We start from the raw sequence: 66,951 nt of genomic DNA on the forward strand, positions 1-66,951 counted from the left end.
CCTCATTAAATATGATAATATTTATATTATTATTATTATAATAGATTATGTTAGGTCCCGTTACATTCACATCAAACAGAGTCAGGGTGCTGCTGTTGTGCATGTTGACACACTGGAAAAACTCTACAAAAAATGAATTGTATCTGAGTTAGTATAATTGGTAACATCTGTGTTTACCCTTCAGTCTCATATTAGCATGGCTGCCATGAAAAAGGTCTATTTCATGCTACTAATTTTAATTTTCATATTTGCTGTGATGTGATATTTGTTAGTGTGATCATATCCATCACAAACCCCTTAAGCTCTTAGCTTATTTTTTCTGATCAGCAGTCCAAATCGCAAAGATATTCAGTTTACTATCACATAAGACAAAGAAAAATAGCAAATCCTAACAGTTTGGAAGCTGTTATTAGGTAATGTTTGGCACTAAATTGCTAAAAATAAATGCAATCTATTATCAGAATAGCTGTTTATCACTTTTCTTTTGATCAGTGAATCAGGTAATGGTTTCATCTCTGAAATACATCACAACAGCATCTCCCATGGTCTTTCCATATAATTTCCACATGGGGCCCCAAGCTCAAAATGTGAATTAGACTGAAGTGAAGTATCATGTTGAACCCTTATAAGCCACAGACTGTTTAAGACAGTGTTGTTTTTAATCTTTAGTTCCAGAATATCCCAGCCGGTGCTATGGGGATATCACTGTCCAGGGCAGCCCAGTGGACCACGGCCAGCTCTGGTACTGGCAAACTGGAGTTCACGCCAATGAATGAGTCCTTGTTGAAAGAAATCCTGCGCTTTGTGGAGCAGTTCAGCTCCCAACACCCACAGGAGGCAGAGCATGTGTTCGAGGAGCCGCTCCAGTGGAGTACCACTTTAGTGGCATCTGATTTCAAAACAGACTATGACATCAGGTTGGCCTAATCATGAGGCAGGCAGCTGGTTGGCCAGTGCTTTCAAGTATTACGTGTCTGTGCAGGATATGCTGTCACCATGGTGTCCAAATGTATTTTACCTTGGCTATACTCAAAGCAGTAGGCTATAATTAATTTGTTTTTCAGCTTCAGTTAGACTGAGTACATTCCATTTTATTTCATCAGAAATTCTGCTCTACTTTAAGTGTGCGGTTCGGTGTATATCTCGTAGCTGGGAAGCGGAGAAGTACAAAAACAAAAATACAGACTGATCTTACTGAAGTGTATTGGCATTTATAATCTAATGCAAGTCATAATAGGGATAAAACTGAATAATTCAAGTTTTTTATTTTCTTTTCCCCTCAGTGACTCAGATGTACAGTCCCACAAGAAAGACAGTGAAGGACATCCATTGTTGCAGCTCTCCCCTCCTACTGTTTCTGTCCGCAGCTTCAGCCAGCTCTCTAAACTAGTTCATCTGGCAGATGATAAGAAGCTGGAGGAGGTTCGAGCATGTCTAGAAGGTAAGCATGATGACCACAGGATGAGATTTGAATCTAATTTGCATCCCAAGTAGTCTAGCCACCAGCATACCTCCATAACCCACAGACTTAATTTGTTTGTCCTCCTAGTTACTCTGTACAACCATCCAATTATGCTGCCATTGGTAATTCTTTACAGATATATACTTACCTTAGAGCCTCTGCCAAAAAGAGATAAGGTAGTATGTATTTCTCTGACATAAGAATACATAATGGTTATGGTAAAGGCTATTTTCATTGGTGGTGTTTTTTTTATAGGGAGGGAATGTTTAGTTTGTTAAAAGAAATGTATATGGAAAAAATAATAGGAGGCCTGCTGTATTGTTAGTTCAGAATTAACCCAATTTACATAAACATTTTTGGAAACATTGTGATCAGCATCTGAATCTGAAGGCAAATCTCTGTTTTTTCGTATTTTATTTTTCTAAAGAAGCATCAATATAGAGCAAAACACAGTGGAATAAATGGTTGGTCACCAATGCATTCATACAAATCTTATGATGGAAAATTAAGGGAGTTTATACAGAAGCAGATCAATAATCATCTCATTAGGTCACAAACACGATCTATTTCTCCCAGTATTGCAAGAATTTATCAACCTGTAGATGTTGTGAAAAAGCAGGGTTTCTGTGAGTCCCTAAAAAGGCTAAAAATCAATAATCTGACTTTTACGATGTCTGAAATACAATTTTGACTGATCTTAAAGATTCATTAGATTAAGAAGTTACCATTACTCTTATAAAGTTTTGGTAACTTGCATTTATAAGAAAACACCCAGTTAGTGTGTCTCAGTGTGGTATATGTTACTTTTATCTAATATGGGTAACTGCAAGTTCAGCAAGATCTGGCTTGAGCACAGTGTTAGTTTAGATCTTGGTTTGCCACCAGCAAATGCCTGCCACCACCAAATGTTCTGTATTCACATTGGGAAAATCATCTGAAAGTCTAACCCCTGCACAACCCACTCTGCACTAATGTTAACTCCTGCAGCCCTCCTAAGCAACCTCTAGACAGCATTTGGATCATTCCAGCATTCCTGTATAATAACCCTACAATACAATAACCGTCTGCCATTCAATTAAATGTTAATGTTGGATGTCAATAAATTCATTACTTTGCATGTAATTCTGGAACTGTGATTTTACTTCAGATCCTTTTGTGCTTTTTGCCTATATGGGTGTGAAACAGGCCTTAAATTGCATTGATAATGGTCTTAAAAAGGTCTTACATAGCCATAAAATGTAACTTGTTGAAATCTACAGAAAACGTGAAGAGTCATTCTCTCTTTATTTTGAACATTAGTTGCAATATCTGTCCAGTCAGTCATTGTTGAAGGTTTAGTCTGTAACCTTTTTCGTGTAACAGCTTTCTTGCTCACTGCTAATAGTTGTTTTAAATAGATATTTGTCTTGCACCATTAAATGACCTGCAATTATTGTTCAGAAAATAGAAGCCCTGTGGCCAGGATCCTGGGCCCCAGCTTTGCCAGCATCTTGGATAAAGAAGGCGCCCACACTGATGTACTAAGTCTGGTGGGCAAAGTGAAAGAGGATGATCAAGGCCAGGACTCTGAGGTCAAGGTCAAGCTTTTCCTGTTGCTCCAAAATATGGATAACCAACTCCTCAACAAGTGCCTCAAAGAGATATCTGAGTAGGTGTTTCTTCTATCTCCGGCTCTCTGAGAATTCAATCTGATTATCTATCCATCTTCCACGGCTATCCTCTTTCGCTCAGTCCTAACCAGTTTTACTTCAACATGTGGTTGTTTTTGATTGGAGCAGGCAGTGGGTTTAGAAAAAGGAACCATGAATGAATGAAATGAATTGGATGTTTGTTTTGTTTTTCTACGTTTTCATTGCAGACAAGTCAGGCTCGACCCCACCGCAGCGAAGAATGAAGTAGAGCTGTTGAAACGACTCTGCATCGAAGGAGAAAAGAGGGTGTTGAAGTCGGTTCGATACACATCAGGTTTGAATTATCTCCACATTTCACTGGGTTGCGAGGAAAGCAATTGCTATTAACACTAATGCTGGATATTCCAAAGTATAAAAAGTCTGCTTCTTCTGCCACAAAAGACATGGTGGTCATTATATCTGTCAGATTCCACTTTACCACGTCATTTGTCAAGACATGTTTTTCACTTCATTGCAGTGTATTTATCATACCCTAACAAAGTATTCAGTGGTATGTGCACACCAAGTGGTAAAAGCAGTCTATGCCCCCTTTTCTTAGGTTAAATTGACACCTTCTATGAAAATAATCTCCGAGCCAACCTGAAAATATGATAGTGTCACCATGTGGCTCTGTTTTTTACTGGTTGATTTATGTTGCAAGTGAAACTGTGGCTCTACCCTGGGCTCATGTCTCAAAACTGTGCTGCTTGGAGTACTGTGTAATCTTTTTTAGCAGCCAAGCCATTTGTGATGATTTCTCTTTTTGCTTTAAAGTTTTCCCCTGTTTCCTTTGTCCTTTGGAGACAAACTTGTCAGGTTGCACTGCATAGCATAAAGTTTACTGCAAATTTCCAATCTTTTTCTTCGTTTTAGATTATGTATTTTCAAATGGCTGTCACGCCCCTCCATGGAGACAGGTGCATGGTGAGATTTGTTACCTTGTGATTGAGCCTTGTGACACTGAAACCCTCTACATCACCTGCAGCACTGCTGGAGTTTTCCTCAATGGGGTAAGACTAGGAAGATAAAGCACTGTAAGCTACATCAACTGCAACAGTCAAACATAATATTGTTTTATTTGTCTGTGTGAGAAAATGTTCAGGGAGGTTACTCTCTGGTTAATTTATGATAGACCAATTCATCATTGCAGTGTCAGTTAGGTGGCGGCAAATTCACATCTGTATGTTTGGTATGTATTGCTCCAGTGATTTAGCAAAGATTTATTCCTTTCCTTCAATCATAAATCTTGAATGTCCCAAATTTAGTCACTATGTGTATTTTCCTCCCCAGCAACGGTTACAATACTAACCTTACACCAACATCACAACACAGTGTAGTCAGTTCATTTGAATTATCTCAGTTACCCATCGACTGAATCCATCATCTGTTCAGCTGTCTGTAGTATAAATTACTTCATTAAATATCCCAACAAGTATTTTAGGAAAAGCAGGGAAAAACTGTCAGTGTGTCACTACTGTAGATGTGCCTAGTGATTTATCTAACCAGCCATTCCCAAACTTCAGAATGCCATGGCCCAGTTTGAAATCTGATATTCTTCTGGGGCCCCCTAAACCTTTAATCCCAAAACTGATCAACACACAAGGCTAAACATACCGATGATGAGATATAAGATATGTTCTAATGTTAATTTGACTGGTCACCAAATAAAATGTAACACCTGTTAAACTAGGATGAAGAATAGCACGTAATTTAAATCTCAGGGCTTTTTAATCATTAATATTTTATGGTAATTTCAAATGTATAAAATTGAAAACTTACAAACTTTTAATTAATTTGTTTTTCATGATGTCTCAAAGCCCAACTACAGGACCTTCACAGCCCACCTGTGAACCCCATCCCCCACTTTGGTAATCACTGATCTAAAAGAATTACTGAAGGAGCCACACAACCAACATGATATTCAGCACTTATTGAATGGTACAATGCTCCTACAGAATATTAATCTCATGTTAATCTCTCTAATGATGAAAAATAAAAAATAAATAAATATATGATCAATGATCCAAAGTAGGGAAACAAAAGCATCCTCAAAGATAGCAACCTGCACACTGAGTTAGTGTCTGGGATACTAATGATATGAAAATGAGCTAGCAGCTGTTGTCTTTTCTTTTGCAGTGATGTAGTCATTTTAATGCCTGGGCTTGCTTCCCAATTTGCAAACGTTCCACCAGAACAAATTTCTCCCAGCACTATTTTGCAGGGGCAGCATTGCTCCATCCTGGGCTTTTTGCGCCGCCCACAACAACTGTGATTGGTTTAGAGGTATACAAACAAGCCAGAGTGTTTTTTTCCTCTATAGCAGAACGATTGTATATGGAACCAGACATTTCTCCACCACTCTGTGCTGCGGAGAGAGGCCTGGTTATGTGAGACTATTCTGTATTTGATCAACAGGTCTTAAACATTTTTTAAGATTTTTCCTTTGTTTAACCACATAAAAGTTTTGCTGGGATTAAAATCTCTTTTAAGAGAGACCTGGTCAAGAGGGAATAAAAAATGGTTACAGCAATAAATCAAACAGCATATTCAGTTAAAGAAAACTGCCACATGCTACAAAAGAGTGTAGACAATTTCAGTTTCAGCACAGTTTCCAAAAACTATCAAAATAAAGTTCAAAACAATGTATTAAGTAGCATTGACCAAGAGTGCTATTTTCCAGATCATTTAAAACTGACTTGAGTTCACCAAGAGTAATCACTTCTGACATTTTTAAATCCCCCCTTTCAGACTTCCAGCTGGAAGGGGCAGAGTGCTTCAACAAAGTTCAGTGGGCTACAATATAACCACACCCAGTAATAAACCTTGGAGCACAGTGTTATCCTGCATCCAACATCTTTAGACACTGGGCATGAGCAGTCATTAAAGGGAAAATTCAGCACTTTTCGTGTGGATGTCCAGTCAGTGTTGATGGTAAATGTAGACAGTTGAAGCAATAAATTCTGCAGTGCATACTATGTTGACCAAGAGAGCTGCAAAATCAGTTGTTCTTCCTGCATCCAGTGATGTCACAGTGATATTGTTGGTGTTAAGGAAGAACTACGGTCTATTTCAGCTTGGATTTCTATTCTCCTTCTCTGGGTAACTAGCTAGAGGATCTGCTAGATGAGTATTTTTAAGATTTTAAGTATTTAAGAGCAGATAACCAGAATACAATGAAGTAAAAAAAATGTGCAGATATAGTTTACCAAACAATATTAATACAATTCAAAATCAATAACCGAACAAACTAACAAATAATATTAAAATTACTTTTTTGGTGAATGATTTAGAACTAACCTGACACGCCAGATGGTTTGTTACACAGAACCATATGGGAAGTTGTCCTGGTGATTGGATGTAACACAGGCTAACTTTAACTAGTCAGATCAAAGTCTTACTGATGCTGGTGGGAGAACAGCGAAAACATCTTTTCCATTGAGATAAGTGTCCAGTGCCATTATTTCACTCTCCAGTTCTAATATAATTGATGCTATCGTAGTATCTATGCTGACCTTTTTAAGGAGCCACCATTGTTTGTTCCAGATGAATCAGTTCCATGGATGCTTCTTGCTGTTGTCTCACCTTAAACCACACTTGTAGTTGCCAGTAGTCCCTACCAGCTGCCTCGCAAATTTAGGATCCTATATAAATGTAAAAAAAAAGGGCCATATAAAAATACTGGAATTACCTTTAATGTTTATCATTAGTAAGTAAGTGTTTAGCTTCTTTGATTATGTTCACATGACAAATTCAAACTCTAACTCAAAATTTTCAATTATGTTCATAAATATACCTGAAATTTGTGTGGTTAAAAAAAAATCACTGGGCTTTTAAGTGCCTTCCAGAGATTCCCTAGTGCACTATTGTATAGAGAACTTCCAAATACTTGCCAAATGTCAGGAATCTCTGGGAATGTGTTTGCAATCATTTCTAAGAGAGGATTCTGCATGCTGCAGCACCTTTCACTCTTCCACTGACTTTGCTGACAAGCTGTTGGTTTCCTGCCTCTGTTTCTTCACCTGGAAATGTTTCTGCCAAGGTGAAAAAACCTTAAACCCAATGGGTGACATTGATGTAAATGAAACCTCAAAGAGCAGTAGTGTCTTACACCTAATTTAGCGGTTAACATGGTTTTACACTTCCTCTTTGAGGCTGCCTGGAGATACTCTGAGCTCTCTAACCTCAGCTATTCCAGCTGACATGTGGGTCACATTATAATTGTGGTTTTTAGAATTAATGAAGCTGTTTTTCACTTTGTTTTCACAGTGCATAAAACAGGAGGGGGAGGAGAGTGGCTACGAGCAAACAAGTGATGTGTACGAAGACCTGATAACACTTCTGAAGAGCAGATCTCCGCATTTTGCAGAGAACATAAACAAGCAGGTACAGTGGAGTACAGTTTAGGCATATGCAATTATCATCAACACATTAAGACCTCCTCTTTGTAGCCTTGAATTTTAGCTCTCAAAGCAAAGATGTGTGGGTGTTGAAATGCCTCTTTGTCCCATGAACAGGGTCCTTCTCTCCAGACCTCTGATTTGATCCCTGATGCTGTGTGACTCATATTCGTAAACAGAGTTAGGATTGTGTAATCAGTGTCTGTGCTGCTCCATGCTAGTGAGCTAGTGTCTGGTTGTCACTGTGTTGAAAAATTTCTGAAGCGACCTCCTCCGTGTTCCAACATCAAAACAGCACAGCCCCCTCCCGCCTACCATCCACCCCCTCAACACACACATGCACACACAGACACACATGCTTATTTTCAGACATTGAAATATGCGTGATTTATTCAGTAGTGCTATTTCCTGCTTAAGTAATTTGACGACATAACAAATCGCCTCAATAATAGATTCAAGCTGTACCCAAAAATCTGTTAATCATTTAGAAATATGATCCTTTTCTTCTCACTCTCACTGATGTTTGTTGGAAAATGTGGCATCCTCACAAGCTCATCAAAGCCTTTAAAGACCACTTGCGGCTCACTGCCTGCTTTGTATGGTCATTGGTTCATTTTCTTAAAGGTCCAGTATGTAAGATTTAGGGGGATTTATTGGCAGAATATGGCAGAAATGAAATATAAAAGCAAAAGTATGCTTTCATTTGTGTAAAATCACCTGAAAATAAGAATTCTTGTGTTTTCGTTACCTAAGAATGAACTGTGGAAGAGGGTGCAAGTCTCTAAATATAATTCAGAATGATATTGTTTACCCACAGTGCATATCTTGAAAGAATCCAAAGTACAACAGTCAACAGACGGAATAATACGATTTACAGATGTCAACATAAATTTCTCCCAATGATTTTTCAAAAATGATTTCAGAGAACTACTCTGCATGTTAAGTGCCTTTGGGACAACATACAACAGAAATAATTTTACAAGACAAAAATGCTTGTTGAATTGTTCAAGGGATTTTCCATGCTAGGATTTAATAGTAGTGTATAGTTACTGTTGTACATTGCTGTAAGTCGTCTCCATTGTAATACCCATTCATGCTCAACCTTTTTTATTAGCCATGCTAACAGTGTGGTTCTATGGATGGCAATGTGGGCCGGTTGATTCACTGCTTTGGCCCAGATCTGAAATATATCAGTAAATATTGGACAGATTGATTGATTTTTCTAAGCTGCTGACACTGTTGGAGTGTGCAGAGAGTGCTTGGTACCACTGTTTAGAGAATGTTAGCTTTCATCATTGTGGATGCCCACATTGTCAGAGTTATTGTCGGTTCGTGTCCCTTTAGTCCTGTTAAAATGAAATTATACTAAGACTATACAATGTAGCATACACAGCTGAGAAGCACCTCCATCATGTCTGTGAAGTTTGTTGGTTGATTGGTCCATGGTTCTTCTTTTCAGTAGGTGATAGATCTAAAGGTGCTATAGTGAGATGGAATGGGGTTAGTGAAGACTTTAATAAACCAATGAGTAGTGCCAGGCTGAACAGTGTAAAAAAAGAGATTCAGGCTTTTATGTTTTATGACTCCTGTGTGAGGAGTGATTCCTTGGGTCTGAAAGATTTAAAAATGATGGACAGCAGCAGTAAAAATTGCTGTGAACGAGTTTGTGGAGGCACAAATCATTGTCAAGGTCTTTTTCTCCCGGATTCTTTAACTCCTTTGATATGTGCCTCACAGTGTCCTGTAACTTTAGTTTCACTCTCATGCCGAATATTTTCTCTCTGCCTCCACTTGAGCTAATCACCTTCATATGATGGGGTCAATTTAAAAACGCATTGCTTTGAAATTCATTTGATTGATTGCTGACGACAGCAATCAAATAGTGCAATATGCATCCTGTGTCTGAGATATTAAGTAATTGCAGTCATTCTTGTGGACATGATCCGTTCCAGTTTTAATTTGAGAGAGCAATAGCAGTGGTGTCTGTCAGAAACACAATCTCACATAGCTCCAGCTCAGTTCCCTGATTGCAACAAAGAGAGCACAAACTTGGAAGGCGATAGCCAAAGATAACAACACCTAATCTCCAAACATATCTGCTCGTTTCCACTGTGAGGAAGCAGGTCTTTTTTAACAGTTCTATTAGATCAGACAGCCTCAATCAATTGAGCAGAGGCAGCCAAAGGAGACGAGAGCTGCAACACAGGGAGGAAGCAGACTCGCCTCCTCTACTCAGTGTTGTGGATTCGTTTTGACATCACAGCGTGATTGGAAATTGGACATGCTGTGTATTTGCATGCACAAGACACTCACTGAAAAGCAAAAACTCGCTGGGTTGTAGATTTGTTTTCGTTATACACATCCTGAAATTAATATAGACTGCCGCACTGTCATAATCAGTCAGGAGAGACTGCCTGAATCTTGCCACTGACAGATGTTTTATGGCCAGTGGCTTCAGATTTACTGCCCTGCTGATTTTCCATCAGTATGGATCAAGTAATTAGATACAAGTCTGCCTCAAACACATGTAAATAGTTGGAGTTTAGGTTTTAGTAGACAAATGCTTGTGAAAAAACATACAAATGAAGAAATAAGACAAGTGCTAATAATTGAATTTCATCTGCCATAAAAAGGTGACAGACCCGTAGTGTTTCAGATGCAGAAAGGCACCTGTAATATGACTTTTTACTGTGGCATGTCAAGAAATCTGAAGTGTTCCCTTCTGTGTAAGCACATGGACTTTGTCCATTTCATATATAATAGAATTAAAGAAGGTTGGTTAGCCTAATAAAGTCAGACTGTGGGTCTGTGGTTGGGTGAATTGACTTGTATGTTTCCAATAGCAGGTCACTTTGTGTTTTATGAAAAACAAGTCTTTGGAAAAGTGATTGGGCATGCTTGGCACCGGATTGCGCGTGAACACAAGCCATAGAAATACATCTTAATTCTTTTTCCCTGCCCTTAAAAATGTCGAGCCTCTAACAAACAATGACAGTCTGAGCTATTTCTGCAGAGCAGGTGTCTGTGATTAAAAACTCTCCTGCCTGCAAACCATTCATATGTGTCTTATTGGCATTGGTATATAGGTTGTAAAGTTTGGTATAAAGACCTTCAAAACTTAAAAAGAAAAAAAAACATAACTGAATAACAGTGACACAAAGGCGTTACTTTGTCTGTGCCAAGCTGCAAGGTTTTAGGTGGAAGAATGTACAGAAACAATAAACTTTTTGATATTGTTCAGCCAATTAACAGAGGGGGAGCTCTTCTGTGTAAAGCTCTGGGAAAGCGTTACTTTATTCCAGTGCCTCCATAAAGACTGAATTGTTATGCAGGTCTGCATATTGTTGAGAAAGGGCTTTTATGTGAATTTTATGCTTTTCATGTGTCACTGATACTGTTCTGTAGCTTTTATGCCCCTCATCTCGGAGTGAAATGGCCAGCACTTTGTCAGACATTAAAAAGTAATGACGAGAGAGGCATCATGTCAGATGGCGGGTGGAAAATATGGTGCACAGATTCACAAGAAGCATGAGTGAACATCAGAATGACTATTTTATTTTAATAAGCATCATTTAGAGAAATTTACAGCTGAGTACATTCGGTTTTACAGAAGAAATTTATTGAATATCTCACCAATATAATTTTGGTGCAAATTGAAAGAGGTCTTTTTCCCCACTCTTTTCACTTGCCTTTGTCTTTTTCCACTTACCGACAGGATTTTGCAGTTCAAGAACTTCCATCAACACAAAAGATCCAGCATGTGGAATCGGTTGATGCGGAGGAACAAGGCCAACCCCAGAGGTCTTACGAGCAACAGGAAAAGAATGTGCATGAGAAGGCGAGACAACAGCATACGCCGAACAAGGCAGGCGGCGAGAAGAAATATGAACCACGTCCGAAATGGAAGAATCTCGGCCTCATGTCTCCGTGTGGGTATGTGATAATTCCTCTCGTAAGATGTGTCCTCAAACAACATCAGGCTACCGTAGGGATCCCTCTTGTTGAGGAGATGAGCTGTAGTGACAGTGATGCCAAGCCTTCATCACATGTGCTCAGTGTGTCTGCCAGCAGTCACACATTATAAAAAGATGGTTATATGGTTTATAAATTTAGGGCGAGTGCAAATATTCCTGATTACACACTGATCTGAGTTAATAAATACGTTCACAGTGTGGAAACCCTTTCTGCCCAATTACAGACAGAAATGTTGGGAAAAAGCCTTAGAAAAAATCCCCAAAAGATCTATCACATATGGTCTTTGATTGATAAATAGATCTAGCAAGGGCTGAGCTGTTGCAGCTGTACGTTGTGATAACTATACCCATTTGAGGAGAAACTGGCTCAAGATAAAAGTATCTCATTTGAAAAAAAAAAAAAAGAAATGCCCGCTGAACCCTTGTCTCGAATTGTTAAATAATGATTATGTTAGAAAAATAACCATTTTCAAAATAGAAGCAGGCATAATGACTCTTATTTTACATCATTACAGTAAAGCAGAGGAAAAGAAATTCAGCAAGAGCTTTGGAGAGGAGAAGTCTGGTACAGAAGTACAGAAGAAAAAGCTGGGACCAGGAGCCAAGAGCAAGATGAAAGCAGAATTCTCTGTGTCTTCTTTACTGGGACACCTGTCCTCCCAGAAAATGTAAGTGCCCTGATTAAGGTCTCCTGTTATGGAATCTAAAAGGACTGTTTCTTTTTTGCAAGCGGACAAACCTACACTAGATTAAAAGAGCATAAAGGGATAGTTGGGATTTTTTAGCAGGGTTATATTAGGTCCTTTCATACATTTCATACATTCATAGCCAATTACCTACTGTAGATGGCGGTCGGCATGCCCCAACTTTCAAGAAGCAGCAGGAGTAGTGGTGTAGGAAGCTAAACAATGTACTGTGCTTGACATGGTCAGCAGCAAAATATATTTTAGCCATCTTCAAAAAGGCCCACCAAAAAAAAGGAGTTGCTGATATACCACTGTCTGGATCGCTTAGTTTTTTATGGATTATTGTCTGACTTCAGTTAATCAAAACTAACTATTTAAAATATAGAAGTTACACAATAGCACAAAGAAACCTTTAGGGGCAGAAGTAGACCAGCAGCTCCAATGCACTGTGAGGTAAAATCATAGTGTTTACCAAAGGAGTTTGGTTATTTGGAGAGAGTATACAATGGTTTATATAACGTTGGTTTCCTGTTGGAAAAGATTTTTTGATGCCAAGGCAAAGCAGTGAAAATATTTAAAATAAAAATATAAATGTGAGATAACACTGGTATTGATATTTTTAGGTGGCTAAAGTACATTTTGCTGCTGACTCTGTCCACAGCAGTACATTGCTTACCTTCCTACATCGGTGCTCCTGCTGCTTTTCCTAACTGCAGGTGTGCTGACCGATTCTCTGTTGTGCACCAACTATGGATAAGTACCTTATACAACTCCACTTGAAAAAATCCAAACCATCCCTTTAATGCTGTCTTATGAGTGGTGACATATGTAGTGGGAAGTGTAACCTGCAAATATATTAGCCATTGTACTGAACAAGAACCTATGTAAAATCGTTTTCTTCCTCCGGCTCTTGGCAGCCACAGCTCCTCAGCTGTCTCCGTATTTGCATCTTGCCAATGTACACAGACTGCTAGCGTCATAAATTTGACGCTAGCCACTGTTCACTGATAGCATTCTTCACCACTCATCAGTTAGTGTACAGGCAATAAAGACCCCAGGGTGCTTTCATTCAGTCACAGTCATGACTGCACACCACCTAGGACAGTGTGTAGGCCTGGCAGCTTTGAGAAGGTCTTGTTTGGTGTTCATCATAGTGCTTCCTGGAAAACACTCCCTCATATCTGCTGGCTCCTTCTGATAATGTGTTCCCCTGGTAATGCTATTTTGTATGTACATGGGAACTGTCTCTCAGCGGCCCCATTTGAATGCGTACCAAATTTCATTGCTCCACAGTGCCCAATTTTCATGATACAGTTATCCAAGTGGCCTGAGCAACTTTAAAAAGCCATCTGCGTTTCTGTTTGCATCAATAGTAAGAGTCTTTGCTCTGTATATGATGAAGACTCCAGTCCTCCCATGACATTATTCCAAATCTTTATTTTCCTGCTGCTCGGATTCTGAGGAAGTTCAAACTTGACACTTGAATTTCAAAATCCTTAATGGGTCTCCTTGTGTGGGATGACCAGGCTGTTTTTTCCATTTCAAACACAGGAAAAGAGATTTCATGATATTGTATTCCATCCGTTTTGTCCAGCTATGCATTGTCTAGCTGTTACACTATCCCACACCTTTGTAGATTGTTGCCTTAAGGTCAAATGTGCACTGCTATCTGCTCCTTTTCTGTTCAGTAAGACCCCAGCAGGAGCTGGGCCAATGGACACTTTCAGCGAGAGTTCATCTGAGAGTGAGGAAGAGGAAGAGCAGCCAGAGCGCCGTCCAGAGAGTACCACAGACCTGCCTTCTGAGTACTGGCAGATCCAGAAATTAGTCAAGTACCTCAAGGTATGGGAATATTACCCTGCACACCGCTGTTTTCCACAACATTGAGTTGTAGAGAGAGCTGTATAACTGCGGGTAAAAGCAAGCCACAACTGACAATGAAACAATGAAGTTCGTGCTCTTTTCATCCTCCATCTGTCCAAGAACTTTGATCTTGTCCTGAGTTGGTGTTCAGTTTTGCAATGCATGGAAAATAATAGAGCCAGTCTGATACTGGATTTTTGGGGCCAATACCAATATCTAGAGTAAAAGAATTCTAGGTGTTGTGATAAACCGGTATAGATGATAACCATGATATTTGAAAAGTGAAATATTGATATTTTATCAAGACTCTCCCTCCCACCTCGCTACACTTGTATTTGGAGTGTAATTCATTTGCCAGAAAAGAGACAAAATGTACGATGAATAGATTTAAAAAAGCAATATGTAAGATCCTAGTGTTCAGAAATGAATACTGCAGTACAGATAGCGAGTTAGACCGATAGATTAAATTGAATTGGTTGAATCCCTTCTAAATATAAGATCCATAGTTGAACTGAGTTGCCCTCCAGCCCCTTCTACCATATTCCAGTTGCCTGCAGGCTGCAGGGATACTGACGAGCACAAGACAAGCACAACATTATACATTATACTTGGACAAGGACAAACAATGACAAGTTCTACACTGTAAATTGATCAGCTGTTTATAACTGTCAGTTGTCTATCAATATAAAGCTAAGCTTGTTATCCTGAAAACATAAGCCCACTCATCTGAAAACACACACTTTAGAGTTGGAGTTCTCAATGACTGCCTGCTTTTCTGCCAAACAAACTCCATTAATATGTTGCTCATTTGAACAGTTATAAACATCTACGCCCCCCAAACAATTATTAATGATTTCTTACAACTCATTAAAAGACACTTATTCCTTCTGCAAACATTCGGTATGAATTGTAAATATAATAAACATGAAATAGACAGGTGCACGATAATTGTGTTGTGAAAATCTGCTATTGTAACAGCCTGGCATTGATATATTGGCCATAAAATGCTGCCATAAATCTAAAAACTAAAAAAGAAATGAAAAACAATCTGCTTTTGTTCTGTAATAAAAAACGTCTTCACATTAGCATGTATCAGAAAACATATACACTGGTAACTGTATAGACTAATACAGCTGTAATAGGCCAGTATCAGGTCAATAATAGTTTCAGTTTTTAAAAATTTCAGCCGACCGAAATATCTGTCTGGCTTTAGAAAATAAAGTCAAGTCATAGAGGTACAAGATAATTTAGTATAGCTGCTAGATATCACAAAAAGGTAATTTTCCAATCACATAATCCCACCTGTCTGTTTTGCCTAGTCATATCAAGGTGCCACTCAGTAAAACAGAGGACGTCATACAAAATAAAGTGTAGGTCGCTCCCATTTGAAGCTGCGCTTTGTATGAAGATGCTTATTGAAGTGGTTGGCTCGGTTCATGGATTCCTGCTTTCTGACACAGGCGTGTTTGGTTGCACATGTGAGCCAAGGCACAGGGGAAAGAGCTGTCTGACGGCAGCAGCTGTACGCACTGTTTGCCCACACCGCAGAAGCATAAAAATGAAGCGCGCCTGTGATAGGTCTGACAGGGCATATGGTGAATATTAATGTGTCAAAACATGGAAGGAAAAGAAAAGAGGATCGAAACGCCAATGACCCAGACTGGCTGGGAATACCTCTGACCACTTGACTTCTGAGATTACCCTTCCTCACTGAGCGGTCTCTATTATCTATTTATCTGGATTGCATCATTTAGACACATTATATTAAAACAAACTGCCTGTACTTTATTTTGACAGCAATCTGTTTTGTTGCAAACCTGTCCCCCTCTATTTAACAGTAGAAACTGTAAATGCTGCTTCAACTCAAAGAAGATTAGTTAATGTTATTTCAGTGTGTTATAGTAGTTTACATTACATAGTTTCATACGGTATGGAATTTCTTTATATTACCAACAGATTTGTGTGTTAATTAAGTAGATCTTTTATAGAAAACACTGCTGTAAAGTTCAACTGTGGGTAGATATTTTTAGCTAAGCAAAATAGAATATAATAGAAGGAAATTCCCACTCTAAAAGCAGGCTGCTATTCGTTTCCAGAAAGGAAAAAATAAGATGTAAATGATACGAAAGAGGCAAATAAAGAGGCAGATAAAAAAACTCACTGGTTTGTATATTTTATACTTTTCAGCGGGGTTGTGGCATGAGCTTTAGGCTTGTGTGTGTGTTACTGCTTCAACAAGATGCAGCGCTGCAGTAACCAACATGTCCCAGCTTTCTATCTGTCTGGAAACCACACAGCACAGTTATTTATGGGGTTTGTCCAGTAGTCATTTTATAATATCATTACCATCAGACGCTGAAACTTAGCATGAGCCAAGTTAAATATCTGTTTTATTTTAGGAGGAGATCTTTTTTTCTCCCCTTTCCTTGCACTATAGACAGCCGTTTGTACTTGAGGAAGTTTAACACTTTCATAAAGCGACACATGGATGTTCTGTTTTGTGTTTTAATGATATTTATGTAGGAATATTTGCCTACGGTTTAGATGTGTTTGTTTTTATACTTGTATGACTGGAGATCTGTGCCTGTAAAATGGTTACAGTACATGGTCTCTCACAACATCCAGCATGCAGATCTAATTCTGTCTAGCAGGCATGGGTTTACACAGTATGTGTGTGTTCGTGTGGTTATATATATGCGCTGTAGGAGATATCTGTAACATGGAAAACAAGTTTTAATGCAATTCACCTTCCTTTTCCAGTCTGTAATACATCGGTGCCAGAGTATAAGCAACATTTTTATCATACTTGATTATTACTATATATATAATTATATGCACAGCATAGAAGCCTTAGGTAAATTATGGAAACCAGATTGGAAACAAGACAAACTGGGTTACAACTTTGCTGTGTTATTTTACAATAAGGACTGAATAACTTAACATGGTGGGTTTAGCAACTAATCCATAAAATGTCCTCTGAATTTTTTGTCTGTTCAAATAAAGACAAAATTTACCAGCTGCTATCAGTTAGGTTGGCCTGTGGCTCTCTAAACATAAAACAATTTTCATTTTCTCATAAATATAAATATTGTGTCTGATACACAATATGTTACTATTTAACAGAAAAACATTTCAATATTGTGTGTTTGTAAACAGTTTCATAATTTACTTTTTATAATATTCATCATTTCTTGTTTGTTTTTGAATATTTATTTTGAGTTTTTTCAATATTTAAAAACTAATACAACAGACAAAATAAAGAAGAGGAAATAAAAGCAAGAACAAAGACCCTAAGGCCCACCACCCGCCCGCCAAAAAAGGCCAGAATTTATGACATATATTACAAAAGTGTTATTATGTTTTACATGCACACCACAATAAGCTGCATAGGCAATACCCCCTTCCAGTGCAACAAAATGTCCAGCAGACTGTCCAAACGAAGCCAAGAACAATTATAAATGAACAAAGATACACACATAGTCCGCTAATTATAGATCAGGGGTGTCAAACTCACTTTTTTGTTCATGGGCCACATATAGCCCAGTTTGATCCCAAATGAGCCAGACCAGAATAGCCATTGCATAATAACCAATGAATAACAACACCTCCAAGTCTTTCCCTTTTTTAGTGTAAAGATGTAAAAGTACAAGTGTTCATCTTCCGTTTACAAAACAGAAGAACAACCTAAGATGACTTAAGGAAAATAAGTGTAATTTCAACAATGTCTCAGGCTTTCCACATTAAGACAGCCTACTGTCACAACATGTGCATTACAATACACAGATCACAGTGTCTCTACAAATGCACAAAAGAGTTGTGCATTTTGGAAGTGAACAACAGCATTTTACTTCTTTATGATTCAAACAACCTCTTCAGATCAGGAAATTCTTTAAATTTTCTCTATATTTCTACTCCCATGTAGTAATGTTGGTATCACTGGCAATATTTTCCACAATTAATCAATATCTAAATATCAGTATATTGAAATGTGACCACAAGAAGCATTCATTGTTTTTTCAGAGATCTGTATTCTTGTCTGGAATTAATGACTGCTCTGCAATTTTTTACACTTTGTAAAGTCATCCAGTGGATCTGATTAGACCTTTTGTCCTGCCCATTTTGGCCTGTAGGCTGTAACATTTGACACATCTGTAGTAGATTATCACAGCAAGTGTGGGGTACTCAATTTTTGTTAAGTCACAGTTATGAATAAGTTCCTTAGACACCTTCCCCCTAATTTAATCCACAAAAGATCCCCAAAGCCTTGCAAATTTACAGTGACAGTTAGAGGTGGAGTACCTTATCTTTACCAGCTAAAACAATCATTTCTTTTTCCTACCGAACAGATGGCTTTTTCTCATCTTTTCTGAACAGTCACAGTGAAAGAATAATTCACTGTATAGCTTTAAAGAGTGTCACCATTAGTGCAAGCTTTCTCCATTACTTTAAAATTGTGTTTCTATTACTACAAGTTTCCCTAAAGTTCTGCAGATTAACAATCTGAGCTGGGTCCTTGACACACATGGTATTGTGTTCAGCCCTCATTAAGGTTGCTCCCCCTCTGCTGGGCAGTCACAGTACTACTGCCCTGCTCCTCTCTCCTGAGAACCATTCTGCTAATTACTACACTAAAACTAATCTTGTCTCCAGTGTACAAGAGCCGGCATTGGCTCATTTTCTCAACAGAAGTGAATTTGTAGCCAATTCTTTTCTAAGTGGTTAAGTGTTTTTATGATTTTTTTAACGACTACACCACTCAATTAAAACTTTTAATTTTAGTGTCCGTAATACATTTACAGCATGTCCAATCTGGAGAATTTACTTACAAGAATAATTTAATCATTTCATTCTCATGAGTTAAGCAACTTTTCAATTCAAAGGCCTGACTAGACGTTTGCTCAGCGTGTACTGCACTCATTTTATGACAGCAAGGCCTATTAAGTGATCAAGTTTTATGTTATAGGAGATCCTGTGTCAAATATGAAGCAAGAAACAACCGGTGATCATTCATTCAGTCCCTGCAGTACCTTTTCCATAATAGAGCTAGAGATTGGGTTTGTTCTTGTCATTAGTAGCCTTCCCTCTAAGTCTGCTGTAGACTGCAGAGAAGTATGAAACCTCATGCATCCTCTATGGCTCGACCTCTGCCAAGACCCGCTATTTCTCTCTTACACTAAGTTCTATGAGGAGCTGGCAGTGGCCCGAGTCCACCTGTCACCAGTCCAACATTGCAGACGTATACTCTTATGTGTCTCAGCACTTAATACTCAGTATGCACATTTACCCCTGCTGGCATGAAGTCCAAGCCAAACACACACAAAATATTCACAACAAAATAGTATAAAGAAAAGGGCCCGAGGTCAATAGGGTATCATTCACAGCCCTGTTAACTCCGTCCCTGCTCCCACATGCTGGGTGCTGTGATTTAATGGCCTGGAGTGGCTCAGGCAAGGCAGTCTGTGTCTGCAGCATCCAGTCTGCTGCTCCAGAGGAACCAGACTAGAATAAGACCTCCATTCAGTAGTGTGAAGGCATCGGCTATTTAGTAGCTCAGGCTCAGACACCTGCAGTAAAGGAAGAGACAAAATGCGTAAAGCATCTTTAAGTGGCTGAAATCGAGTTCACCTCATGAATGGAATTTGACCCCTCATACTGCATAATCTCTTCTTCATTATGCAATTTCCTCAGACAAGGGGATAAAGTATTTATACAACTGCCTTTAATCATTATTAGATGAGCTGCCATTAAATTGCTGATTAATGAGTATTATCTATCTAAATAGCGTGGTGCAAATTCCAGAGTTGTAGTCCAACATTAGTCCTATAAATTATCTTCATGGGATGTGTTGTTTTAGAGGTGACTGTCATTGCATAAGTATTGCTATTAAGGGGTATGTTTGCCAATAGTTAGGGTTTTTGGCACTACTGCCTAAAATGCTGGAGTGGGTATCAGCGAGTGAGACAGTCTATTCACCAATCTGAAGTCGCTTAATTTATTAGCCCCAAAATGGGACCTTGCTACTTCCCTGCAGGATCTCATATGAATATTGGATCAGTACTCTGTAATGACACATAAGCAACATAAAGTTCAGGTATTGGGAAGGATGAAATGGTACATCTCTATTTGATATACACCCTGTCATTTCTATCTGTGTGTCTGACTTTTTTCCAGACATAAGTATTTCAGTTACTATTGGATAGATGAAATTTCGTACAAACATTCATAGCTTCTAGAGCAGAAATCCAGCTGACTTTGATGATCCCCTGGCGTTTCCTCTAGTGCCATTATTAGGCTGACATTTGTGCTTCAAAGTGAAATATCCTGACAACTACTGGATGGTTAACTTTGCTAGGTATTTGAGGTCCCTACATGATAAATTATAATGAGTTTGTTTCCTCTAGCGCCACTAACAGTTTAATGTTTTCACTTTTTCAGTGAAACTGACACAAAAGTCATTCATGGTTTCAACATCCAAGCTAACAGCCTATAAGATGAAAATGGCATGACACTCTAACCCTATCCTGTTCGCTAACAGTACAAACACAAACAAGCTAGCAGGTGCAAGTTACCCACTGATACTAAGGTCTCTGTCACTTCGTCATGGGCTCAGCACCGCCCAAGATAATTGTGAGTGGTTTAACCAAGCCACAGCACCCTGCTGCAAACTCTTATTGTTGTTTTCCATCGGGTGAAATTTACCAAGACATTATTCATCACTTTTGTTTGCAGTAGCACATATCTTGACTGGTGGAAGCTCACTTGACATATTTTAAAAGAAAATTCACTTAGTATTGGTATTAGATATTGATTATTGAAAGCCAAGCCAGTGGGTCAAGGCATACAGTTCATATATCCCCACCAAGAGAGCCCATATATTAAACTACTTTTCAAATTTCTTGTTTCAAGGTGGAATCGTGGTTGAATTGGTTCCACTTTGAGCATCTGCCCCTACCATGCTCACAGAGTCAAAGATCTTACACCATAAAAGATTGTCAGATGTTGTCAATGTTTTAAAGAATGTCGACAATACTTCAAGACCAAAGCTAACAAAAATGAAAGCACATGATCTGTTTTCTGTTCCCCCAGCTATCACTCCTAAACATAGCTTTTTTCATTGTTTTTACAAGGTACGAACTTCGCCTGCTGAATCCTTTGAAGAGTGAGAATGGAGGAGACAAAGGAAGCAGTAGATCCACTGCTGTTAATGGGCAAATGGTTCACATTTAGGCTAGCATCATGATATGGAGAACACATGTGGCTGTTATCCTGCTGTGTCAGAGCACTGCTTTGTGAGGGAGATATGATCAAACACCACTTGAGACTGTGGTATAGGTCTACGCTGATGAGCCGGCCCCTCCAACAGCTGCATGAAACAGATTACTGCCCCAGCCTTCTATACAGTGATAGGCTATTTTCTACTTATATGGGTAGCGGATAGCAGGACATGCTACATTCTTATGTTTGGTTGAAGTAATCTATTTAGGATGGTCCTGAAGTCTGAAATTGTTTGCGAAGTGTGCAACTAATAAAGGCTTATGAATCTTGGAACAGTAGAGGCGACCTTGAATCCACAAGATGAGAATTCTATCTGTATCACATTTAATTTAAACCGCTGCAAAAATGGAATAATATTTGATTGTTCACTTGCCAGGAGATTTTGGGCTGGATGTTTCAGTGTCACATATCAAAGCCATGTAGCAGGTCTAGGATTACAGCAGCTAACTGATGCATTTGTGAACCATGAGCTTCTGTTTTATCTGACTACTGATTTTTTCCCCTTCTTGTGATCAAAACCATCGCATGTCAACAAAGTCTGTTATGCAATTGCATATGATACAGACTAAATATGGTGTTATAAAAACACTATTTGTGCCTGCCTGGATGGTATTTTGACCATCTCAAAAGCACCAACCCTAAGACTGGTATTTTAAGTGCCATAATGCTGTCAACATCCATCCACAGCTAGGACATTATGAGGATTTATGCAGTGTGAGGAGAATCTGAAAAAAACAACAAGTATTTGGACACTAAATTTAGGAGAAGTCAGGTTCTGCCACTGTCACGCAAGTCATGATTTGACCACACGTGCCCAGTTTTAAATCTCTGTATTGTTTATTGTTTTAGTGAACACATTGCAGTTAAATGGCAATAAAAAATAATCAGTTTTCTGCCCCATGTGTGGAGAGAGGCTTGTATTTAAATCAGATTTCCCCCTCAGACCACTTTTTGACTTAGTAATGTTTTAGTTACTAAGTTGCCGAACGCTGGGGTGCGGGACTTAAATGGTATGTGTGTATATAGCAACTGTCAAAACATATTCTGCCTTTGAAATGCCAGCTCATCATTAGTTTCAGGTTTCAGTGCTAATAGTGTTCTTTTTCATCTTAAGGGCGGTATCTAATGGTTTCTGGGCTCAGCTCTGTTAGCAAATAATTTCTTCCCATCAGTGTTTACCACCACAAAGCTAAACACTTAGCAGGCTGTGGTAAAAACAAAACAACCTCAGCAGGGGTGATATTATAGGACGAAACAACAGAGGGAGAGGGCGGGTGTGGGGGTGGTGGAAGATTTGCATCCTCATGTCCTTTCCAAATGTCTGTTTAATGTTTAATTTTCTCTTCCTCTCCTCTTTTTTGTCTCTGTATTTTCATTCATTCATGTTTGGCATTATTATCACAGGGAGGCGACCAGACGGCCACTGTGCTCACTCTGTGCGCCATGATGGACTTTAATTTGATGCAGGAGACGTGCCAACTGGCCATCCGGGATGTAGGTGGCCTTGAAGTCCTCATTAACTTGCTGGATACAGATGAAGTCAAAAGCAAAGTGAGTAGCTGTGCCAAAGCTGGACCTGGATGGCCTGCAGGCATAAACAGAGCCGGCCGTGTGTGCCAGCCTGTGTTTTAGTTACAGAAACACTAGCGCAGGGTCGAGAGCGTGCCTTTAAAGACACAGGGTAGCAATTATTCTCCAGTTTGCCTAATGACGTGTGGGTGCTTTTATTACAGCTTTTTGTCCTGTCTATTTTTAGTAGAAATGCGAGTGAATGTTTGGCTACTAGGTATCGCTGTATGTACTCTTAGTACAGATGGAGACCTCATGTTGGCACAGACACAACAGTTTCTTTTCCATAAAACAAATCCATCATCTTTAAAATTTCTGACTGACTGGGTGTGAAAGTTTCTTACGTGTGTGTTTTTAGATTGGATCTCTGAAAATCCTGAGAAAGATTAGTCACAACGTGCAAATCCGTCGAGCCATTGTTGATATGGGAGGCCTGCAGAGCATCGTGAAGATTCTGGACTCACCAGTCAAGGACCTCAAGGCCTTAGCTGCTGAGACCATTGCTAATGTGGCCAGATTCCGCAGAGCAAGGAGAACCGTCAGGCAGTATGGCGGTATCAAAAAACTGGTGGGTAAAAGAGTAGAAAATGTAAATACATAATAAGCAGCATTTTCCTAAAAACAAACAATATATGCATTCACAAACTTAATCTCTCTAAATCATCACTTATGACCCACTAGAAATATGTGTTTGTGACTGTCTGCAGAGACCCTACCTTCGCCTGTATTTTCTTATTTTCTCATATTTTGCTGTGTGGCCTGTTTTGGCATTGATTTGTAGGCTCCAGCCAATAGGTGCAATGCAGGTTTTGAGGTCAGGGCTCTTATGAAAGTCTAGTGACCAACGGTTACATCATACTTTCTGTCTCTCTCCCCTGCTTTCTGTCTGTGAGAGCTGCAGAAAGACATATACACACACATACACACACACAGGCAGAGCAGACTGAGGATGGCTTTGGTTGTATTCACACAAAATCTGGTGAGGTGTCGGCATGTTTTTTTGTGCTTTAGAATGTAACCTCTGTGGAACAATTAGAAAGTTGCTTTATATTTCTCAGATTCACTGCTTTGTTCTCATTAACACTGCTCACGCTCTTAATTGACCCTTTACTAAGCCCTGCTCACCGTAGTTACTGTTGCTATGGCTGTCAAGCTTTCCATTCTTGCAGGGCACATATGCAGTTTACAGTGATGCTTGCAGATCCATAGAGAAATAAACAAAAGCAGCTTCTCATTTCTAGCTGACGCCCATGGATTTTGTCTGCTAAAATGGTGACTCTCACTATCAGATTTCATAAATGCAGCTGGCTAAAGTAAGCTAATGCTAATGGTTGAACTCCTTGAGTTAGTTGAGAAGTCCATCTCCAGCTGCCTTGTTTTCACATGGCATCTTTTAAAACAAAAACTTTGTGAAAGGATCTGTAGTATGTAATGTCACTTAAGAGAAATTGCATAATGAGGACAGAAATACTCTCATTAACGTGGGAAGAGGAAATGCAGGAATTAGATTAGTGCAGTGGACCTTAAGACGGTCACCCAGCTAGACTAGCCAGCCTGTGATCGCCTCAGAAAGAGAGCTGGGATATGAGCTAAGCTAACCTGGTCCCAAGAAAGCAAGTCAGAGAGATGCATCAACATTCACCCACTTTGATTCTGCACCAGCTCACATCCTTTGGCAAAATGCAGTGGTATCTGACACAAATTTGTTGGGAGCTAACGTTACAGCAGATAATTAGTTAGCCAGACATGCTAATGCTTGCAGCTCCATTCCCCACACATGAGGCTCTTATGTTTTATGTTTTCGAAAGATGACAAAAAAGACGCAAATGTCGAGGCTCATGAAACAGAGTACCGCTTGTCTTAAAGCCCCATGCACACTGCTTCAACATGTAGAGAAATGGAAAGCTTGAAAAGTCAGCGGTGACCTAGTTACAGTTGTTAACCTAGGATTGGATAGTTGCTGTTTGCAAGAGGAGGAGGGGCTTAGCGAAGGGTCAGTTCTTTCTCTCTGTCTCTCTTTAGGAGGGGCCAACTTGGAATGCTGCATTTACAAAGAATCCTGCATATTCTACCTGTAAAATAAGTATAGCATAAAAATTATTAAAAACTCCAAATGCCAGTGTGATGTGTGGTAGAAGAAAAAGCTGCAGATCAGAACCTGATCTTTATGTTTATGCTACATAATACAGTGATGGATTTTCCATTTAAACACTTGTCTGTTTATGTCTGTGCCTGCTAGTTTGTGATTTAGCACAAACTGTTATGTACAAAAACCACAGACACCTTGGAACCTTTGGAAAGGCAAGTGGTGCCATATTGTGATGTGATCCACATATTAGTATTATTGTTTTGTTTAAAGTGTTAAACACATATCCAGGCTTTGCTGAAATATCTTTTGATGCACAGCAACTAAATCACCCATTCCTGCCCTTTTCACACTGTACACAGTTGCCAGATAGTGGCCCATCCATCCTTTGTCACCCATTTTTTTCCAAACAGCAGAGTGGGTGCTGGGGTAAAACAGATAGAATGTCCCTTACATCCTCTGACCTGCAATCATGTTTGTTGACAGAGGGACCTGTGATTAAAGCCTCCATGCCTTGTATATTTTCCTCAGCCCCAAATCGGATGTTCTCATGTGCAAGTCACTCACGGAGGCAGATTAATTTCACGCTAAGCTACAAGACCACCTTTGAACTATGCTGTGTGTAATAGCTTTGCCTGCTCTGTCTCACTGGCCAGGAACTATGGATTAGAACACTGAATGATGGCCATAAACCGTCACACTGGGCTTTTCAGGCCTAACATCAACATCTATCCTGACAGTTTTCCACTCCTAGCATCTCTGGCTTTTTCATCCTTGTAGACGCAGTGGTAATAGAATTTTAATTACACCCTTAATCACAGCCAACAACTTGTTATTCCCATCTGGAACCGTCCATTATCACTCTAATCCTACAAGTAAAACCTTTCAGAGTCCTTGAATTTATGTGCGTATGGAAGTTGTCTGCTGAAACACATGTGGTCTGCGTGTGTGTTGGCACACATTTTCATGTTTGTGTTTATCCACATGTAAGTCTGGGTACCTTGTCTCTCTGTTCAGGTAAAGCTGCTGGACTGTGTCCCTAATTTAGCCGACCTAACTGCAAATGAGGAGAATGATGTTGAGGTGGCTCGCTGTGGGGCTCTGGCACTCTGGAGCTGCAGCAAGAGTACCAAGAACAAGGAGGCCATCCGCAAGGCCGGGGGTATCCCACTGCTGGGACGCCTGCTCAAATCTCCACATGAGAACATGCTTATTCCTGTGGTGGGCACCCTGCAGGAATGTGCCTCAGAGGTATAGTACAGTGTATTGTATTTAAAGGAAAAGTCCAGATAATTTGAAGTGATTTTGTACTCGTATTCATAGTCAGTGTATTACCTCCAGTAGATGGCAGTTTGCACACCCACAGTTTGGAGAAACAGCAGGAGTAGAAATGAAGGAAGCTTAATAATGTACTGCTGTGGACAGGGTCAGCAGCAAATCATATTTTAGCCACCTAAAAATCAGTATCAGTTTAAATGTGTGCTATATAGGCCAAATATTGCTTTCTCAGATGTCTGTGAAGATTCTCAGTTATCCAGGTCATGATATTCATAGAAAAGGGTGTCGTGGGCAACTGGACCTGGTAGAGCTCTTGAAGATGTTTTGCCTCTCATTCAAGTTCAGGTCCAGAACTGAAGAAACCTCTTGGATGAGAGGCAAGACATCTTCAAGAGCTCTACCAGGTCCAGTGACAACCTTTTTCTTCAAATTCAAATTCTCAGAAGCAGCCAGACTTCATCAACAAAAACATTATTTTTACCACACAGAGCATGGGAGTTGCTGGTCTACTGCAGCCTTGATCAGTTAGTTAGTTAGTGTTATTAACTTAAAGAGTGAGTTTGGATTCACCAGTCACACAATAACAGAAACAAACTAACTGATCAATGCAGCAGTAGACCAGCAACTTCTGTGATTTGTGAGGTAAAATGAATGTTTTTGCCACTAGAGTGTCATGGCTTTGCATTGAGAGATGTTTGGCTTCTTTAAGAACGGTTTCCTGTTGGAAAAGGCTGTATGACAGCAAGGTAAAGTGGTGAAAATATTCTACATATAGTATACACTTAAAGTGTAATTGATTTCTTTTGGTGAACCTTTTTTTGGTGGCTAAAGTATGTTTTGCTGCTGACACTGCCCACAGCAGTACATTGCTTAGCTTATTACACCAGTTTATGTTTATTCTCCAAACGGAGTGTGCCATCTGTTGTAGGTAATACAATGACTTATACTTCACACAACCTCAGTTAAAAAAAATCCAAACTATCCCATTAACATACAAATATATAAAATTATTAAATTTTTAAGGTCCAAAAATAAAAAATAAAGTATGATACTTATCATATGAAACAAATTTACAATATATATTAACTAAAAACATAGCAAAAGTACATATGTAACATAAAAACAGATTACTTCATATTCATGTGGTCTGTTAATTGTTGTGTCACTACAGGAGAGCTACAGGATTGCCATTCAGAAGGAGGGCATGATCAAGGATTTGGTCAAAAATCTAAGCAGTGACAATGATGAGCTGCAAATGCATTGTGCCAGCGCAATCTTCAAGGTACCTATTTTCCACTCTTCTGCTCTTGTTGTTCACATACTTCATAAAACAAATGCACAGCATTTGAAAAATGGACATAGTTTTTTCTTAAACTTCTTTGTCTCCTAATTAGACCCAGGCTGTACAGTTGAGGCATTTATGTAGATCTTGACCGACTGTTTTGCTTTACAGTGTGCAGAGGACAAACAAACCCGTGACCTGGTGCGTGAGTACAAAGGTCTACAGCCACTGGTTTCACTGCTGGGCAAAGCAGACAACAAGCAGCTCCTGGCTGCTGCCACCGGGGCCATCTGGAAGTGTTCCATCAGCATGGAGAATGTAGCTAAGTATGCTGGGACTCAGGGTCTCACCTTATTACCTCTCATTAACACTCACACAAACTTAACATAACAGAGATACAGAAACACATTGTTGCCACATCTTTTGGGATGTATGAATATGTGTTTGTAATTAGTGGTAACAGATTAGTAAGACTTTGAAAAATCACTCATTATACATATATACATAGGAACAGCAGTCTAATGAGCCTCAGTGTGAAAGTAGGTTAATAGCAATTAGGCATATCACCCACATGTGCCCATAATAGCTTTTAGAAAATATGTGAGATGATGTGGTTTACAGCAATCTTAGGTTGGATTGCACCAACAAAGATGATTTTAATCTAAGATTAGTTCTAATCAGAGTTTAAACAAAGTAGATTTAAAATGAGTCAATCCAAATATAAAATTAAGCAGAGAACTGTTAAACAATTAAAAACTAACCTCATTTTAGTAAAAAAAACAAAAAAGGTTTCTGATGTAAACTGAAATTAAATGGATTTTAATCAGTGTGGAGATGCTTGCTTATCCAGATTAAAATAAATGAATAGATAAATTTGAGTGCTGTCCAGACCTAGTAAGTATAAAAGAAGGGGAAAACTCCTGGCTAAACTGTATCTAAACAAAACATAATAGTTAATTAAGAAGTTAACGAAAGCATTACATTGTACGTTAGCTAGCTAAGAAGTTAAGAAAAAGTTACATTTTTGCTGGCTAATTAGAAGTTAACAAAAACGTTGCATTGTTTGTTGTTGTTAGTAGTCATGATGGCTCAGCAGAGAAGCTCTAATTTCCCCCCATCCACCCTTTGGAACTGGTGGCATAAAATTTCAGGGTCAGCAGGAGTTAGGGCACTTCTAGTACAGCAGTTCCTTCACTGCCATGTTTGACAGCTGGTTTAATCTTCCTGTTCAGCTCCCTAACGGTTTCCTTGCTGAATTGGTATCTTAAGACATATTAAGTAACACCAATAAACTCAATTGGATTGAGCCTGACTCTTAACTTTCCTCAAGGAACTTGAGTATTGTGCTCAATCCATCTCAAAAAGTCAGCATTTTTAGTAGTTAAACCTCCTCAAGTCCAAGTTTAAAGTTAATACTGGATCATATTTTAAATGAGTCATGGTTTAAAGATTTGGTGCAGAATTAAATTTAATCTAGGTTTTTATTCAAGGTTTAAAAAGAGGTTTAAATGGAATCTTTCTTAATTTTAAGTTTGCAGTTGCAAGTTTTGTGTAACATAATTAGTTGGTGTAACATCATTCAAAGTTAAACCATGATTTAATCTGGTTTTAAAATGAATCCTTGTTAGTGCAACCCAGACTTACAGTACATAAATGCAAACCACCAGTAAAGGGTTCGACTTGCGTGCATTATGGTCGTCATGCCATCATCACATATGTTACTTTTATGGGAGGCTCCTATTCATTCATGACTGGCTGTGTCACTTTTTCCACTCGCATACTGTTGTCATCTCTCCCTCTCCTTTACCATTGTTCCTGGTTGAAGTGATTATTTGCGTAAACTGTAAAGTTTTTGCACAGATTCTATAAGGTCTGATCTTTTATGTGAGTGTTTGCCGCTAGAGTTCAATCTTTTCCACCCTTAACAAAGGCTCAAATAAATGTGCTGATTTTATAGACTTCAGTGATGTGTTAGTCAAGGACTGTTAGTGTTGAACCAAACGTGGGCATACTGAATGTCAGCAGACGTAGGCTGACAGAGGCTTTAATCATTTGTCATGTACAGCAGAGGTTTATTTAAGTGTCATTTAGCCTAGATCCTTCAGCAGTGACATTCCTGGATTGCTTTTTGACTTGTACTTTAGTGTCAGATGAGTTTTAAGTAACTAATTTTCCCTCTAAAATAAATAATGCCCAGAGACCATGCCCTGGCAGCCCCACACATTTCCACTAGTCTGCTCTTGAAAGAATGATTTAGCTGTATTTATTTTTTTATTCAGTGTGAGGCCAGTGACATAATATATTACCCACATGTAGTAATTTAATTCCTTGGTAAGATATTAATATATCATCTCAAGTGTAGCCATGGCACTGATAAAAAAAATTGTGTTTTAATAATTTTTATGACAAAGACTGTTTGACAGCTTTTTGCTGAGGTGAGATTATGTGAAAATGCTTTTCTTCTGACTCAGAAAGGCTGTATAGTTCAAATTGCAGTGGGATTCTAAAAATATCAAGAAAAAGGAGCAGTCGCACTCGCAAGGATCTCTCTTCACTTCGTATATCATAACTGACAGAATGATATCCTGCATTTAAAGTCTAAGTTAAGTCCTCCCAACTGGAGCTGAGTGTCTGCTGCCACATTGAGTTAAGCGAAGATTCCTTTACAGGGGCAGAAGAATGACAATAACATTCTTGTAAAGCAAGATGGACAGATCACTGTCTGTTTAACCCACATCATGAAGGATAATCAAACATTGATTTGAATCATTATTATCAATACATTTTTGAAGATAGTGGCATGGAATTTACTCTTTAGATATGGAGGTCTGTTTTTTCATGGTAGAAAATCAAGCTTTTACATTGGCTTCTTCATCATTTAAAATAAAAAACTGTCTTAAAAAAACAACAAAATTGGCGGAGATTGGGAAACCTTTTGACTGCAGTTTGGCATGATGATAAAACAAGTTAACTGCACTGGCCATGAGTAATGTGGCAGCTAAATACACTTGCTGCCAGCACAGGCGCTCTGCCATATGTAATGACTTGTCACACTGTTGCTATGTAAAACACTTATATTACTACTGATAATAATAATAATAATAGAAATAATTATAATGATGCCATTAATCACATGTAAACCACATTTAGTGACACTTCATTTACAAACACTAAAAAACACTTTGGTTGCCCTCACTCTAAATTTAACATGTCACAAAGGTATCTTAGTGAGAGAGCTGCAATATGAATAGAGCTCTCATTTCATGGTTGCTTTCCTGCGTGTGTTATGTTTTATTTTGTTTTTTTGGAAGTTGTGGGCAGCTGGGTGTGAAAGAAGGTGAAATTTGGCTACCTCTTCAGGAGGAAACCAGCATGATGCATGGCAAATATTTTTAATGCACACTTGAATGAGTAAGTGGATCTGTTTTTTCATCCTTTCTCAGGCTTATTTGAATCACTTAAAATGTCTAGGTCAAGCAAAAGCTTGGAATGAAGTGACCGAGCCATTACTGTCAAAAAGGAAAGGCTGTTAATGGTAACAGGGTTTTAGGGGCATGCGCTCATTTCAGAATCAATCACCGGCTGAGTGGTGTACTGAAATGAAAATCATTTTGGAATATATTTTGCTACAGCAATAATGAGAGGCAGAGTGTGGATTCTTTTTACTTTTCTTTCATTAAGTACATGGTCAAATGAAACAGACCCTGCGGCCTGTTGCAAACAACATGATTTTTTCTTTTATGTGACTGATGATTTGCGTGGTCTGGACAGTATAGAGGTCGGGGGACCTCCACTCAAGACAAGTAGCAGCATGTGTAAGCCATTTTCTTGATTAATGATGCATCAAAATGAGAGATGATTGATGCCCCAAAATATAATTACATTCATAACTTAAGTGTGTTTGTTTAAAGACCACATAAGCTTATGTTTTTTGTAGGACTTACAAAATTACATAGAGGGATATACCCAGGCCAAGCCTATATGCAGTGGTGGTTAGAGTACTGAAAATCTTTACTCATGTGAAAGAACAATTAGTCTAAAGAAATGACTTGAGTGGAAGTGAAAATTGCCACCTGAGAAACCTGCTCAAGTAAAAGTAAAAGGTACCTGGCTAATAAATTACTCAAGGTACAAGTGACTTTGTATTTTAAAGGTCCAGTGTGTAAAACTTAGGGGAAGCTATTGACTAAGTATGGTAGGCATGTTTTCCTTAGTGTATAATAACCTGAAATTAAGAATTGCTGTGTTTGGCTCTAAAGAGGGCCTTTCACATTATTCACAAGCTTTGTTCTTCACTGTTCTTCTTCTACATGCTTGGAAGGGGAGGATGAGGTGAGCTGTATTCAGTTTTCTGCAGTTTACAGCCTTACTGCTACAAGCTGCTTAAACCTACATACTTCAACATTTTTTAGGTGTTCTGCAGTTATGAAAGTAGCTGAACATTGAAGTTGGCATTACAGTAACTGTTTTGTAAACCACACCAATTCAAAAGGCCAACAGACCACTAGGTGCAAGATAAGTTAATGTCAATAAAATCAGAGATTAACACATGCACATGCAAAATTAACAAAGCTAATGTTAGCTAGCTAACTACATTTTCACCTACAGTAGCAGTCTAGTTGTAACGATAGATTAATGGCTCAAAACAATACTTGAGTAAAGAGTAGAATTGCAGTTTAACATGGTTGTGCTTGAGCCTTAAAAAAATCTACTTTTTACTTGTGCGTTAATTGTAACTGATTACCCACCCATGTTTATATGTAGTAGGAAAATGCCTTTGTAAAATTTCCTGCTTGGAGACACTGAAACATTATTTTGTGCAGATTTATGCATGCATCAATATGTGGCCCCTTGAGCCTGTGTACCGAGGTGTTATGGACACACAAAAATGCTGTAAAACGCCTTAACAAAAGAGTGAGGGAATAACTTTGCAATGGAAAGTCACGACTGCCAAGTCTCAGACTGTATTTGCCAGCGCAGTAATGTTTGGGGTCAAGATTGTGGGGTTCGCTTCCAATTACTGACTACCCCTCCATCTTACCTCTGTTCCAGCCCTATGATGAGCACACCATAATTGCTCCTCCAAATGATACTTCTCCTTACCTCACAAAAGTTCTGTGCTCACCCAAGTCCTTCACTGCTCTGCTCGCCTGTTTCCTTTCAAATGAAACAGATCAATCTGTTGAATTTCAGGTTGAACGCGTGACTATCTCTTTTGTCTTCATGGTCAGTGCTAAGCATCTTTGGGTCCCTGAAATGTTTTACTTTCCTTGGACCTTCCTAAAAACCCTTGTTAGTATGAAAAGCAGCATTTAAGCTTTCTGCATTTAGTTGAATGTGTGAGTAGTGGAGAAGAATGAGAGAAGTAAAAGACAGGCAATCAATCATAAACTTCTGCTGCACAGAAGCCCAACTGTGGTTCCTGTGTCTTCTGACAGGCTTTAATAAGCTTCCCGTTGCGTGGAGCCCAGTGTTTGCAGAAGAAGCCGCTTTAGGCGGTCTTGTGTAATGTTACTCTTGCCATCACGTAATTACTTCAGCTGGGATTGGCTTAACAAAAATAGGCTGGACTTACTGATCATTTATCAAAAGTTATGTCTGTGATTACAAGATAATTCTACTGTAGTCAATTGCAGATGACACTTCAGCAATGGCATGGGAAAACCATTGCTTTTCTTTATGGTGAAATTCACTGAACTTAACTTTGGCAGCTCCTCTGTTCATTAGCAGTGTTTTCACTTGCAGGAATAGGCTGTGTGTCGGTGGACCCTGACCAAAACCAAATGACCTTGGCCATCTACAATAGCTTTACCGACCATGATGCCAGCAACCGTAACTGTGAATAAAAACAGTCGTAGAACTTAACTGTACATCAGAGGTTTGTTGAGGTTTTTTGCAACCACATTATATCCCTTTTAAATGTTTACTATAGTTTACCACTCTATAGCATTGGCAAACAAGGAAAAATCACAGCAAAAGAGGGAGGCAGAGTTTCCAAGCCGCAGCAAAGGTTTGGTTATGCAAACTACGTACAAGGGACAACTGTGAGCAGCCAGCCGTGGGAAAACTGCCTGTACTGCTGGGTTACAGTAAGAGATCTGTGCCCGTGTGGGTGCATACACCGTAGCTGCTATCTGTCACTTGTCAAAGGTATTTTTAGCCACGTTAGTGGTGTGGCTTTAGGGGTAGCAGTGTTGTTAGTCTGTTGATCTGTGTCAGCTGGTCAGTCCACCAATTTGGCCCAGACTGAAATATCTCAGCAACAATTGGATGGATGGCCATGAAAAATCTTACAGACATTCATGATTACCAGAAGATGGATCACAATTGACCCTTCCTAAGTCCACCCCTTTATGTTGTGTTCCAAACATATAAAATGTGAATATACATCATTTTTACAAGCCCTCCAGCAATGTCTTTAAAGCATCTTCAAAATGTGGTTTTCCTTAAAAAAGACAAGCCTAGCATGTAAAGATATCTAAGTACAGGAAACAGGGAAGGAGGAAGTTAATCATGTTACCAAGCTTACTCAACTGTGATTGGAAAAAAGAGCAAAAAGGGGTGGTGAGTTACCATCACTGTGATCTTGATGATACTCTGGCATTCCATCTACCAGCCCAGTCAAAGTTTTCCATTACATTTAGCACTAATACACAGAGAATTAGGGTTACCAGATTATGTACCCTTTAAAAATTCTTGATCTACTGACTTTAGCTTTTTCTCTTGCGCCAGCATCAGTTTAATCTGCAAAACTAATGACATTCTCAGCACCCAGTACTTTGTGTTTAGTTCTTATTAGCAATTGATATCATGCTCTCACATTAAACTGAGAAGTATTTGGGTGTAGCTCAATGCACCCTTTTTCCTACTCTATACTCTGTATCAGGCTAAACTAAGTTGGTAAATATGGTAATCATTAAACCTGCTTCACACAACCATATTAGTACTGTCATTATGAGTATGTTGGTATGCTGATGTAAGCATTTTGCTCAAAGCACCGTAGTGTGGCCTCTCAGAGCTACTCGCATGGACATATACTCTTTGTCTTGTTTCTTTTTCATTTATCTCTTTTTTATTTGCTGTTATAAATGTAATTAAACAATGTAAAGTGATTAGTTAATATGATGACTGCCCCTCTTACTTTTGTCCAACCTTGAAAGATTTCAAGAGTACAAAGCCCTGGAGATCCTGGTCGGCCTGCTGACTGATCAGCCTGAAGAAGTGCTGGTAAATGTAGTGGGAGCCCTCGGAGAATTTGGCCAGATACCTGCTAACAAGGCCACCATCCGCAAGTCTGGAGGCATCAAGTCACTGGTGAACCTGCTCACTGGAACAAACCAGGCATGTTGGATTTTCTCTTGCTGTATAAAGGCTTAGCTCATTTTCAAAACATACTCCTATATCAATTCATGGATGTACTTTTTATTTGTGTCATTTAACCAGGCGCTGCTTGTGAATGTAACCAAGGCAGTGGGCGCCTGTGCCACAGATATGGATAACATGGCGTAAGTCTTCCTCTCTTCCACAGCATCCAACCAAATAACACGCTCTATGACATTTAGAGTACAGTTTACACAAGGCAAACAGCCCTGTGTGAGGTGTCTTTTAAAATGTGATTAGTGGCTTACTCACTGTCATTACCGAATTAGCTCCAAACACATATTCTTGGCCATCTGTTGATGTCATATGTTTTGACAGGGGAATGACACCAATTCTAGGCTTCAAACACAGTATCATTAACCTGTCATGGGCTGATGCTTAAAGAAATCTATGATCTTTTAATTTGTGATTATGCAGGTACTTTTTTCTCTTTAATCCCCAGTTTAATGACAGATTTTAAAGCTTTGTTTATTGTACCTGCTGTGTTAAATATGGTTGTGGTTTAATTCCCGGTGCTTTACTATAACTTTGTGGTCACTGTCAGGACTTGAGCTGGTCAGACGAACATACCTAAAGCCCTGCCCTGTCCAAGACTACATGGCTGGGAAAACACAGTGAACCACAGTCCAGAGCAGTCTTTGTTCTGTTCATTTAATCTCACCCTCAATTCTGCAGAACATTGTGGAGCCTCCATCTGTACCTCATTGCTTTTACAAGGTTGTTATGGACTACAAGACCCTTTTTAATTAGCACTGGACACAAATACAACTTAATGACTGAGTTTACATTGTTAGTTAGCTGTTAATGCTATCATATGAGCCTATTACATTTGTTTGGAGGAAAAATCCAAGGGGTTCAATAAAAAGTGAAGCATGTCACAATAAAGCCACTAACTGTGGTAAAATTCACACAAGAGGAGAAGTGTTTTTCGTCGGTTCATCATGTTGTCCATGTTTTCTCACGGCGTGTATATTTAGGAAAGACTTTGTAATTGTACAGCCTTCACACATAGTTCTAAACAGAACGTTCTTATTTCAACGGCTGCTTTTTGTATGTTTTGTGGCCATGGCTTATTTTGAGACACATATGTGTACAGTAGTTTGCTGAGCAATTAACATAACTCACATTTGATTGTTTCCTGCTCCAGACGAACAGTGCCGGAGCTGTTTTTCAGATTTCCCATGATTAGGTGGTGTTTGGCTAGCTAACAAATATGATGATGATGATGTATGCATGATACCACACAGTTAGCTACAACATTCCTGTCAGTTAACATGACTTAATTTTACCAAGAGAGACTTTCTCTCAAACACCACCTTCTGTTGATCAGCGCAATCATTCTCTCATCATCATTCTGATGCAGATCATCCATAACTATTGAAAGCCCAAAACAAACACCGATCACTTTCAAGTTTTCCATGAAATACTCAAATGTTTGTTTTCATTCTCAACCAGTAGGCAGTGTGTGGTTAATGACATAGCACTTCCTCCAACGAATCCTGTGTAGCTACAAGAGTGAACACACGTTGTTTAATGCCTCCAGGGTTTGTGGTCTCCTCCTCTAATCCATCACTGTCAGCTGCAACTTCATTGCTAATCTGTTTCATACCTGCTTCATGGGAAGACGGAGCTGTTTTGGCGGATGATATGACGCTTCAGTTTTGTTTTTGGTCCGGATTTAAGAGGCCCTGCAGACTGGGATCTGATGTTATGATCCCTCTAGACTGATTTATGTGCAAACGGAAGACAGATGGCGCAGGGGACGTCCCTGATGAGTGTTCGCTCGTTGCCAGTCACGGAGATACTGTGATTAGGGAGTGTTTAAGTAATTATGACAGCATTCAATGTCGGCCTTGTTGGTGGAAGCACACATGGGGAACACGTTACATGTTATTTATACCAGACAACGGGTGCACTGTGGCGTAATTCTTTGGGTTCCCAGACCCTGACTGCAGTTTTGACTACAGTCATGTATACGACATGAAATACAGCTCATGCCTAAGTAAACTTCACTCCGACCCTATGAAATATAGAGCGACCTGTCTCTGGCTCTATTTGATTTGGAAAGAGGTCCTCTTTTTGGCTCTGGTTGAAGAACAAGCCACCAACATAAAGTGTAAGTTTGTCTCAGTTTCTATTTATAAATCCATGTATGAAGCACTGCACACAGATGTATGCGAGTTAACCTCTGGCCCCGATATTGCCAAGCTTTTCCGCAGAGAGTGATTTGAGTGAGTAGACAGTGGGTGGTTTCAGGCCTGGAGAAGAACTGAAGGCTTGAAAGTTGTGATGGAAAGCCAATGCTGAAATCGATCGATGCTTTGATCCCTCTTGGCTATATTTGTGTTGAGCCTGCTGCTGGCCAGGCTGATACAGCCACAGCTCTGAGAAACAAACACGATCAGTTACACTCTTAAATCTTTCAAGCAGAAAATTATGCTTAATGACAGATCTGATTGAAATTACAACACATTTTTTTGACCTTGCTTATTCTATCTTCTATTTTTTCCTTCTCTTCTAGGCTCTCTTCTCACACAAGTTTTCTCTCTCCTACAGAATTATCGACCAACTTGATGGAGTCCGCCTGGTGTGGTCTTTATTGAAGAACCCCAGTGCAGATGTTCAGTCCAGCGCTGCATGGGCCCTTTGTCCATGCATTAAGAACGCAAAGGTACAGAACAGTGAAATACATTTGTCTTTTGCCTCTGTCCTGTGGCTATGTGAGCAAAGCACACCAAAGGCACATAGAGAGGCTCTAAATCAAACAGGTCTGCATCGTTCGTGTCGTTTCAGAACAAAGGGTTATCCCACTCACAGAACAGAAGCCTGCTTATATCACCACGCTTGTCTCCTAAGCTCTCCCTCCAACCTACTGCTGCTGGGAGGTTAGCAGGGGCAGAGCTGTGTCAGAGGAGGCTTACATGAACCTCGGGCTAATAAGAAGCAGAGAAGCCTCCTTGGCACACTGGGATTGGTGAATTGGGACGCAGGCAGAGAGAAAGACTGAGTAATATCCTGTGGCATGGCTTCTGATTTCCCAGCTGAAAATCTTCCCTCAACATGCTACTAGTTACAGAGGCACACAAGCCACGCATAGAGCATAGGGTACCAGACAGTTTCTGTGAACTATGGTGAAAACACTGCACAAGTGACTCGCAGAGGAACAAACAACATGGAAATGAATACTACAAGGTCTGGAAATACATAAACATAACATGTTTTTTATCAAGGTACCCTCCACTCAAAAATGTGTTTTTCTACCCCTGAAATATCTGTCCAAAGTTTGACACATTCCTTTACTAAAGGCGACATGTCTGTGCACTTCCCTAAAATCTGAGATTCAAATATACACCAGGCTAGCTGGATTTGGTACATAACAAATTCGAGAGCCAGTTGCTGTCAAATATGCAAATGCTGGCAAAGAAACCAGAAACCTCCAGTACAAAGCAGACTTGTTAGTACAGAGAGCAAGAGTTAGCATCAGCTGTGGCAGGCACTGCCAGTTAAAAATTAACAAGCTAACAAAAAACATAAACAAATAAAATATCCTAACCACACTTACCAATCAAATACATCTGCTAGTCACCAATTTTTGTGCACAACAGACTCCTCATCTGAGTCTGGGTCTGACTGAGGTTCAAACATCTATGACAGAATATCTCTGTTTCCCCGAGTACCAACTTCTTGATGCACACACTTTCTCTCAACTGCTTGTGGTGGTGGGCAGGACACAAGACCAGATCCAGAATTCTCACTGAGGGAGAAAGATCACCTGTGCTTCCAGTCCCTTTTTTAGTTAAAAAAAAACATTTTATGGGGGAAAACCATGTTAAACAAAATATTAATCATAACAGAGTGTTTTTACATATTTTAAAACATGTCTAGGGAGGAACTTTAAAGACGATCACAGATTTTACACATCAGAGTCTGTTTATAGGTCGTGGGAATTACTACTGCATATGTGAAAAATAATGTAGGAAGTCTTTTGTCTGTTGAATTGCCTCAAGTGATGTCAAGTCACTTGAGTGAATGTGACCTTACCAGACCTCCTAATTTCCACTTGAATAAGTGGCTTGAAGCTACATTAGCCACGATTAGTGTCGAGTTGCATTGCGAGTAATGTAGGTGCCATGTTTTGATGAAGAAGAGGAATGTTTGGAATAAAAATTACTTTGATGCAGTTTAAAAAACTGTCCGTCGTGAATCAGACAGTGTTTAGCCAATGCCGACCATGTGTTTAATGTCACGTATGTTACTCGACTTAGCGAAGTTGCTCAAGGCTCAGTACACCTGTCGCTGCTGGTACTCTCCACAGAATCCTTGTCATCCTTGTCACCCCATACTTATACTCTTTTAAAACATTATGAGCTCCTTTATTCCGTCATCACAGGCCTTTAGCCTCCTGTTACACAGCGGTGTTGTCAGTCAACTCTAATTTCAGTAACACATCAGCAGGTCTTTGATCCCCTCAGCACATCATTTCCAACTACAAACGTAATGTTGTTCTATTAGATTATCGCTGTGATTAAGGTAAACAACTTGTCAGTGGGACAATCTGGTTAAGTTTAAACAGATATATTGGGCCCAGGCAGGTGTCTTGGGGGTGAGGTCTTTTTTTTGCTGGCTGGAATTTCTCTGGCCCAGAAGTGTAGCGAAAATGATGCATGGCAACCATATGGAGCGAGAGAGGGACTGTAGACCCACTATTGAGCGCTAACAAAGTTTGACAATGTTTGTCTGGACGTCAGTGTGCCAATTTTGAGGGAAATTCATGAACATGCTTTTTGGGTGATTTTTCTGGGGCAGGGGCAATGACAAGAGCTAAATAGTGCTCTCTGCCCATCGAGTGGAGGAACCTGATACAGCTGCTTTGGTGCAGTCATTATTTAGATAAAAACCCCATGTGGTTTGAGTTAGCAGTTCCATAGCGGATTTATGAGAGAGCTGTGGTATAAATGCATCTGCTGGATGCTCCATACAGAACTGCTGCCCTCCACAGACACAGACAGATGCTTTTCTCAATGCCCACAGGTCCACAACTTCAACTCATTTAGTACCATACCGGTACTATGAAGACAATTAACTTTGTTCTTCAATCAAGGAAGCACAACCCTCCCAGTCACACGTAATGGGGTGTATCATTAATTTGCCTGGACACAGAGGCACATTTAGATGCTTGATTTATTTTTCCTTTACCAAGTAGCCGTGTATATTACAAAAGCCTGATTGCTCCAGAGAAGGGGTCAGGGTGCACTTCTGCCATCCTCAGCTTGGCTTGCTCTCCTCAGCTTGAGATCACGCACGGCAGCAGATAATATGTTTTCTATTTCATTTCATCCTGGGTAAGAGGAGGGGAGAGGAGAGGGATAGCGAGAAAAGGCCTTTCCGTGTGCAGCCTCATAATGTTGCGGTTTTCAGATCTGGGGGCCCATCCAGGCCATGAAAGAGATTCTGGCTAGTCTATCGCAGCTGGTGGCTTGAGAGAGCTTCCTCTGTCGCAGGGACTCCCGGCCAGCCGTCATCAGTATTCCTGAGGAAGGGCTTCCTGTGTGTCGGGGGGTCAGCTCCTGGCCTCAGCACCCCCCTCCTCCTCCTCCCTACCCTGCACTGCACACATGGCTCATCCTCTGGCACAGCATCACAGGGCCCATACACGGCACCCTGGCCTGATCTCAGCTGTGAGCTCTCTGTTAGAGAGGAGAACACAACAGTACATCCAGCTCTCCCAGCTGTACACTGAAACTGTAAATCAGCTACTGCTTTTTGTCAGTGCTGAATTCAATGAAATGCTTTAATTTATAGATTTAAGAACAACTAGACAGTTCTTATAATAAATTCTATGATTACTGTACTCCATGGTGCCATTCATCAGTTGAGGACATGTAGATTGATGTTGAAGTGGACTTAAATTAAGCGTGCTTTGTGATTTGCATCCATAATTGTATGGTTTCGGGGAAATTCCTGTTCTATTTTCAAAGCACTGAACATTACAGACTCGGCCACCTTGATATATTCTTCCATGGCTGGCGATACGGTGTGTTGTGATTTTAAACAGCGGCCTGATGTGCCAAGCCATACTGAAGCTGGTGTCTCTGCCAGCTCTTCCGTTGTGGTTCTCTGAGTGCTCCCCTACCAGCCTGTTGGTTTGGTAGGCATTGCCCCATAAGTGGCTGAGAGTCCTGTGGTACCAGCTGGTGCCTTGAACTCAAACCATGAAGCCTTGAGCCTACGCTGTGTGTCAGCGTGGGGCAAAGATTTCAAATGTCACTTCAAAGCTCTAAATTCTATATGTCATCTTCATTATGACAAGTTAGGGTGAGGGTTGACAAAGATGTCAAACTTGTTGGTTGTTCGCCCAGATCCACAACACAGTTCTACTGTAGGAGAGAATGAAAGCATTGGTTTCACTCAGACACAGATAGTTCTACTGGTTGGTTTGCACTGATTGGACTTTGATTGTTGCCTGGGCTTTGTTTGTGCTTATTTTGTGTCTTTTGTTTTTTCTGCCTGCCTCTCGTCATTATACTACCCCTCTCTTCATCGTCCTCCTTGTTCATTTTGACAGAGCACCAGCTAATAACAGATTCTTTCACTATAGGATGCAGGGGAAATGGTGCGCTCCCTCGTCGGTGGATTGGAACTGATTGTTAATTTGCTGAAGTCAACAAACAACGAGGTGCTGGCAAGCATCTGCGCCGCCATCGCCAAAATAGCCAAAGACAAGGAGAATCTGGCAGTCCTTACTGATCACGGGGTTGTCCCATTGCTGGCCAAGTTGACTAACACAGTAAGTATATCTCACTGGTGGAGACAAACAACAAGGTTTTAGGATTTAGTAACACTATGCTTACTATCAATATACAAGTAATTGTCTTTACAGTAGATTTTAGTGCAGCAGATTTTATTATTTTGTAAACTGTGTTCTGTCATGGAGTTTCGGCTGCATAATTAATCAAAATATCATTGAAATGCCAATATGGCCAAGAGCAATATCTAAATCACAGAAGAATTAGATTGAAGTACTGTACTGCTGCAGAGATGCCCTGAGCTAAAAATCAGGGCATGTTTGGTACAAACCTCAACAAGTATCATATTACCATTATCTTAATCTTTTCTTTTTTGCTCTGAAAATGAGAATTGTGATGCAAAGAAGATCATTCCCATTAATCGTATTGCAGTTGGAATTTCAGTCAAAATAATCACAGTATGATTTTTTACCACATTATGCAGCCCAGGTAGAGCTCGGAGCTCTCTACATTGTAAAGACTGCTCTCTGGAGACCGATCACATCCTGCTCTCCTCTCCACAGACTGATGACAGGCTCCGTCGCCACCTGGCTGAGGCCATTGGCCACTGCTGTATGTGGGGCAGCAACAGGGCATCCTTCGGCGATGCCGGGGCCGTAGCCCCCCTGGTGCACTACCTCGAATCAAAAGACCCAGCAGTCCACCAGAGCACAGCTATGGCCCTGTACCAGCTGTCCAAGGACCCCAACAATTGCATCACCATGCACGGGAAGGGAGTGGTTAAGGTCAGTTGAAGTGCTGTTGAAGCTGAATTTTTGACTCCTCGCTTCTGCTTTGTTGTTGATAATTTACAAAGTAGTTATTTTTCTAGTTTATTTGCTGCTTTTGTGACTAAATCTGGCATAATTACATTGAGGAAAATGTGCTTTGGCCTCCCACCACCCTTGTTTTAGCGATGTGTGAAAAACACTGAGTAATAAACTTTGAAAAGCTGTGACTATTTTCAGAGCCTTTGACCGATGGAGCAGAAACAAAGTGGGTTTTATTCGGCGGCGGAAACATGACTCCACTTTCTAGCCGTCATGGGAATTCAGAAAAGCAAACAGCTCAGTGTGTGCGCAGTGCCATTTCTCCGGTAGACCCTAGATGCCATTACAGCACAAGTCAAAGGGCTGTAGCTGGGGGTAACTGTTGCTAAGGGCTGTTCCTGGACATCAGGGTAGAATGCAGCAGCGATATGGTTCAGGCCAAATAGTGGGGTCAGAGCTGTTCAAGGCAAAAAGAGAACAATGTTTTTTTATGGTCCAGATTTTTTTTTTTTTTTTTTTTACTCTGTAAAGCTACATCCGCCAGCTTCCTTCATCATAGCAGTTCTGTAGTGCTCGTCCAAAAAGAAACAAGCATTGTTTTGTCTAACGTTTGAGCCTGTCGGGCTGTTTCCATGCTCAGCTCCAGAGACTGTTTATGTTTGTCTCAGACAGTGATGTAGAGATTTTATGTTAAGATTACGCTGTAATTGATGTCTTGTCACAGATGATCATGTACATATTTCAGCATTTTGGAAAAACATTGCTATCTTATTCTCTAATTTAATCATGTATCACATAGCGAGACTTTCACATGAGAAATCTGTCTGTGGCCTCAGTAAGTTTAAATCCTTTTCCCCCTCCCTAAATAACAACTGCGATATAAATTATGAAGCGGTTATGCCATTGCAGCCAGATATTTTTTTCCCATGTTCATTAAATGGTGTACTTTAGCTTGATCTGCTGTTACAGTGTATGTGGTTCAACACTAGCCATAATTGGTAGCTGGACTGAACATTGGGTGTTCCGAAAGAGTTATGTCCAATTTGCAAAAGTCGTTAAGCTGAATGCTTTTTGTAGTTTGAGCCACGACAAAAACTGGACAAGCCCTCTTTTTAGCTCTCAGTGCGTGTGTGTGTGTGTCTATATTTGAAATTCTAGTGTGAGTTTGTGTGTGTGTATGGGTGTGTGTGCAAATGCAAGACATACCACCCTTTTTAATCTGTCTCTGTGTTTGCCCTTATTAATGTACCAGTTAAGAGTTGCAACACTACTCCATAATGTATTTTTGGACTTTTAAAGAGCTTAATTACCAAAGGCCACGTAACTGCACCAGCATTGCATTTGTTCTTAATCTCAGACATGGAAATACAACACAGGCAGCCTCATTGTTCGGTCTGGCCTCGGTCTCAGCCAGTCTGGGAGGGAGGCTGATACTTACCTGCCTGACCCCAGAGGAAACATTACAGTGTGAGAGCCTGTCAATCTCCTGGACTCAGTGTGTACTGTAATGCTCTGCTTCATGATATACAGGCAACTGGTAGAGAGAATGTGTTAAAACAATATCTCCAATACTTATGAATGAATTGGGGAGGGTGTATTGAGGATAGGTACGACGCACTGTGTATAATTTACGTCCCCATGTTAAATTCTGGACTGCCTCTTGTATTATTGCAACAATATTTCAAAAAGCCTTTCTGTGCCATTGAGAAGCTCTCAAAACACGTTCACCCACGTGTAGTATACGATTTCGAATGAGCGAGGGTCTCTCTTACGCCAAAGTTGGTTTAGAAAGTAATTTTCATCTCAAGCATACTCAGTGGTGTATGGCCTACTCACTTAAGATTCACAGGGGAAAATCTAGCATTGAAATGAAAGTATTTCACACTGGAAAACACATTAGTGACCTGTCTTTTTACTTTACCACTTCCAAATTTGGTCCACAGTCGATTAAATTATTAAGTAAAAGTAAATGCTTTAAGTATTAATAATTGGAGAATAAAGTCCAAATGATGACACAAGTCCAGATGCTGAGAATGAGGATAAGTTGGAGTATAAAGTCACAACATTGGGGAATAAAGTCGAAATGTTGAGAATAAAGTCAAAATGTGGAAAATAACGTCATTGTTGGAGGATAAAGTCAAGACTTTAAAGAACAAAGTTGAAACTTAAAGAATTAAGGAGAATAAAGTCAAAATGTTGGAGAATAAAGTTGGAATATTATAAATAATGTCAGAATGTTGAGAGTGAAATCCAAATGTCGAGAATAAAATTGAAATGTTGAATTAATTAGTAATGTTAGAGAATAAAGTTCAGCCATTTCAGCTTTATTCTCAATATAGTAAATTAACTTTATTCCAGACATTTCAACTTTATGTTCAAAATGGTATTTGGACTTTATTCTCGACATGTTGACTTTAATCTGAAAAGGCAAAATAAAGAAAAACGTCCTCTGATTTATTTCTTTTTCTTATGCCTGGCGCTGCACCAAAAGTTGAACTTTATTCTTGATATTTCAACTTTTTTCTTCAACATTTTGACTTTATTCTCAAAATACAAATTTAAAAAAATATTCTTCCTCTCATTTTTTGTTCTTTGCCCCTAATACTCTTCTGTATTTTAGTCTAGTTATTTTATTGCCTAAATTTTCTCTGCCGGCCTCAAAGATCAAACCTTGTTCAAGAAAAGGAGTTCAAGTGCTCGCGTCTTCACAGGAAACGCATACCAGGGAAAAGAGATTTTTAGCCTGAGAGATGAATCGCCCTGGCCGTTTGATTTGACATCCACTCTTGGTATCTCGCAGTTTTATACGGATGTGCTTCATTTTGTGTCATGTACAAAATCAACATGCCTTCTCTCTGTGCTTTACATTGCTTCCAAAAGCACTGGAGATTGTTTGCTGAAACCATAAATCCTTGTAGACAGCTTCAGCCAGCTATTTGTATTAAAGAGGCTCTTTCATAAGAAAAAAAGCTTTGTGAAGTAAATTGATGAAAATTACAAAATGCCGATGGTAATTATTGGTAATTTTCAACTGAAGGTATTCCAGAGCGTAGCTTTTGCCAGCTCCTTGTATGTATTTTAGGCTTTTACTAATCTAAATGAGAAAATTGTTTGCACTTTTGTTGCCATGAGCACACTTCTGCCCCGGCACGGTTACTGTTTGTTTTTTTCCCTCTTACATGGTCAGACCTCAGGAGTGAAAGTGCGCAGTGAGGCTGTGGGGGGCAGAAATTACACCAAATGTGAGGGAAGGAATAAAAAGCAACCGGAGCATCACAGGTTTACTTCTACAGTTTCCTGTTGGTTTGTGGGTAACATGACTTCAGGTTGTGGGTGTGGTGAGCAGATGATACAGGCGCTGTGTGCTGCCTGCTCTGTTATGACTACCATGTTTTTCAGATCCATGGAGTGTAATGTTTTAGAGCCTTTGACATAAGCCTCTCTCTCTCACGCCTGGACCAGAAAGCCATGTTCTTCAGGTTGGACGCACTCAGAGTTCAGACTGAAACATTCCCCTGAAAGTCATTGATTTGAAAGCTGCCCTCCCTCCTTTTCCTCTTCCTCTTTAGAGACACAGAAAAAGCAGCTTAACAGTCTCTGGCTCACTGGAGGCAGCAGGGAATGTTGTTTACCTTGACTTCCCTCACCAACTTCCCCTCAACCCCAGCTAAACACTGCTGTCTGTTTGTGCTGTTTGTGGAGTCTAAAACATGGGAATGCTGGGATGCAGGGGGGGGGGGGGTTGATGGAGCCATAATGGCTGTCAGACCTGGCACAGGGGAAATTCAACCTGAAATCCTGCAGGCAGACGCGATCCAACAGAGCGCACTTAACACCATGACACTTCAACGTGCGATAGGATGTGTGTGTACACATGCAACAATATGTGCAGCCCTCCCAGACTGCACACAGGCCTGCTCCTCCTCCTCCTCCCCCCTCAGCCCGGAGGGGAGCGTGTTCCCCAGCTCCCTTCTTGGAGGTCAGGACTCACTGGAGCTCTCTGAAGTGCAAAAACCTCAAAAACTCACGATTCAGTTTTCAAACGTGGGGCAAGTGTTCGTGTTAGCACAGTGAGGGAATATCTAACAAGTGACATATTATATTCCTCGAGATCCCAGCTGGGAGGGAAAGAGCAAGCGAGGAAAAAAGGCAGCAAAGAGAGACACGCTTATCTTAGCCTAGCTGTGCGCTTCGGGGGACCTTATTTGGCGACGTCTGAATAACATGCTATGAGGTTGGCAAAAACGCTGCCTCTGGCACTTCTCAGGCATCCTCTCTTTTCACAAAAGAGACTTGTTTAGTGAGCTGCATGTTTTCTGGAGCCTCTGGATGTAAGTTTGCTTTTGGAGGTGTTTTGGATGCTATTTAAAAATCATATAAAACCTGAGGGCAAATGTTTCACATACACTCCTCGACACTGGTGCATTGAGAGGAGCTGACATCTTGGATTGCCATGTGCCTTTTTCCACAAAATGATGTGATTATAATCAGGAGGAAGGATATTATTTTCTCAGTTTTATGCTGTAAGTTCACAGCCCTTTCGTGCTCATACACACAAGCTGGCTCACCTCATCTTTCATCTGTTTTCCTTTCATTGTTTATCTTTGAGCTGAAAATCCTGGGAATGTCTTCTCTCTGATTCTTTGGCTGTTTGCTGACCACACAAATGTGTGGAGTGGCGTTTTAAGTTTGCATGTAACATGGAGAAGGGTTGAGGTCGGCCTCAGTTCTGCTCTAACATGCATTATGTACACAATGATAACCTGAGAGGAAAACAGTCTCAAGTTTGCCCGAAGCTCTGATCATCTGGATAGAGATTAGACAAAGTCTACACATAAAACATCACTGAAAATTCCTGTTCAAGTTGAGAGTTTTTCGCAAAACTGCCAAAAGGAATCCCATCACTTCCTATGTTGATATGTGGAGCTGAACAGTGCTGAACAGGATGGGAGAGTTGTCAATAAGAAGGGGACAAAGGGAAACAAATTGAGAAAATGTAGGTTAGCCAAAAGCTTTTAAAATTGTTCCAGTGCCTTAAAGGGACAGTTCACCCCAGAATTAGAAATACATATTTTTCTCATGGCCCTAGAGTTGTGGTGCAATTGACTGAAAAGATGTTTGCCTTCTCTCCAATACAATGAAACTACATGGCACTGGCCTTGTGGTGCTCAAAGTCCAAAAAAAAATGCATTTGAAAAATTCAACAGCAGTGTCTCTTTTCACAAATCATGACCCAGTTATTTAAGATAATCCACATTCCTTGGTGTGAACAGTTTCATGAAAGATCTAATTTCTTTCTACCGAGCAGACAGCCCTTTGTGAAATACTGGCGTTTTATCACGCCCATCAGTGAGTCATACAGATGTGCACAGTGCCCATTTGCAGCTGAAAATGACACACTGGGTGTTGCAAGTGACTTCAATGTAAATCTGTTGGGTCACGTGGCTTTCTTTTGCAAATTGCTTTAGTGACGTCATATGACATGTAACATAATGTACAGTTTTTGTGCTTAAACCGAACCAAATTGCAAGTTGTGATGAAAATGGGTTGCATGCTTACAGCGTCTCAGTTAATATTGGAGTGAATGGATGGTCCAATGTGTGTCATACAAATGCTACAGGGTACGCTGTGCACCTTTATGGAACACTGAAGGGGTGTGATAAAACATCTGTATTTGACAAATAGGTGGCTCGGGCATCTATATCAGATGCCTCCTGGGTGCCTCCCTGGGGAGGCGTTCCGGGCATGCCCCATTGGGAGGAGGCCCCGGGGAAGACCCAGGACATGCTGGAGTGACTGTGTCACCCAGCTGGCCTGGGAACGCCTTGGGATCCTCCCGGAAGACCTGGAGGAAGTGTCCGGGGAGAGGGAAGTTTGGGCGCCCCTGCTTAGACTGCTGCCCCCACAACCCGGTCCCGGTTAAGCGGAGGACAGTGGATGGATGGCTGGAAAAATAGGGATGAGACGGGGTTGGCTCAGAAGGAAACGTGCACCTACTCATTGAGGAGAGGCTCATGCTTATGACAGTGTGGGTTGTAAACATTAGTGGCTTACTCCTTAGCTGAGCTGTAGCCTCTCTACCATGACTAGATGACAGATAGATAGTTCTAGAAACTGCTCACAACAAAGTTTGTGGATTATCTTGAGTAACCGGGTCAGGATTTCTGCAAGGAAAGATTTCTGTTGAGTTAAATGTATTTCTTGGTACTTTTAGCACCAAAAGCTGAGTGCCGTGTAGTTTCACTGTATTGGAGAGAAGGCAGACATCTCCACGTCTGACATCTCCAAAACTGGTTAATGTTGTGAAACTGAATCCTAACCAGGGGGCTGGATGTAAGTTTTAAACAGACTTACTTCTTGAATCACTTCCGTTGACAGTGACAGACCAGATATTGTCCTCTGTGTTGCTCAGGATCAACAGGGATTTGACATTGCTGCACTGAAAATCATGGAAACAATCCTGATGGTGTTTAAATGCCACTTGTTAGTCTGCTGCAGCACGATTTTTGCTAAAGAAATCTTTTTCAAAATCCCTTTTCATTCAGTGGAGAACGAGGCCTTGATATATGGAGCTTAAAAGTGCCTCAGACGTCTCAGCAGTTACTGTATTTATCAAAGCTTCATTATGTTTAGGAGCAGCGAGTCCTTAAGTGCTTAGTTGAGGGATGTAATGTTGCCGTTGGTTCATTATAGATGTAAACAAGAGGAGCTGGAATAATTGCAAGTGTGGCTTAGGAAACCTCAGTGGCACACCATTGTGATTTTACCAGAGAGCACACATTGAACAAATTTAGATTCATCCATTGCACCAGAGTATTTATGCTTACATTTACATTCACTTTGATTCAGCCCCACAGCTGCCCACAAACATAATGTAGTGATTTTGCTGCAGATAAAACAAAAAAAAATAGCTCACCCTCCAAAACACATGCCACTCAGTGGTATTTCATGTATCCAGCTTGTTCCCTTCTGCTTATTTCTGCATAATACGCAACTCTTTGAACACAAGAAAATCTTTTAAATGTTCAGTTTTATATAACCAAAAAATAAACTTCCAAAGCTCGAGATTTCTGGAGAGCACAAAACCTTGTTCTGCAATAAGATCTAACGAGATCCATTACACAAGCCACTAATAGTCGGATATAATCTGACCTTTGGAGCAGCGGAAAGGCTGTCAAAGTTGTGTGGTTCATGCTCAGGTTTTTAATGTCGAGCCTGCCCTGCATGACTTTCATCTGAACAAACTTACAGAAGCATGTGTGCTCGCAGCTGTAACCCCTTTGCTGAGGCATGGTTTGGAAGGGTAACGTGGGACACACACACATACAGTGAATACACATATGCACACACACACACACACACACACACACACACACACACACACACACACACACACACACACACACACATACAGAGGGGCACGTGCCAGTGCAGCCGGAGTCTGTCACCGCACACACAGCCGCTGTATGTCTTTGCAGCCGGTAGTGTGCAGTGACTGCGGCTGACATGACACCATGTACAGCAAAGAGCTGCACAGATTAGTCGATTAATCAATTAGTTGTCAGCTATTAAATTAATCATCAATTATTTTGATAATCAATTAATTGTTTTGAGTAATTTTTTAATGAAAAAAAGGCAAATTTACTGATTACAGCTTCTCAAATGTGAATATTTTGTGTTTCTTTTAGTCTGCTGTGACAGTAAACTGATTCTCTGCCATTTGTGGACAAAATAAGACATTTAACGATGTCAACTTGGGCTATGAGAAACACTGAACATTTCTGACCATTTTTTGACACTTTACGGACCAAAGAACTAATCGATTAATCAAGAAAATAATTGTTAATTCCAGCCATAGCAGCAAACTACCTCAAGGTTTTACAAAAGATTGAGTTAGTACTCTAGTGGAAACAATAATTCTTTGGGAATCTGTTCCTGCTGCCAGCTGTAACCTCTGTCCTCTCTACTCCCGCAGCCCCTCATCAACATCATGGGCTCAGATGATGAGATGCTCAGGCAAGCTGCTGCTGGCTGCGTGCGCAACATCCAACTGCTGGCTCTGGCTAATAGGAAGGCCCAGTTATTTAACTGACAATCAGGGATCACAGCAACCCTTGAAATCCAATGGGGAATGTACAAAAATGATTGGGATGGGGAGAGGGGCTGAACTCTACGTGTAACTTTTTAAAATCGCAAAACCCTCCTCACAGTTAATATATGCTCTGGAAATGTCCACTTGACTTAAAACAAAATTGCAGCACTCCTCCCACTAACAGACTGTCACTTAATAAGGGAACAGGGCACAGGCTTTGGCTGCTGATGGGAGTTTAGTACTGCAACACCGTCACTTCACACACTGGTAAAACAGGTTGGGTTGTACTAACATACACTCCAGTTATGGTTAAATTTGCAGGGAAATGTAACTTTTCTTTTTTCTGTTCTGTGTCAGTGCTGAAGTCAAGGCCACTATAGGCTGGTGAAAAGTCATGCACATTTGAGATAGAAAATGTTTCTTACTTACATAACTAACTGTAAGGATCCATATGTACCATTTCTCAACTGCATATGGCAGTTTGCATGCTTTCATCCATAGCACACACAAAAGGCTTATTTTGACATATTTGTAAATGTTTTTGTAAGTAAATTTAGCAGGTAAAACAAAAAGAAAATGAACAAACACTATAATCTCCAAGAACAACCAGACAATCCTCCATTCAACAAAAAGAAAATACACACAACCCTCCTCCTTTTCTTATCCCACCCCAATTATTTTTGTACAGTCTGTTACCAGTACAAATGGTCTGGCTGTGACTTTACTGGCAAATATTTTCCTTAGCATATGTCATGCTGAGCTTCAGAGTTTGTTTCAAATGGGTTTGAAAACAGTTTCAAGTAAAATGCATGAGAAAAGTGTTGCAAATATTAGTACCTCAAGTGTTATATATGACAATGTGTTGTATCAAATTATTTAAGAAAAGTTCAAAATAAAATCTTTTATCTTGATTGATGAGTGTGTATTTATTTGAGCTTCTGCTTCCGTTCCAGCAGCAGCCTTTCATCCCGAGCTCCGTGTTTACATCACTTACCTCATCAGGACATCATACAAACATTTTAGGAAGCCCTCTTCTCGCTCTCTGACTGCGATGATAAAAATAAATGCTTCTTTTTCATGTTTGATCTCACGCCAAATACCACATACGTTGTTCAGCGTGAAACACTTGGAGGCTGCGTCCTCTGCAGTAACATTCCTTCAGTAATCCACACGAGACCACAATGTCTAAACAAGACTCACATCTGCTCGGGTTACTCAACCTTTTATACAAGTCTGTATACTTCTGTACTTTATGAATATTTGTAACACATCCAAACTCATGAGAGACATTTAGACAGACAAAATAACTCACTGTTGGTTATATAGCACCGGGAGTCTGCACAAATGTTCTGTATAAATACCACACAATAATATGAACACATAAATTCAAGCACTGTTATCATAAGTGGATCAGAAATGTCCATAACAATTAGGAATACAATAGTGTGCCCTGTCTGCACCACAGATATTATATAAAAGAGTGAATTTAAATCAGGATTTTCCATTACTCACAATTGATTTACAGTAATTTCACATTTTGTAGAGGTATTTATTATAAATAATAAAATATATTTTACAAACAAGCTCATTATTTTTGTCAGTAAAAACAAAAATGTTGTAGATATTTTGCCAGCTGGGGTCATCTCTGTACCAAAGCACTTGCATGGCATTTAGTCAGCACCAACTATAAAACAATCTAATGAAGGATATTTGAGGAAAATGCAGCAAATTACGCAGCTTTTTCCCCAAAGTAGTTATTATTTTTGTGGTTTATGTCACTGAATATCTTTTTAAAGGCTATTTCCCTAATCTGTCTTACTGTTTACTGTACATATTTAGACACTGGTGTGTGAGTACAGCTTGTTGCAGATGATCAGAGCTCCTCTGATCCTTTTGTCTTCTGTTCTTGTTTATTATAAACAGGCCACATCAGGCTCGACAGCCCTTTGCACAGCAGATTTCAGAAAAAGACTGCTGGCCTCCTCCACCGCTGCCCCCTCGTCTGTCAGCGTCTCTGTCTCTCTGATCCCACTGTCCTGGTCCCAGTTAGCTTAGATGCTCGGCGCTCAACCACAGAGGCTGCCACAAAATCTCACGGGACTTTCATCATTAATATCAGCCACGTGCTAAAATAGAAAATTAGCAAAACATTGAAAATATGTGGTCGAAAATCTTCATCACCCTTTGAAGTCTAAACGCTACCAGCTGTTAGCAGGGGTCACCGGGGGAGCACGTTCAGAGGAGAGTGGATGAGTGAACATATTACTCTGAAGAAGCAACTTCCTCCAAAAACACAAAACTAGGAGCTGAAAGAAGCCACTGTCTCCAAACCATTCAGAGCAAATAAATTTAGAATGATTAATGGCTCTTTAATTCCATGCAGCAAGCTTTATGGCCAGTACAGCATGCCCAAAGTCAGAACTGATTCTCAAGGAACGTTTAAAGGAAAAACATTTAGTCACTTAAACAAACAGAGAGGGAAATTGTTTTCTTTTTGTGTGGCTGCTTAGGCTTTCCTTTTTTCACATTTTTATATTTAGCTCTCTAATTTCACTTAATTGACCTTTTCCTTTTACTTCTACTTTTACAACTTAAAGGAGTAGTTACAACATTTTGTCTAACAGCTTGTTTGCTTTCTCTCCAAAAGTGTGATGAGAAGATTGATATCGGTCTCACATCTGAGCGTCATGTACGGAGCTGGGGTGGATGTATACTAAGGCTAGCTTAGTGTTCAAACTGATAGAATCAAAGCATCTTCAAAGTGAAAGCATACAGTCAGTTTTCACTCGCTGTGCATCAAATACGGCAGCTTGGTCAGTGCCCCTATGCTTCAAACTATGACGCTGTAGGCAGCCCTTTAGCGTAATTTCTGGAGGCTTCCATCTGGCGTTAAGTTTTGATGTGCTGTCAGAGTCAGGTGATGCAGTATAAACAGCGGGAAAGTCTGTGATTGGAGGAAGTGGGGTGGATGGATGGGTCAAACAAACAGGATTTTCATCTGGGAGATCAGGCTTTGTGTCCCATTTGAAACCAATAGTCAACGCTGACTCTTTTTTTTTTAAGATTATTTTTGAGGCTTTTTAGCCTTTATTTCATAGGTCACACAATGGTGACTCTTTTTTAAGTTAATTAATATCCCTCAGTTACATTAATGTCAGTTAGTTACATTACGTAACTTGTGTATGTTACAAGTTAAGTGACTAACTTATTTTACTTGATCTTTTCCAAACCCAGTCAAGCAGTTTTTGTGCCTTTATTTTGAAAGTCTTCATTCGTTACATATTTATAATTGCTAACTAGAGATGCACTGATTTCAATTTTCTTGGTCGTTTCCGATTTTTTGAAGGGTCTGACCTGCCGATTCCGATTTTGGCCGATTCCGATTTTCAGTCTTTCTAAGAACTGTTATTGACAGCATTCACAAACATTTTTGCAACTTTTCTGGTAAAAATTCAATTGGATGTTCATAATAAGACACTGACTATTAAGTCCTCCAGATTACAGCCAGGCTGTATTATAGTTTTATATTAAGATTATGAATCGGGTGAACGCGGGATGCGATTTCACGTGATCTCCTGTGGAAGCAGATGTAAACAAACCGGAGACAGATGCAGTACAACAGTTTGCTGCAGTAAAACTTTGCCGTGAGAAAAACAGACACAGAAGTTAAATCGAGTCTGGATGAGAAAATGTTTGAGGAGACACATCAACACAGGTTGTTTATTCTTCAGCCAGAACAGGAGGTGAGATTTTAACTGTCCCTCTGTGAACAGCAGTCTGCTGCTGGCTAACATTAGCCTGAAGAGGTAGAGAGTCTGCGACATTGTCAGCTGCTCTGTCTCGTTGTAGACTGTCTGTCTTCTCTTTATCCTGTTCTTGGAATCTGTCGCTGACACCAGCTTCAAGCAGACATGTCTGAGTGTGTAGCTGTTATCAGCGCTGTGTTGATATCACAGTAAGTTTGTCTGATGCGCGCATGACGTGACCATCGTGCAGAACACGTATGTGACAATGACGAGCACAGAATCGGATATGTGACGCTGACCAGCCGGTCGGTCGGTGCATCCCTATTGCTAACTTGACCGTGGACACCTACACATGCAAAACTAATATCAGAGAGGGAACTAAAACATCACAGCTTGAAATGTGGGGCCACTGACCAAGCAGCTGTATTTGATGAGTCGGGAGTGAGAACACATTGAAATATAAGTATATTTTGTGCTTATAGCAGGTGTTGTGTGTTTGAACTATTTCTTGACAAAAAAAATGTTTCTCCATCCACTTAGCGCTTCTGTGTGCCTGACTGTTGGCCCAAAAATCATTTCAAAATTTAAAATTACATCCTGGCTGGTAGGTGTATTTTCTGAGTCTGTACACAGCCAGGCTAGCTGTGTCCCTCTGCTCCCAGTCTATATGCTAAGCTATGCTAACTGCATCCTGACTTCAGCTCCATACTTAACACACAAATGTGAGCTTGTGTTGATTTTCTCTCACTCTGGGAAAGACAGCAAGTACATGGATTTCCCCAAATGTCCAATTATTCCTTTAATGTTGGAGAATTTAGGAGCGGTGCAGTTCCATTCTGTTTGATGATGCAGGGTCACTGTTGGCTTTTTGCGGTAACCTGATTCTTCCTCTGCACATCGGCTTCCTGTCACATCTTCAAAACTTGATGAGCCTTGATTTTAAATTCAAGAAACAGAGCTTTACTTTCCATTCTGAACCTGAAGTTAAAGGGATAGTTGACACAAAAATAAAAATAAAGTCATTATTTACTCCCCTCATGCCAATTGAAGGTCGGGTTTAGTTTTTTAGTCCACAAACACTTCTGGAGTTTCACAGGAAAACCGTGTTGCAGAATCTCCCAAAGCAATGAAAATGAATGGTGGCCAGTTTTCAAATGTCAAAAAACAACTGAATAAAAACATAAAATGCCTCCATCCTGCTCGTCGGGTGTAATCCAGTCTTCTAGAGCATTTTTTGTTTCCAGTAGTTTTTTTTCCATTTGAAACTGGTCATTATTCACTTACATTGTTTGGGAGACTCTGCAACGCTGCTTTCCTGTGAAACTCCAGCAGTGTTTTACAGACTAACAAAATAAAGCCGATCCTCATTTGGCACGAGGGTGAGTAGATAATGACTGAATTTTGATTTTTGGATGAACTATCCCTTTAAACCTTGCAGCGCACAGAGGAGAGGCTGAAAGGAAGTAGTAAGTTGGTTTCAGGAGTCTGGCCCTCAGTCCCATTGGTCATAAAGCCGCAGTTGAGTGTATTAGTCGAGCCACAAACCCTCTGAGAAAAGAAACTGCCACTTTCTTTGGCTCGCCGTCCGACACAGGGACATTATTCACGGGAAATTAGAGGTTATGCCTCCACGCCTCGGCAGAGGCAGCAATTACGTCCGACTCTGGCCATTCTGGTCACCATTCAAGATCTGATGCTTCTCATCACTTCACGGAAGGGATGGAAATACTGGAGGGATATCCTTGTTGTTGTTGTTGTTGCTCCTGTTTTGAGGGAACGTGGGCCCCGGCCTCTGCCACACCCCTGTATCTCAACTGGTATGTCTCACCATTGCCCCGACCATCACCCCGTCCAGACTCCAGTAGAGGTTTCCCATAGGTCATGGTGATGGATGCAACCACACTCGAGGACTTTATTACACATTACACAAGACTTATGGGTGGAAATATCCTTTCTGCAGTCGTGAAATTTGTCTGTCCGCATTTTGGGTGGACAGAATAATAAATATATATCACTTATTTTTACAGTCAGGCAGTCGTTCAGAGAGCGTGTAGTGTATTGTGATACTAGCTCAATTGTTTTAAAATGGAGCAGCTCTTTTGAAGTTTTTTAAAGATCCCACATCTCCCCAGGCGTTCTGCAGCAATATTTCATAAAAGAAACTAGTGAACAGTAAAAGTTCTTTCCAAATATTAGAAGTGGCTTTCCGTTCCCTTCAGTGTCTGAGGACTATTTTTAATATAAAATCACAAACTGTTGCACAGCAGTGGCGGCAGCGGCAGCAGCAGCGTGGTTTGCTTGCGATGCTGCCATCAAAAACATGCGTGTACACAACGGTCTCTCAGAGCTCCGTCCTCTCTCTGCTAGCCGAGGACCCGGGGGTGAACACGGCCTCTCTTCTCAATCTGTAAATTAGCTTTTATATCATTACAGCATGCTCACACCGGCAGGTCTGTTGGAGTGAGTCTCGCGTGTCATGCTCGCTCGCTGTTTGCTCAGCGGCATGCCTCTCTGCATCCGCTTCCTTCCTTCAGGAGATCTCCCAATTCTACACTCCTCAGAGGGTGAAAAGTGCTGTCCCGTGATCGTCATGCATTTCTCGGCGGGTTATGAGGAATTTAAAAAAAGGTCTTTCGTGGCACTAATGAATCCTGACATTTGCTTCCGTAAAGTGTAAATAACAAGCTGGTATGACAATAAATAAACAGAGAAATGAGTGGGCAAATACCACAGCGTCTGAATCAGATTTCAGTCAAGAGGCTGCGAGGGTAATGTCTCCATTAAGGTCTCAGAAATATTAGTAATACCGTCATTGGTCATGACAGCTGTGGGTTTTGGTCATGTACGTTAATTACAAGCGAACATTTTCTGTGTTTTTGCTCAATTCTGATTTTTTTTGCATGCTCAAAAATGTGACCCTCTGCAGAAACTCAAGCAAAGAATCGTTTCATTTGAGCAAAGAAAAATCCCTTCTGTGCTTTCTGTATTTGCATGTTTGCTGTTATCCGCACAAGCACATAGTAACCTCTCAGTCAGCATTACACTCACTGGAGTGAGAAAGAGACACTGTGAGCAAGTGTCTGAGGGTCTTAGAGTGCTCAGTGTAGGGAATTTGCAACTGAGTAAAAGTTTGCTATTGTGTGCTTTTGTGAGTAATTGCCAAGATACAAATACCTTTATTGAGCACAGATTCTGTTTTAGTTATATTGTTTGCGCGTTTATTTCTCTGCTAAAAGTTTTTTTTGTGCTCAGAATATTCCATCACATGATTGCATGATTGGCAAAGGGACAAGCCTGCAACCACAGAGAGGGACGAGAAGTGATGAATTGTACGAGTGGGGACAACAGCACACATTTTTGGACAGTCTAACCCTGAAGATATTTGTAGATTCATTCAGTTGCACATACGACGTCATTTTGTGAAGAATGTAAAAAGACAGCTTGGCCCTACTTTCAGCACATCTGCCCCTGGCGTCGGCGTCTTTCAAGCCTGTGATACTGACTACACTGTGGCCTTTGGATAATAGACACTGGCATCACCATTTGACATGCTGAAATTTCACAGTGAAATTTTCATTTTGGTGGAAATGATCAAGTAGTTTGCTTGAAAAACACATAAATTTCCCGCTTCAAGGTTGATTTTGGTTAACTTTGACACAGCTTGACCTGCTGACCTCTAAAAGGAGGAATAGCTTATTAATTTTTTTGCACCATACAGTTTTATTTAACTTGATCCATCAGTATGCACTGTACTCACTTTAAGACAATAATGAGATGGGAGTTGATGGTGCAAATGTGTGTTTTTAGTAAATTGTGTTAACTTATTTCCAAAGAGCGACTAATCCAACTAGCTTTTAGCTAGCTAAGACAGTACCATGCCTTTGTTCTGACAGCACATTATTCTGAAACCCCAATAGTCCCAAAAATGTCCCATTGGACTGAAAGCCCATTTGCCTGAAAGCCCATTATCGCAAAAACAAATACCCATTGCTCCGAAAATACACACCTTCCCTTAAGTCGTTTGTGTAGAAAGACCTGTCCATGGTGCTGAATCAGCGTGTTTTTTTTCCTTTAATAAGCTGTCTCTCTGACTTTACATGAAATTACATTTCAAGGGTTTTTACTGTCGCATACAAATTTCTAATCTCAAAATAAAATCATGAGAAAAAAAAAATCACTGCTGTGATAATTTGGGTTGACCCTAATTCAACTGTACTCTCAATGTAACTTCAGGGAGAGTGTGTATTTTCGGAGCAATGGCCATTTCTTCAGTCCTTCAGTTTTCATTCAGGTTTTTAAGGATTACAAGCTGTTAGAAAAATTGGCTTTTGGTCCAGTGGAACCTCAGAGGACTTGTCCTCCTCCTTCCATAACTGCTTATTAAATGAAATGTACCACCCAGGCAACAAAATCTTGTGACTAAGCTAGCAGATTAGCGGTTAGCTCACCAGCTCCACAAGTTTACCAACTAGCCCTACACGCAATCGCTACGTCACAGGCTTCTAAACACGCATATTTTGCAAAGACGCGTGGATGAATTTCGCTGTGCTACATTCTGGTTCAGTGCCTTCAGGACTGTGAGCGTTGAATAGCAGTACATTTTTTAGGAGTGCAATTTTGTTCTTATCAAAACTCTGACATTTTTCTTTCATGAATACGAGAGGCGGAGCAGATTGGAGGAGGCTCTGTGCAGGACTTCTGTTAGATTAGTCATCCTGACTCATCCTGAACTGTAACGGCACTCAACATCCAAGCATTTCTAATGAAGCAGTCTTTACTCACCGGATCTGATGTCTGTCTGTTGTAGTCAGTGTAAGGTAGAAGGAGGGGGGCCTGGGGGGTTTATGATATGCCTGTCAACCACATTAACAGATCATAGCTTTTTTTCTGTACCTGACCTTGAAATTGAGGAAATTGTGAAATCTTAGACACCATTGCTCTGATTTGATGAAACTTGGAAGGTATGACTCTGGCTTTATTAAAATCACACTGATTGGCCTCAAAAGGCATATTTTTTAAGGCACAACATGTTTGTAGTTATTTTTTTGTCGGCTGATTTACTGTCTCACTCCACGACTTTCTTTGTAATGTGACATGTGATGATGTTCAGTCTACTTTTCAGCTTTGTGTTCACACAAGTTTTTGCGCGGCCTAAAGCCTTTCTGGACCTTTCCTTCTTTCAGTTACACCGAACTGGAAAGGAGAGCGTACTGATAGCCAACAGACAGTTATATTCATTTGCAGACAAAGGATCATGTCAAGTAAAGATGCTAAAAAATGCCAAGTTCCTCACACAGCAGACAGTGATGAGTTGGCACACGCTCCCAGCTGCACAGCTGTGAACCATAAGCTCGGCCAGGTTTCCCTCGCTGGATCGAGAACCAACCTGAGAGCTCTGTATGGCACGCCACCAAAAATTATATTATTCCAGTGTTTTCATCACAATCTTTTCATCAAGCTATCACAACTCTGGACCTGAGGGGAAGACATGCAACTGAGGGGAATAGCACCAAATCAACAAATCATCAGCAAGGCATTATAGAACATCCTATTTAAATCTGTAACTGATTGCGCGCTTTGAGACATGAGCGCAAAATACAAAACTGTAGTCGATGCTGCAGGCTTGAGTTTCTTCACAGAATTAACAATAATATTTGTAAAAGTGGTCAATTAGGCAAATGTTCAAAATGTGTTTTTGTGCTTTGGTGTGACACAGTGCTGCCCCATGAAAGTTGAAGAACTGAATATTTAGTCAGAGACCCCTCAGTCCACTGAGCTTGTTCCAGCTGAGCATTTGTTTTTTGTTCCTTTGTCAGTCAGTGTGCATTACAGTTACAGGATAAGACGTTTCGAAGAGGAATTAAGGGGAATCAAATACATTTTATATTGGCTGGCGGACTTATTAAAAGCAAACCTTGTGTCTGCATACGCTGGTGATTAATTGATTAGAGACGGTGAAACAAGGGGTTGGTAAATATATTTCAGCTCTTGTTTTTTAGCTGTGTCACTGTATACAGAGACATGCAACAGCATGGCAGGCTGTAAACTTTACAAACTGAGTCTCAAAGCACTGCGATGGACGTGGAGAAGAGTGATAGAAATGGAGGACAGGGGATGCGCTGCAGCAGCCACTTCATCAGAGCGCACTGCGAAGCGCACAGGGCAGGTGACGCATGCATGTTTGCTTCTGCTTGTTTTTGACACTGACTGGTTTAGATTGTTATTCTAAATGTTTTGAAAGGATTGTTATAGTGAGAGACGCTTTTTTTTTTAAGTGTAAGATACATTTTGTTTAACCAGAAACAGCTGGTGTACTTTCATTTGAACATCACCATCGCCAGCTTCATACAAACTCGACAAAAACAAAATAAAACTGACTAAGAACATCTTGGCTCATCTTTCCTCTGTTCCAACAATCAACAGCTCTGGTTTGGTAGAATAAATACTTAAAGGGACAGTTCACCCCAAATTCAGAAATACATTTTTTTTTCTCCTGGTCTGTGGTGCTATTTATCCATCTCGATTTTTTGGGTTTGTTACCACATGAAACTGCTCACAACACAGTGGAGTAACCGGATCGTGATTTTTGGAAAGCGACACTGGTTTAGAGCTTTTCAAATCTATCTTTTGGTGCTTGGAGCAACACAGGACTTCCCATCTAGTTCCATTATATTTGACAGAAGGCAGAATTATCTATGGCCGGTAAAACTGAAACTACCAAAACAGTATAGATGGATAAATAGCACTGCAGGCCAGAAGAAAATTATTAATTCACAGTGTGAAGGAGTGTGATGCGTCCAAAGAGGGTGATGCCAGACAGCTGCAGAAACTGCTGCAGCCTGAGAGATATGCTGATTTAATTTTTTTATTTTTAACTGAACTAAAGGAGAATGCTCACTATAACTCTCTGAATATGTGGAGATTTCATGTTTTTACCGATGACAAAGTAAGGCGTTAAAACATGAGTCTTGCTGATAAAACATATTTATGAAAATAGGAAATTTTGTGTGTTAAAAAAGGTGCCAATCATCAAATATTTTCTTTGTATGGCCAAATCTGATTTGACTGAGATCAATCTTAATCAGAGACAGCCTTAATATCCTCTTTTTGTGGCTATTATTCTCTTCTACTTGACCCCTCAGCTCCAATGTCTTTTTTTTGGGTCCTGCTTCAGTTCTGACATTAATAAATGTCCTTTCCTTCTGCGCGACACATAAATAACCTCCTGTTCCAGTCTAGCTCACTGCTGTCAGTTTGCCCAAGCACTCCCAAATACTTCAGAGCTTTGCAACTGTCTGCTCAGAAAGAAAAATACCTGGAGACTCAACGACCAAAGATAGCACGACCAGAGTTATGGAGGCGATGACACTCGGATAACTGAAACATTTCACACTGGCATTATAAATGACCCAGTCAGATCTGCCCCTTTGTTATTCTAACATGAGTGAGCTCTGGCGAGGCTTAGCCGCACAGAAAGCACACTTTGTCTGACTTCAGCTTGGATCGACAATGCGAGGAAATCAGAGCATCGGGTTCACAATGAAAGCATGTTCTTTGACAGATGTATCCATCACCTCCATGTACGCTGGATTCGGAGCTGGCATCTCCTCCCTGTGAAGTGGTGTGTGCCTATTTAGTAGCCATTTGTGTATTCTTGGAAAGCCATATTTAGACAGACAACAGAGGATGGGAGGGTTTAAAGAGTATTGGGTGTTCCAAGTTGCAATTATTCCCCACTGTAATTTCAAGGAGCAATCCCAGCGACTTCCAATGGCACTTGGTTTGGAGTCTTGATTGCTTTCAGTAGACATGGACAGACAGCACACGTTTCAACCGGCTGATTAGTGTCCTGAATGTTTAAAACCCCTCTGAAAACAGTAATTGGGTCATTTTAAACAACCTGCAAATTTTCTCCTCAGTCACATTTTCCACCAAAGCTGGCAAACTATTGAACAAATATGTCTTGTGGCTTTACAAGTAGTCCGTGTGCTACAGTATGTAATTCCAACTTGGTTTACATGGCAAAAATTAAGTCCAAGTCTGGAGTGAAAACATCAACTTAAATGAGGGGCAGATTATGGGTGCAGAGACTGGGGTTTTGAAAAATAATTTAGATTGTAATGGTGTAAGGTGTTGACATAAAGCTAACACTGATTTCAAGTAATGGCTACCTTTCATAGCCAGATCCTTTAATACACATTGAATGATTAAGTACCCCAAGGCAGAAACAGGGTGTTGCCTGCTGGATCCATGATGTGTAATGAACGTCTGCTTTTCAATTTTACATCCACAGCCTCAAAACAGACGCGATCTTCCATTTGAGGCTGTTCATTCTTGGCCCTCCTGCTGCCTATTTACTATAGTATTCTATTTATTAAAAAGCAGAAACATTTTATTGCCTCCGTAAGTGGTGAGTTTTGTTTTCTGTAAAGAGGTCAGAGTTAAACTGAAAGTTTAAGAAGAAAACAAATGTTATGAGTGTGAGGGAATAAAACTTTCACTACAACCGCCCCTCTGGCAGGCCAGACCGAACCCACATACAAATCAACTCCAGTAGATGTGATATAAAACAATACAAGACTGAGTAACATATGTATATAAAAACATGTACTGAAATTAGATGCGCAGAACAGAGCTGCATGTTCCCAAAATTACACTGACTTATAACATTTAAATTAAACTGTCTTGGATGGAGGAGGCAGGATGACGTTAAACTGAGGTTTTCCTTTACCGGCATTGTATGAAAACGAAGCTCCAGATGTTGGGATACAGACTATAAGATATCTGATATACTGATATAAATCAGTATATGAGTATATTGAATATTGAGCCATTATTGAAGGGGTCCTCCTGAGTTTTATTAAGACACTGATATGAAGATTGGGAAATAGCAAATGACAGATTTGAAAAAAAGAAAAAAGATGACTGTCACTTTTACTCTCAGGAGGGCAAAGTGAATATGCACAAATCTTTTGTGTTCAAATTTGACATGGAAATTTGCACCACTGACCAACAGAGACCAAGTTCTTCAGTTCTGACAGAGAGAGACAAAAGTGGGATGGTTTTTAAGTAATATAAGATTATTATATTATATAATATATCTTTATATATTACATCATAGTATATAGTATAGTATAGTAATTCAAAATCTTACTTAGGTATTTTTATTTGAGTATATATGATAAACTTTGTATATTGTTCTCCTTTGCTTTTATAGAGGTGGTCTACTGACACAGTTCTCCACTTCTCAGTGCAGTGAAGGCCAGGTTCTTTATATTAGGCAGGGGTGGAAGTAACTAATTACAAATACTCAAATTACTGTAATTAAATAGTTTTTTTGGGGTACTTGTACTTTTATGAATAGATTTTCAAGTCTTTACTTTTACTTGTACTTATGTATTCATTTCAGCATGTAATCCACTTAGTTACTTTCAAAATCATACTCGAGTACTGAGTACAATTTAATATCCAAACGTTTCATCTGCATTTTTGTAGCCAATCAGGTGATCTGATCACGAAATACAACTGAAAAACAAAACAAAATGCTGCGGCAGCACACATTTGGAGTAAGGATGTTATGATTACTCGTTAATTGATTAATTGGCATTAAGAATTTAAACAATTAGAAATGTATTCACTGATGTTTCATCAGTAGTCATGGCAGTAACAGCTGACATTGTTTTGTCTGGCGGAGACATTTGTTGGATGAGGAAACTTAAACTTTGACTTAAAATGAGGAGAAAAAAATGACAAAACAAAAAAAAGAAAAGAGAGGTTAAAAGTAACTAATACTCTGAGTAGTTTTTGAAACAAATACTTTTACTGAATTATATTTCTAACACCAGTTCTCTTTCCACCACTGATATTAGGTGTGTCAGTTTCCCCGCACATTAAACTTTGGCTCTGTATTTTGGTATGTATGTAGCAGCTACGGCAGACTTCACAACACATGACATGACGTATCATGATGTGCATCTCGGTGGTCTCAACTCCTAAATTGTTGCTTTTCAGTTGCGAGACACTCGCTATCAGACTCCCACGACTTTCTTCATACTCTATAAACCCTGCACAAAATTTTCAATCAGAGTTTCATTCCACTACACTCATGCATACTCACTGGACTCAGCCTGCCCTGCACTCCTTGTTCTCCGCCCACACGCCGCCAGACGTACCTGCTGGAGATCTGCACTCTAGTGCACTCTTCTAGTTTATTCATGGATTTAACTTCTCTGTTTTTTTCTGTATCCCAGAGTTCCCTACAGGCTACCATGCAACAGGCATAAGGGAGATCAAGTGTCATATGAAAGTCTATTTTTTAACTAATAGCCTATAACAACAGTGAGTTTCTGAGCTTTTGTGTCACTTGAGCAGAAAACATGTCAATATCTGCACAATATCTCAGCTGTCTGCACCTTCAGACTAAAAATACTGGTGTATTGGTGTTGGTGCCAGGCTTCAAAAACCATTACTGGTCAAACCTAAGTGACCAGTGGAGCTGCAGAAATTAGAGGACAAAGAAAGCAGATGCCAGTGTAATTCATGAACTCCGGCCTGAGATGAAACAGAGCTGGTTCGCCTGCAGAGTCGCTGCCACCAACCCCTACGGAGCAGGACATCATGATTTATGTAGTGCTCCTACCTGTTGAATCGTTTTGTACGCCCACACTGGACAACAGGCAGGAGTCTGAAGGAGAGACACAGTGAGCCAACGCAGAGGCTGAGGAGAAGGTGGATTAAGATTAAAGAGATGCTACTGTGGTGACAAGCCTCCTTATTTTCCCAGAGAAGGGCGATCTGGCCTGCAGGTTCAGATAACAGTGACAAGGTCACAGGAGGTAACACAAGTTCACTTCAGGCGAGAAGGAAAACTTACATATTGTGTATAACCTGAGCAAACAAACACTCCCGGACCTTAATTAAAGTGATTACATGACTGGGCCATTCATAGCATGTTTGCACAAGCTGTTAGTAAAAGTTAACTTCCCCCGTTAAATGAAAATAAGCACAAATAAACAATAATTACACGGATCCCTAACCCTTCATATGGCTCTCGCTGCTTAGTCACGTCCTTCGAATCACTACCTTGGATAAACCCCAAAGGAACACACAGCTGAGGAGCTCAGAACCTATGACTCATGAGCCCATAATGTGACAGCTTTTATAATGGAAGTCAATGAAAGGGTGCATCAGGAGTAATCAGCAGTGGCATGGCTATATACTACAGTAGGAATCTCCCTTTTTTTTGTGAATGGTACCAAAAGCAGCTTGGATTGCGTCTGGTTTGAGTCTGATGGAATAATTACCGTTGCAGGAGGAAAACACTGATCTGCATATGATACTGACTTCAGCTGGAAGAAGCCCTAAGATGTTCTAAAAGCGATTGCGGTGAGACGAAAAAATGTGACACGTGACCATTTAGGAAAAGGTGTGATCTTGCAGTGAAGGAACATGACGCAGTCTTTACAAGCATCCAAAACAGGTTTACTGCACTGTAAAGTATTTCTGCAGCAGACAGTTGGTACTGTAATGGGTTTAACTCAGTCTCAGTGCACAGTGCAGGGGCTGTAAAAAATTCACTTCCACCAAGTGACTTTGTCTCAGCGCTGAAAGGTTTTTTTTTGTGTGTGTTGTGTCCATTGTTGTGTCACTCAATTTCTCAGGCAAAAATTAAGTTCTTTTTTTTTTTGTTTGTTTGTTTGTTTTTGTAGTTTGGGGAAGCATTTGCACCACTGAAGAACTGTATAAGGCATGTTCTGTTTAATAAACTAACATTTTTATTTGTTTATTTATTAATCTGGACATTGCAATGCACACAAGAATACAAGCTAATTTTCAACTCCTGTACCTTAAATTATTATTCCACCATAACAATACAAGATGCTCTGGTAATAATAAAAGTGCTAGACCTATGTCACATGTTTTGTTAAGTTGTGTACTAACATTATCCTAAATGTTTCCAACAATTTTAAAACTCAGATAAATCTGTAATTTATTCAAGGTAACGCTTTGTTTCCTACTAGGCGCTAATTGCTATAACTCTCAGGAAAACATGACTAAACAAAATGTAAACTTTAATATTACCTCTGTGATCATGCTTTCTGCCTGAGTCACATCAAATCGGATTTAATTGGCAGTGGAGGTTGTTTAACAGTTTGGCAGGTGGATTTTATCATTGAGGAGAGTCTTTATATGCTCCTTGGATGGTCCCATGTCCTGAGCTGGGAAGTCATTCTTCCAACTTCAGTGTGTTCATGAACTTTTAAGCTGTAATGTGGAAAACATGGAAGCTTCAAAGGGTGGGGCAGAGTTGTTGTACTTGTTGTTGTGTCTGGGTGATTGGCTGGCTCATGTTGCTATTCAAGTATGCCGAAACAGTTTATATTCAAAAAGGTCCCAGACTTGTTGCCCCAGTAGACCTACACTCACCTTATTTGAGTTGTTATCAAAATTAATGCTAATAAGTAACTTTTTTAAAATTATCCAGGTCACTGTACTTGGACAGCAGCTAATGGTTACAACCTAATAGAGAAGTGAAGACCACCAATGGGACCGAACTTCGGAAAAAAATATGAATGGTAGTCATTGGTGAGAGACAAATAGTTTTCTTGATCCTGTGTGAATTAAACCACAAATTAC

At 40.1% G+C, this 66,951-nt stretch overlaps 1 protein-coding gene across 1 annotated transcript; it reads left to right on the top strand.

The window, feature by feature from the left end:
- The first annotated feature begins 680 nt into the window (after positions 1 to 680).
- odad2 (outer dynein arm docking complex subunit 2) lies at positions 681 to 50,773 on the top strand. Its single transcript, XM_084747263.1, has 20 exons — positions 681 to 917; positions 1,284 to 1,441; positions 2,903 to 3,110; positions 3,321 to 3,427; positions 4,006 to 4,142; positions 7,399 to 7,515; positions 11,245 to 11,462; positions 12,019 to 12,171; positions 13,878 to 14,031; positions 22,732 to 22,878; positions 23,255 to 23,464; positions 26,000 to 26,233; positions 27,432 to 27,542; positions 27,714 to 27,868; positions 34,703 to 34,883; positions 34,986 to 35,047; positions 37,479 to 37,593; positions 41,521 to 41,709; positions 42,232 to 42,453; positions 50,453 to 50,773. Exons 1-20 carry the CDS (start codon positions 694 to 696, stop codon positions 50,567 to 50,569), a joined length of 3,219 nt encoding a protein of 1,072 aa, XP_084603389.1. The 5' UTR covers positions 681 to 693; the 3' UTR covers positions 50,570 to 50,773.
- Positions 50,774 to 66,951: the final 16,178 nt, after the last annotated feature.

This window comes from Lutjanus erythropterus, chromosome 21, assembly GCF_056507025.1.
Source record: "Lutjanus erythropterus isolate fLutEry1 chromosome 21, fLutEry1.hap2, whole genome shotgun sequence".
NCBI classification, from domain to species: Eukaryota; Metazoa; Chordata; class Actinopteri; order Lutjaniformes; family Lutjanidae; genus Lutjanus; species Lutjanus erythropterus.

What these genes read in the sequence shown, in the direction of transcription:
- odad2 (XM_084747263.1), top strand. Translation starts at nt 694, where the DNA reads ATGGGGATATCACTGTCCAGGGCAGCCCAGTGGACCACGGCCAGCTCT. An exon ending in TGCAGGAATGTGCCTCAGAG is followed by an intron (nt 26,234 to 27,431) that starts GTATAGTACAGT and finishes GTGTCACTACAG; the next exon opens with GAGAGCTACAGGATTGCCAT. An exon ending in AGCATGGAGAATGTAGCTAA is followed by an intron (nt 27,869 to 34,702) that starts GTATGCTGGGAC and finishes CAACCTTGAAAG; the next exon opens with ATTTCAAGAGTACAAAGCCC.